The sequence below is a fragment of the Gymnoscopelus microlampas genome (assembly GCF_963454915.1).
Source record: "Gymnoscopelus microlampas genome assembly, chromosome: 11".
Taxonomy (NCBI): domain Eukaryota; kingdom Metazoa; phylum Chordata; class Actinopteri; order Myctophiformes; family Myctophidae; genus Gymnoscopelus; species Gymnoscopelus microlampas.
In genome coordinates this window covers 38,793,634-38,858,082 of record NC_139948.1, presented here as the reverse complement: position 1 = coordinate 38,858,082, position 64,449 = coordinate 38,793,634, and the positions used below count along the sequence as shown (strand labels likewise).

The window sequence follows — 64,449 nt, the reverse complement described above, 5'->3', positions numbered from 1 at the left end:
CATAATCTACAAATGCAGGCAATTAAAAAAAACAAAAAGCGTATGTTTTTATATTGTTTTACAATACATAGATACAATAAGATACATTTGGGGGTATGACTTTGTTCATCATGATTCCTCATAAACCCAACATCCTATGTTTACTTCAAAACCTTTGCAACTTCAAAATATTATGTGAAAGGTCATGTTCATCTGTCACATAGTATCAATCTAGTTCAAAAGCACAGACAAATGATTTAAAAATAAAACATAAATGCAGTGTTTCAACAGGGAGGCTGGGCACCCGTGTCCATGTGAGCATCTACTCTAATGTGTTCTCACATAAGGCCTCATGTTCTGCTGTCCACTAGTGATGTATGGGCTTCAGTCCAATGGCTCCAGTCCCCACACGTGTGCCATCAGCTATCCTCTGCATCCTGGTAAGTGAACAGTAGGCCTACAGTGACTGGGCTAGCCTCAAAATGGGGTTTTGTCACATCTTAATCCAAATCCTGCTAGAACTCATGCAGTATTACACTACTTAACACCTAGATATTATTGATGACTCCTTTCTACAGAAGACAAGCTAGTGACTTAAAATAATTCTCCATTAAAACGTCCATCATCACAACACAAAATAGATACAAGATACTAGATCAGGGGTCTTCAACAGGGGGTCCTCAGAATTACTACATGGGGTCCGCCAAATCTTTGTTCTTCGTGATGTGATTTTTTTTTTACCTTAACCACTTGAACCCTATGTCACACAAAAAAAATCACACCCTGTGTGAAGGTAGCGGCGCCTTTGATACATTTTGTCATCGATATGTGTTTATAATGTGTTTATAGCCATGTGTCACGTGAAGCTTGACCAATCACTTTGTTGACGGGTCTGACCAATCAGAGCGTTGACGGGTCTGACCAATCAGAGCGTTTACGGGTCTGACCAATCAGAGCGTTGACGGTGAACACGGACAAAGTCAGGTATAGAGCAGGATCCGCTCTATACCTAAAGCGGCTAGTGCCGCTAAAAAGAGCAGACCAAGTAAACAAAAACAGTTAAATCTGAAACACAATTTTTATACAATATAGAGGGGGTCCCTGCTTCATCTCTCTCTCAGCTAGGGGGTCCTTGGCCTGAAAACGTTGAAGACCCCTGTACTAGATCTTGATGTGTGCATGATCATGCCAGATTGTGTGTGTCAGATAAAGAGAATGATCTACAGGTAGATACATAAGCAAGAAGTAGCTCTTCTCACAAGCTATAATAAACCATTAACTGAATGGACCATGCAGACATGAGGTGGATTATTACCAGCAATACATAACTCAATCTGGCGGACTACTGATGAATGTGCAGTGCTACTGCTGAGAGCGGAACCCACTCTGTGAAAATACCACTTGCATTAAACTTTTTGGGGTTTATAAATAGGCCTAATTCATCTTGATAATTCTTTACCCTATGGTACTGTGATTACTATGCTAAAACGTCAAATTATCACATTGTTTTCTTGTCTATAGTCTTCAAGTCTCATAATTTACCACTTGACAGTATACTTCTTTGAGGTCCCCTAGAGGTACTTGGCCGTACGTCCTGTTTTCCCTCTACACCAGTGGTTTTCAACCCTTTTCATGCCAAGGACCCCTAAATTGATATACATTTGGTTGCGGACCCCCATCTGAAAATGTTCTGTGCCAGGGACCCCCAGAAGCAAACATTTGAGTTAAAAATGTTCGCTTTAAAAAGATATATATTCAAAGATATGCACACATTTTCAAGATTTCTCAAAAATAGCAGATCTACAAGCTCACAGCGCGGCACCGTATGAGCTTGTATATCTGCTATTTTTGAATAGCCAAAGCTAAGTGGTTAAAATGATTGAGACGCTATGTTAACTAATTTAGCTGGGGACCCCCTGGTACCCCACCAAGGACCACTGGTGGTCCCCGGACCACTGGTTGAGAACCACTGCTCTACACTAATTCTCTTCACCGAAAATGGCCGGTCTACAAGCTCAAAATGTGATATGTTGTTGTAAGCTTGTAGGTTGGCTATTTTCGCAGAATGTTTGCCTATATTTTTGCAGAATGTTTGCCTATTATGACATGACCAGAATAGGGACGCTAGAGTTCATGTGGTTAAGTGAATTACACAGCTTAATTTCTCAAGTGCATGTCTGCCATGATCTGATCATTTTGTGTGTGTCATCTATGCTGGAAAACCACAGTGTTGACGACTTGTCGCTGTTGATTATGCAATGCATAATTAAAGATTTATTAGTGCACATGTTGTTGCTTTCCAAAATAACCTTGGGGCTAGGAGCCCTGCAGTATTTGTTTAAATGACAGAAACCCAGTTTGTAAAAAATATTGTGTTACATTTCTTTGTTAGACATGAAATTAATATTATCATATATCCATTATTTATGCAAGTAATGTGCGTTACCCCCAATACTGCCCATCATGATTTTATACCACTGGTTTATTGACAGACTCACTCTCAAGTTGCAAGTTTATGTCCACACAACCCATTCAACTGTCTGAGAGTAGCCATATGCAGTGAGCTTGTCTCAAGCTACTGATTTTAAAGTGATGTTTAATTGAAGCAATGTGTGAGTTTTGTTTTCCACAATTATCTGGAATGTGGATTTGTTGGCACAAACTCAAAATGACCCTTGATGGATTTCGTTGGACTCTCAAATGTAATTTTAAACTTGCTTTAATGAGCTGTTATTCTCTGTGCTAATTTGAGCATTGACACTTATCCAAAATGTCATGATCAGTGTTTAAAAGTCAGAAATATTTTCCCTTCCCTTCAGAACATGCTTAATCCCTTTAACCCCTTTATAAAGGAGAATATAAATCAGACCTAGAAATGTACAATTTATGATATTAATAAAATTCTGATGAAACAGCCAAATTAACCAAGTCCTGATATTCTTTGGCACAGCTCACACAGATAAGATTCTGTGGTGAAATTGTTAAGTGGCTATGTCAGACCATAGCACCATATGGTTGTTGCAAAACAACCACAACAGTAAATTATGTTAGAAAGAAAGTAACAAGTAATTGTAATTTAACAAAACATCTGCCTCTGCTACTATCCACTGATAGCACATTCCTTCAGTGTGAGCTCATGTGGTTAGCCATTTATAAGCACTCCATGTGAGAAACAACTGATCCTCTGTGAGCACACAAAGTGACTTTGCAATGGGTATAACAACAACAACTTTGATTACATAAACAATTAATTAAATAATAAAACTATGAATTTCTTACCTACAGTAGTTTGCTAATCTGTCTAGTGAGTAAGGTAAAGACCACTCCTTAACTGCTTAAGCCCTATTTTATATTTCATCATGGTGATTTTGTTTGTGAATTTTGTTTTTGAAAGCTTTTGAAAGTTTCGCCTAAAATGACAAATGGGTGATACCAGGTTGAAAGTGAATAATGGCAGGCGAGAGATGCTGGATATTCAGACAGAACCAGCACAGGACGTTGGTAATCATTTGAGGATTAGACTTAAACAATTTAAAACAATTGCAATACTCTAATTTCAACAGAAGAGATGAAACAGGCAATCTAGTCTGGTGTTATGCCACAAGGGAAATATCAAGTTTGTTACTGTACACTATATTATTACAACAGTGTTGTAACATTGGTGGTAATATTGAATAGAAATTGAAGGAGGTTAAATTACCCAGAAGTGGTGAACAAATGGCAGCCAGGAAACCATACCTCTAAGCTTACAAAATAATAGAATGTACAATAATAGAAAGACAAGTCTCATGTCACTGACGGGGGTCAGCAGGCATGGACTGCCTTTAAAGATAACAGGCTTACTGACACAAGCTACGACAAGCTAAAACGTACACACACACACACACACACACACACACACACACACACACACACACACACACACACACACACACACAAACTTTATCTTTTGCATTCATGTTCACATACAAAAGTAAAAATAAACAATGCAGATCCAACGCTGACTGTGTTTTATGATATTTTATGGGTGCCCATTAAGGATAAATGAATCTTGATAGTGATGACTAAGCACAAAACACAAGTTTTCTAAACACTATTTGTATCAACTATGCCTACAATAATAATGTGTGTGTGTTTGCATAGATATTATAAATAGCTAGCAACGCACATGTGGGTGTGAGCTCACACATGTCGCCACTATGACGGGGGTCTGTGGTCTGAGGAAGATGTCTGAGGCGAGGGGGATGGGGTAGTAGTGGGGGTTATCCCTCCATCATATACATAAATCATGTGTGTTAACCGCTTTAACCCTGGTGTCCCTATTTTGGGCATGTCATTACAGGTGAAACTCTTTCAAGATTTTCTGAAAATAGCAGATCCACAAACACCATTGTCCTGCAGCATGTAGATCGTCCGTTTTCCGGAAATGTTTGGAAACATTACACAAAATAGGACTTAAGTGGTTGATGTACTACTTCCGGCATTAGCATATCTGCTGTTAGCTTTGTGCCACTGGATGTTGTCCAGGAGACGTGTGGTGATGAAGAGAGTCAGAATTTGGACACTGACGATCACAAAGCTGACTGTCCCTATGAGCCCTGTGTGCTGTTCTATCCAGCGGGAGATTCCCCCCAGACAGCCACCCAAGAAGATCACGCTCTGAGCCGAAAACTCATCCAACATCTGGGCCCCTACGCCGCACTGGGAGTTCCACACCGTCCCGTTCTCCAGAGGGTCTACACAGCATGTGGCGGGGACGCCGCACGCCAACACCCCTGGCGCTGAGCAGTTGTAATATCTGTAGGAAGGAAAATGTTGAAGTGTTCAGGGATGGGCGGATCACAGCAGGGCCTTGGGGAATCGTTTTTGGTGTGCGTAATATGTCACATGAAGTCGATTTGTTTTGTATGTTTGAATGTCCTGTTCACACTCTAAATAAACTGACTTCATCATAGTGATATTCAAATTGTATATCATAGCGCCTGAACCGGCCGCCATTGATGTATGATACTGTACCACGTACAGTATCGTATAGCTGCCTACATAAAAGAGAACTTCACCCATGTTCAACCACATCTTCATATCCTCACTAATGCTCATTATTATAAGATGGCACAACTTACGTCTACTCACTCATTGGTACAGTAGGTTGTGGACAATTCAGAAACCTGCCTTGCAATGACACCATCGAAGGGGATTCCAAGCTAATAGTATACACAGCCTCTCTCTTCCTGGAAAGTAGGCATATGAAATAGAAGCCATTGTTCTTGCATTAATAAAAAATAAAAAATGTTTGAAATGACCAAACCTGACTACCGATGATGTCACTAGTAGGCAGGTGTCTGAACTGTCCACAGCCCTCCTCCGAGATACAGAGCGAATTGACATAAATGGTACCATCTTATAATGAGCATTAGTCAGAATCAATTAGGTTAAATGAAGATAGGTTGAAAATGGGTGAAATGGTCCTTTTAAATTTCTATTACGTCATTACAAGAATGTCAATGCCTCCAGGGTAGTGTTGCTACCAGCGCATGTGACAATAAATACCTTTGAACCTTGATTTCTCCATGACCTGGCTGTGAACTATCAGTCTCGTTGTACTCACATGTTGGTCTCCCAGTCACGGTAGTTGTCTGCTCCGCAGCACTGTAGGCCGGTCTGAATCTCATCCGTGATGAACCTCAGATCCAGGTCATCTTGATAGCGAGCCATGGCTGTTAGCATCCCCGACCGCAGGCCGACTACTATTTGGCCTTGGAAGCTGTATGCTATGATGGCGGCCAGCACCTGGGCTGTGATCAGCACCAAGACCACTGCGGAATAAAGCCTCAGTAAGCAGGAGTTCTCCCTCAGGGTGCCCACACAGCCAGACAGGCAGAGCAAGGACAGCAGAAAGCCTACAGTCACAAATAGTAGCATAGGGTCCGTACCTAGGCTACCGATCTTCTCCTGTGCAAAGGACTCTTTGTTGATGAGGCCCCACAGCCCCAAGACAAGAACACACAGGCCCATCACAGTGAAGAGCAGATTGGTCACGAACAAGAAGTATTTCCAGAAGCAGTCACCGAGGGAGCGGTAGAGGGGGATTCTGTTTGCTTTGGAGAGACTTTGGTTCTGTCCTGCTTGTTGGAGCTCTGTACTGTCATCTGCCCCCACAACGGAAAGCTCCTCAGAACCCCCTGTTGAATCGTCCTGCAGAAAGACATAGGAGTAAATACAACACCATTGTCCTGGAAAATTATTTCCCCCTTATCCCCGTGAAACAGCCATTAATCACACTTCTTTTTGACACAGAGAGATTTTTCTTTTGTGCTTTTCTTTACCCCTTTTTCTTCCCAAGTGACAATTATCAACTTCCCCTCCCCCAAACACGAGCCAATTATGTTCGTATAGACGCTCGACATAGCCGGATGCATCGCGGTGGATTCGAACCCCCAGCCTCTGTGGTGGTGGGTAGGCACTTTACCACTGCGCCCACCCGAGCGCCCGCTCAGAGAGAGGGGGTATGAAACCTTGGCCGATTTTGTAGTTTCCTGTAAAGTGTAAAGGTTAAAAACTACAGAAGGGTAAACACATGTCATGCTGACCTTATAGTACACTGTGATGTAAGCAACGCAGCTGCAGCTAATAAAATGAATAATGGGTTTGCTATATTTAGGTGTGCCAATGTGACAAGCGTTGACAGTAGTCAACAGTATGGTCAAGCTTGCACAGAACATTATGCACCCATTATTAATTTTATTAGCTGCAGCTGCGTTACAGCCTACAATGTGTTTACTCTGTAATTTTCAGAGCATGGGTCTTCAACAGGGGGTCCGGGACCCCTATGGGTCTCTCAGAGTTTCTTGTTTGTGTGACCAAATGTCTGAACCTGTGGTTCCTCTCGAACTGAGCGGGACTACTATTGCAACAACACATCATCAGTAGGGTAAAACTAAACCCGAACCCTAACCCTAACCGCACGCGGATGCCACATAGTCGGAGAAATGGGATGTCGGATTATCGTATGCCTCCCAAACTAACCTGTCTCACGACGGTGAGACAGGTTGTGTGATTTTTACATTAAATGTCTGAAAATACACATTAACATGAACTCTCTCTCTCTCTCTCTCAGCTACCGGGTCCTTGACCTGAAAAACTTTGAAGGCCCCTGTCTTAGAGGGGAAAAAACACAGCAAATCTACCTAGGGTTTCGTTCCCCTTTAAGAATGTACCTCACTGAACAACTTGAATCAAAAGGTTGCACCTTACCCTTGGTTGTAGAAGTGGTGTGTTCTCATTCTGCGTGGCATCCCTCTTTAACCAGGGCAAAGGAAATCTTCTCATGACCAAAAATCTCTTCATACTGTAAACCACTGGGTAAACCACCCTGTCCTCCTAGCTGGTGTGAGAGATACACTGTAGAATGGAGCGGAGAGGCGTCTCGTCTACTACAGACAGAGACCATGTGAGTGACCATTGTAAAACTATGCGGTGTGTAGCTTTGGCCTACGGGGCTTGCTGGGCTTTCAGTATCATGTGAGAGTCACAGTGAGGGGATTAGAAATGTATCAGAGCGTGCCTCAGTGAGGAGGCACACACACACACACACACACACACACACACACACACACACACACACACACACACACACACACACACACACACACACACACACACACACACACACACACACACACACACACACACACACACACACACACACACACACACACACACACACACACACACACACACACACACACACACACACACACACACACACACACACACACACACCAGAGGCCCTGGTTGCCGCAGGTTCGATTCCCGGCCAGGACAGCATATGTGTCGATGAAATGAAATTTGTCCCTGAGCAAGACTCTTAACCCCTAATTGCTCACAGGTTCTCATTGGAAACAAGACCGCAAGGACTTTCATGAACGACCTGTTAAAAGGAATTATCCTTAAAAGGTCAGATAAACCGTCATTCTCAGGTGACTATTTTCAAAGTTGTCTAATTATCAAATTAACATTTTACGTTGCGTCAGTGTCATTAGATTGCAGGCAATCTGTAACTACCTTGTATAGGCTACAGTATGCCTAGCATGTTCAGGGCTGGAGCAAGACAGGCCTGTAATTTAACAAGACTAACAGAGTTTAAAATCCATGCTGGCTACACCCAAATGGACCAAAGTAAGAATGTAAGGGGGGAAATGAAAAATGTAAGATTATTATTTGTGCCAATATATTATATATTGCAGTGGTTCTCAAAGGGGTATCGGGGAACCCCTAGGGGTCCTAAATGATTAATAGTTAGGAACCAAATGGACCCTTACAGGTCTATAACTCAGATAGTGTACAAATGGAACCAAATGGACCTTTATGGGGTAGCAATTTTGTAAACAACAGCAAAAACTTTACTGTGAATTCAACTAACGTACCATAATTATAAATCTACAAAGTGCCTTAGGCCTTTGGGCGATGCTAGAAGAATGACCATCGGCTCATCAAAATCAGTAGGGATTCTGCTGGGATTCATGTTCCTATTTGATTATGAGATATCTTAAAATATCTTTGACATTTTGGCCTGGGGGTGGCACCAGAGGAAAGGTCATGGGGTCACTCAAATGATTCTGGTTCATGAGCATAAATGTGCTCAGCAAGTTTCATAGCTATTCTCTGTTGTGTGCAAAGGGAAATCCTGGCCTACGGGTGGCGCTAGAGCAAAGGCCATGCGGTCACCTAAACCAGTAGGGCCAGGCTGCAGCCTTAGCGGAGACTGAAGGTGCACAGATTTATTCCATGGCAATGCAGCCAGTATATTTCAAGATATGTTGTTTGGGCCGAAAGTGTAGGACGGATTGACAGCAGGGCTAAAAAGATATGAAAGCATGGAAACATTGAAACAAATCTAGATATTAGGTATTTATTCAGTGCTGTAATGTGTTGGACCCTGCAAAGCCTCTACGGGATCGAATGCACCATTGCGTACCCTGAGTTAGGTTGGCTAGGGCAGTTAATCATTCCCACCTGTTCTTCTGTTTCCACTTTCAGAAATAATAAAACAGTCACTTGTTGAAAGGTGAACTCCATACCACCAGAAACTTCATCTGTGAAAGACAGTGAAAGGTTAGAGGATGATGACTGAGTCCTGTATCAGCAGGATTTCCTTGTCTTTTATGACGATGATGATAATCTTGATGATGATGCTGATTATGCTGCTGTTGAGGATGACGAATATAGTGCAAATCCTTTCATTTATCAGAAAAGTGCATGCCTGTAACATCATGTTTCTCTCCAACTGATACTTAACTTTTAGCTTTTCAATTTAGCCAGGACTGTAAGAGAAAAAGTCAACTTAATGGGTAAAATGAATTTGCATAATACAGTGATATGTTATATGTATCCATAGCGTTACATATATGATATGTAAAGCTATGGAATGCAAGTGCCTGTTGAATCCATGCCACACTAAAAAATACCAATTAAAATAGTTTGACAAATACTTTCACATATTTGAATGGCCCTAAACCTCATCTTGGGTATCTTCTCATGTCTGTGCACATCGCTGATGCAGCTCTTCTGAAAGCTTCTCATCCATCATGGTAGAGTTGGCATATCTAGGGCTTGTGTGACAGACAGTTTGGCTCTAACAGGCAATAGACAGTCCAGATGGATAAAGTGTATTATTATTATTAGCCTATATTAGATGCACCTGCTGTGTTTGGGCACCCTGGCATTTATGAACCCTTTACTTTGCGTTGAGATTCCAGAGATTGCACGATGAGTCTTCACTCTTCACAAAGTGCGTATACCACAAATGGAAAATACAGGCTATCACATCACTTTGGCATATTTTGTTCTCGATGGAAAACTAATTGTTTTAACACTCAATACTTTGAAAATGTGATCTCCAACTGAATGTGATCTCCAACAGAATTTGACGTCAGACAAATTAACAGGCCCTCAATGGAAAGCAGGAATATTCACCATCTGCCATAAAAGCAATTAGAATGTATATGGCCAAAAGGATCATATAAAAAACATCAATGTTTCATCAACCATCTCTACAGACATAGAAGAGAGATGCAACGTATATATACAACTATTACTACTCTTCTGTAGTGGTAGCAGTCTCTAGAAGATTGTCACTAAAATACATGAAATGTTCCTTTCCTTCATATGCAGTAACCTTCATATAACCAGTGTTGCTCTGGTTTCACTCCAGTGTACTGTATTATGATAGATATGAATATATGATGTGCTTGCTGCCAAAGTGGGAGATGTATGGACTTGTTAGTTGCTTTTTAATAAGGATGGGGAGAGAAAAAACAGCTCCATGAAGCAGCCATCTCCCTACTCCAGCAGCTTAGGTCATAAACAATTTTATTCTTTATCGGGTAACTCAGTGTGAGAAACTTCTCCAGGCTCGTTAATGGTTTAATATTACCGGCTCCTGCAAGTCTATTCGCTCTATTGGCTCAGCAGAGGAAGATATCGCCACACTCACAAGTGTGTGCGCACACACACACATGCAGGCATGCACAAACCACATATATAAAAATGCAAATGCACACATATTTTTTATATATATTCCACCCTTGTTTTGAGCATAGTTGAGCCGTATGGCTCATCGCCGACCTTGACCTTTGACCACCAAATTGCACCACTGTATCTGATACTGAGTTATAGATCTAATATATGAAGTTTCAGGGACTTGTGTTGTGCTTTGATGATGACAATGTATGGAGTAATTGTGAGCAGTAAATCGCAGTAAAAAAAATAGCAAAAATAATTTCTAAACCTATTAATGCAGATGTAGGCCTGCAGTACTACAGTTGCTCAATGTTTGATGTGAAGACTATCAAAAGAATGCGATCATACTCTGTGACGGGGATTTTCTTCATGACGTGGACAAAACCTTTTTTTTTTTTTGTCCTCTTAGTATTACTTAGTATGTCATACAGTGCATATACAGTACAGCACATATTCTATATTAACCAACCCTAGCATGCTTATTCTGGGCATGTCATAATAAGTGAACATTCAGCAAAAATATGTGAGCATTCGCCTTGTAGATGTTTGTGAGTAAGACATTTTTTAAAGGCCAAGTACCCTGAGGTGTCTTGGCCAACTATGTACGTATGAGTTTAAGTGGTTAAAGCGCACGCACGCACGCACGCACGCACGCACGCACGCACGCACACACACACACACACACACACACACACACACACACACACACACACACACACACACACACACACACACACACACACACACAAACACACACACACACACACACACACACACACACACACACACACAGGCAGGCAGCACTGGGAATCATTTCAGTCGAGTGAACCTGCTGGTAATGAATTAATCTGTCCTATCTCCTGATCTCCTGAGTGCCATTGGAGCAGGAAATAAATTTTCCTGTGTTCGGGGCGATGGAAAATCCTCCATCTCTCCACAATTCAAAGGTGTTCTCACATGTCTGTGTCTGTTGTTCTTTGGCTTCTGGTTAGGATTTCCACTATCTGCTTTCTCTCTTAGTTCACTATTCCCAAATCTGCTTTTCTTGTTCCAACATTAGAGTTCCATCAGTGTGTCTGAGCCATACAGGTAAATGTCTCCTCCAGACTGCTCCCATCACTGAGAAACATTCACACGGGAAGGTTCCTGGATGGCAGCATCTGTTTAGGAAGCAACTACCATGGTAGAGAAACCACTGATTCATATTTTAATGGCAGATGAGGTCAGTAACTAACCCATAACTGACCAGTGTTTGCTTGTCACCCAGTTCCCTCACAGTGATTACAGCCACATAATCCAGTGTGATAATCCCCTGTTTTGGCCAAAATCTTTGAAAACACTTTTTGCAGCAATGGCCCTCTTTCCATCACCCTGATATAGTCGTTAGCTGATATCTCGCTATATGTCATTAACAAGCAGCATGTGATCGAGGCTGGAAGAGACATTAAGGTGAAAAACAGAACGAGAGGGCTGGATATCTCACTCCCTGGCACTGACTTAAGGTCCTGTGCTGTCATTCTTTCCCCTGGCCCATGCAGGCTGGCCTGGGCTGTAGGGAGCTGGAAGGAATTATTGCTCCTAATCAAGCTGGATGGGACAGGAGGAGTCAAAGCACAGACCAAAACTGGGAATACAGTAGTGTGGAGATACAGATGGTGCTTATATAGCCTTTTGCATATAGAATTTCCATGCAAAAAATACTAATGTGATTCAACTTAGTATTACTCTAAATCATCTGCCAGTTCATTATGGTGTGACTCAATGCAGATTCTTTTATCAGTCTCCACAATGTATGTGAATGAAGGAATACCCATCAGAATTTGTTGCACTGCCGTATTGTAAAAAAAAAAGTGAATACACCCACAGTGCATTGCTATACACATTAAATTGCATGAATGGAGTAGTGATGTAACATTTACTCTGCGTCCTTTTCCCTCTGCCCCCAAGATATTTATGATGGATATCTGTTCGTTTTTCAGTCTTTCTGTTATCCTGTTTGCAAATCTTTGCTGCGCTGCTCCTACCCTTCTGTGGTCTGTCCAAGATATATAGTATGGACAATAAGTCTTACATTCATTCCATACAGTACAGCATAAAGAATGGAGCTGGAAACCATTATGACAGAAGATAGAAGCAAACAGAGTCCAGTCATGTTTCTGGCTTTCTGCTCTAGTGCAACAGAATTATGTCATGTCATACATGAAATAAACCCTTGCTATATATTGAGCCATGAGTCATGAACAGAGTTCCATGCACACTCGCTACATCCAGAAGAATTATGCTTTCTGAACTTGAAAGTGTCACTGGCTACGAGAAATGCAAGTATTACATTACAAATCTTTTTAACAAATGCTAAAAAAAACATTTGTGACAAATGAATTGCACCTGAAAAATGACAAGGCAAATGGTTTCTTGTGGATGCCGTTTAAAAAATAGTGCAACTAAATGGGTGATGCATCTTTTTTATTGTAGCGTTTTGATTCCAGTTACTGTTCCCCGTCCAAAACTGTTCAAATTAAAAATCGAAAGAATCTGTCTTAGGAATAAAACACATTCTAAAGAGAACGTTGCTTCAACTGCTTATAAATCATGTAATTGTTTCCCCACATACTATGATAAAGTGTTGTAGACTTACATGAAGCCAAACAGTTTTTCAAAACTGTACTGGCTGGTGTGTACTTCATTCAGCCTCCATAGAGCCAGTTTATTATTGTTGTTGTTACTCCTCATAGCAGACCACAGCATGTTTTTCAGTCAGGGCTGGGGGAGTTTAAAGCTTAAAGTCTCTCAGGAGCATGATTTCTTACCACATTATTGTTCTACAGACCCAGCTGGCTGCTCTTGTTCTGATCTGGTAATGGGTCAGAAAATGTACATCCGTTTTATTACTCAGTAATGATGGGCAGAATGGTCATGATTATAATTTAATGCAATAAAGGGTACTGTTTGTGTTTCGTTTTATGATATCTTGAAATATCACAGTGCTCATTTGCTCTTGGGATGTGTGACTAATTATTTCTCTACATTATTAGTCTCCATTTCCATATCCTTATAAGGCATATTTCATTGACCATTATTCCTAGGGCTCTATCCTTGGTCCCTTAATTCTCCCCTCTACACCAAATCTCTCTTCGCTCAAAAATAGCCGATCTACAAGTTAACTTCTACAAGTTCAGTGCTATGTTCACTGAATGTTCGTCCCAGAATAGGAATGCTAGGGTTCATGTGGTTAATGAAGCAGAGTTTATTGTGTAGATGTGGCTCTCCAGTCCAGTCAAAGTATTGGATGTGATGGTGCTGATCACCCCTGACACTTGAATGGACCGGGGTTGGCTGGCGCTGGTAAAGCACAGATGTTTAGCAGACGATTACAGTAGACAGCAGGAATGCCGTTCTGGAGCCCACATCTATGGTGCTACACTACATCAAACACCTCAGCTGGACTGGAGCCTTTCCTCTGCTGCATTGGCAAAGAATATGGCAGATTTGTACTTGGTTGTGCACCAAAGCAGATCTAAAAACTCATGAAGCGCCGTGCTGGGACGCATCGTGAGCTTGTAGATCGGCTATTTTCACACAACTAAGTAAATCACCTTTAATGGTGCCCTTCACCAGTCACCGCCCACAGCAGTCGCAGACATGTGGAGTATAGATAGGGAATTTTCTTTACCACTGTGGTAAAGACTCATTTGGTAATTTGTCATAGTATACAGTACATGCTTCAGTATATTTCCAGCATATTTCCATTGAGGAGGCGATAGCCCATATTCAAACGGCCGCCATTTTGCCGTTACGTCACGCTTGGAGGGTGGTATGAGCAAAATGGCAGGCCGAGTGAACGCGGTCAACTTATGCGCACACACATGTGCACACAGATGTCCATCCAGATGTGCACATTCTGTGCACATTCTGTGCACATCTGCCAATTTACTTGACATGCATTTGCGCGTGCATGCATGTGCGAATGCACGTGCGGTCGTGTGCTTACGTGCAGTTGACAGAAAGGAAGTGATCGCCGAAGTGGGCGGGAGCTGGAAGAGGGCGGGCTTTGGGAGCTTGGGGAGGTGGTTATAAGAATGCTGCCCAGGTCATGTTTTCTCTGAGTCTGACTGTTACGGGATCATTACACTGACGTTATTCTGCTGCTCTGACTGGGAATAGCCCCACGGCACCGCCTCACAGGTAGGTGGATTGAACAAGAACAGCATGGTAGCACTGGTTAACGTTTGATTGATTGATTGATTGACTGATCTTCTCATATCTGTGCATTTCCAATATCTATCTATCCACACACACACACACACACACACACACACACACACACACACACACACACACACACACACACACACACACACACACACACACACACACACACACACACACACACACACACACACTCTTATTTCTAATGTGCCGGTACCCATACATTTGTCATCCTTAGGTGAGGAAGATGATGATGAAAGGGGTTGCAGCCCTGCTATGTATTCTGTCAATTTGTGGAGCCCAGAAATGGAAACAGGAGACCTCAGCTTGGGATCACGAAGGTCAGGGTTGTGACTTGATGTTCACATTTTCAAAAATGTTCAAAGCTAAAAACAATTGACATTTTGAAATGAATCTGGAGAAGGTTTGTACGGTATGACACAGCATTATACAGACCAGAGTATGGGGCTGCATACGCATTGTCCTTTCGGGCCCTGACTGAATATACACAATACAATTCTTATGGGTCCATTTGGTTCCATTTGTACACTCTTCTGAGTTAAATTAATTTCATTGTGATATCCACCTCTGGCAGAACACGGCCATGCCAAGACTTGCTCCAACCTCACCCAGGTACTGGACAACTGGAAATATGCAATCATTACCCAAGTGAAAGACCTTCTTGTCAACAACCCTGCTTCTGTCCTGCCAGAGTATAGCAGGTAGGTGGCACTCTCCCCTGATTTGTACCGGTTATACAGACAGGGTTAATGGTCAATACTGGAGTTCAAGGTCAAGGTGAAATATAAGTGGGAAATTTGACTTGACTTTTGCCAGCCCAAGCTGCAACCGTAAAAGACAAACATCTCTATACGAAAAAACATTCAAAGATGTTAAGAAGTGGGGCAACCCGGCTCGCAACAGAGCAGCGTTGAGGGCTGAAGTTGAAAGAGAAGAGAAGAGAAGAGAAGAGAAGAGAAGAGAGAGAGAGAGAAAAATGTGTGAGGGGAAAATAACTGGCTCTCACAACACTACAAATATAAGATTAACATAACCTGCACTGCATTACACATGACCACTGACCAGTCATGTCCATTCATGTGACCGATGAGCTTTAGCGGTGCATACAAGACATGCAGGATGTTTGTGTGATGATGACTTCACTCTGGAAACAGATTCAGAGGGATGCTGATTTATTCCAGCCTAGTGCACTAGTGAGCAACAAAAGTTGTAACTCAGAGTCAATGACCTATTCCTTTAGAGACAAGGATTTAGTCCACAGAGCCAATAGCTCATGCTTAATTTATAGCTTTCTCGGTCGTACAATGGTGTCTGGTGCCAAAAATAGCAGATCTACAAGGAGAATAACAATGGTCGTAACTCTTGATAGAGCATGATGTTTGTTTAGAGAAAGTGCCAGTAGTAGGTCTGATAACTTGCATGCTCTGATATTTCTTGAATATATAGTTATTTCTGTATCTGCCTTTTAATTTGTTTTGTGCAGATTATGACATGCTGCTTCCGTTTCATATCTTGAGTTAGCTGTGGCAACTCACTTTTTTTAATGACAAACGTTTCGGTCCGTCTGGACCTTCCTCAATAGTGTCCTACAATACTGTTCACTATGTGCTCTTATATACAAACACTCCATCTGGTTCACAGGTGTGAGACAATCACACTCCCTAATGGGAGTGTCACTCAATGATTGTCTCTAGTGTGTGAGCTTGTCTCTTGAGTTAGGAAAGCTGTGACACCCTGTTTTGCAATGTTGGGGAAGTTAGTTTTTCAAATGTGACCTACAGTATTGCATATAACTTGTTACTTTCACGGTGATTGATTGAATACTTAATTAACAAATGTGTTAACAGTACAGGTAGTACAGTCAAAGGTTATGATTAAAGGATAACCTCCATGGTTTCCATGGTCACAGTCCATTGTACTCAATTCATCAGTAATGCACATACTGTAATACCACACAATACAATACAATACAATACAATACAATACAATACAATACAATACAATACAATACAATACAATACAATACATTACAATACAAATCGGTTAAAAAATCATGTTATCCTATTACTATAACTTGTACCAAGTAATACATTATTACTTTTGTGTTACAAAACATGCCATAAACTAAAGCACAAAGCACTATGTATAGGCTAATATTGAAAGGAGGAGGGTGGGATAGTAGAGAAGAATGCCACAATAGTCTTACTGGATTTAAAATGGTGTTGTAGCAGTCTAAATGTCAATCTCATGATGAACTATAACAAACAACTTAGAAGCTGCAGCGCCATCTATTGGTGCAGGGTGTTTATAGGTAGACATATTGCATGGTCATAGTGTGCATGAATTTGTTGGAAGTTTAAAAAACTACAAATAATACCAAAAGCAGTTTACATCATCTATTACTTCCAGCATCTAACTGTTGTTTTATAGAGGGTACCATTTCAGATGCACACTCCCTCTGGACATTAGATATACCAGTGTTCCACAGTGTCTTCTTTCTAAAGGCAGATGCAGAATAGGCCAGGGACGTGCACAGATAGACTCTAGGTGGTGCTACAGCACCTGCCCTTTGCCCTCTTGATCAGAAGTGCCCTTTTGAAGTGTGCCCAGTTTACAGCAGGGGTCTTCAACAGGGGGTCCGGGACCTCTAGGGGGTCCTCAGAGTTACTACAGGGGGTCCGTCAAATCTTTATGTGATATGATTTTTCTTTTTACCATAACCACTCGAAACCTAGCATCCCTTTTCTGAAGAGAACTTTAGCCAAAAATAGCAGATCTACAAGCCCACACTGTGGACTTGTAGATCGGCTATTTTTTGCAAAGAGGTATAGGTGTAAAGGGGAAAAAAGCAGACCAAGTAAACAAAAAAAAGTATAATTTACTTGAGCACCTGCCCCTCAAAATGTCTGTGCACGCCACTGGATGCATAATAGGCCTACACTTTTAGAGACGAAACTAAATCGGTTCGGGAAGGGTCCCCGACCCCATGTAATTTCAGCCCTAAAAGAGTGGAGTAAGCAACGGCCTTACGATGTTCTCACCTGTTTTTTTCTCTCTGTGTTCAGAATCCCGCCTCTGTCAGACGCACTGAGTGATCTCTACAGGCAGTTCAACTCTCTGAAGGATGAGCTTGGTACTCTCACCAACAAATTTGACAGAGTGGAAGCGTTTGTAGACGACCTCCAGGCCGGTAAATTCCCCCCACGTCCTGCGTTGGCCGCCCCTCAGCGACCCATGGAGAGGTTTCCCCCCCCGGTAGCCCTGAGATCACCACTACGGGCACAGAGGAGGGCTCCGGCCAGAGGCAATGGCCCAGGAGGACAGATGCTCACCAGGACAAGAGGGAGGAGAGTTCCACAGAGAACATGATAGGACTGTAACAATCTGTCATTGTCCTGAACAATAATAACCTGAATGTATACGTTTGCAAAATGAAGAGATTTTGACTTTGAATGTAAATAATGTGGAAATATAAATATAAAGTAATAATAATGTGATAGAAGTGAGACATTATTATTTTCTATAAACTAGAGTTTGAGCTCATATGAAGATAATTATTTGAGACATTTAGATGGTTTAAAATTATGACATTTTAAGACATTTGTATTCACTTTATTTGAAATGTTTATTTGTGCAAATCAAATCCAAACATGTTTAAATCGGGCTGCTTGTGCAAAGACACTTTTTACCACAGAGTGGCAGCATTTCTCAATGTATCTCTTGTGACATGAAAGACTATTCATGATTGTGAAATACATAATACCTTCATTACATTAGATTTACCCAATAAACAATGATAAAGATAAAACATACATTGTAAATATATATTTTTTAAAGTTGATGATAGCATTTTGCTATGTCTTGGAAAACTACACCTTGTAGTTTAGTTTTCCTAGACATAGCAAAATTTGAAATTGTAACTGTTGACTGGTACAGTAGTTGTATCATGTAGCCTAATGTGTTTATACAGTCATTATGAATAGGTTTGTGTGCAGCTTAAAGTAACCCAAATATAATAACTGCCAATAACTGTTCACCTGAAATTCTACACTGTCTCTGTTTCTAAAGTATCAAAGGACAATATAATATACAGTACTAAACACCTTTTGACTTGAAATGCTTTTTATTGAAATAATGGCCAAACAATACTGCTCATAGCAAAATAAAGAACATTTTACTTAAATCTAATGCACTATACGTAGAAGCTGAGAATCAAATGGTATCCAATTATTGTTCCTATTTATAAGAAATACTTCTACAAACATCTGTTTTGTTGAAACTTGTAATGCACAGAGAGAAAAGGGAAGCAAAAAAAGAGAGAGAATGTATCGTTATGCTATTCTTCAGTGTCACAGGTTGTCTTCTTGATCGTTTTTTCAGAAGCGTTGGAGCCCACAGACACCTTACATGTGTAGACTTGATCTTTGTCCCAGTCAGATGTCTCCATGTCCAGAGAACTGCTGATTTGGAAAGTGTTGTCTGGTTGCTGAACAGCAGTGCTGGTTGAGACTCCAGTGTTCACTGCGTTTCCATTTACTGTCCAGCTAACCTCTGAAAAGCCCATAGACATGTTGCTGGCCACACACACCAGAGTGGCTTTGTTGGACTGAAGCTCATCTTTGGATGGAGGATAGATGGTCACCACTGGAGGAGGGAGGGTAGAGTCTGACAAAGATGGAAAGAAAAAAGTATCACACAATATACAATCCAAGATCGATTCATATTTGCCTTTATATTAAAATTAAGATAACATTTATAATAAACTTGGAGTGGAGATGTGGAGAATTACAAAGTGTTAAAACAAAGTCCCACCTCAAACTATTTAGAAATAATCACAAATCATCAAAAACTATTTGCTTTGACAAAAAGTAAATGATTTTATTGATTATTCTGCAATGGTAATGATTATAGGGGAAAACATGAAAGAATGTAAAGTGCTAAATGCATGTAAAACATTTATTGAAGGATGCACAAAATATATATATAAGACGATAAAAAATGTCTATGGAGCACTGACTCAGCTCACGTAACCCATTTCAACTAATTGGTCTTCTTCAGGCAGTGTAATGCAACGACTATCAAGTGAAAATAAGACTTTTCAGCAGCAAAAAAAGTATAATTTCATCGTAAAACCAATGAGATATGATTAAGGATAAAAAATACACAGAGCCCTATTTTGCACGGCATCTTGTGCCTTGTAATCTGTCGCTGTTTTTCATTTTCTGTGGGGTCTGGCTACGCGAGACTATGTGCCTTGTGACTAAACTTAAACTACTAAAATAGTGAAAATAGCCGATCTACAAGCTCACAATGTGTCGCTGTAGATGGGCTATTTTCACTATTTCAAAATGTTTTTCAGAATAATACAAAATGCCTAATATGATTAGTCATAAGGCATAAGATGCCATACAAAATAGGGCTCATAGTGCTAAGTAACGTCTCGTTTTTAAGGTCAAAGCAAAACAAACTTTAAAATAGCATAATCTCATATATTGTCCTCCACATCTGTTTAAATACTATAAAAAGGTACAATTTCATGAAAAGAAAGAAAAAGAAAAGAATAACATTATTTGTATAAGCAGATTATATAAAATATGATTAAATATAATTAAAGAAAAAACGATGGTGATACCAAGTAACCAAATATTCTGCATTTGCATGTTAAAGTAACCAATACAAATATTTTTTATTGTTTTAAATAATATTGTTAACTGTCTTTATTGTTAACTGAGAAAATATTAAATTCCTAATTCAGATTTCATTCCAAGTTAAACCATTTTGATCAGTGTGTTTGTGTAGTACATAAACGTACAAAACACTAAACAATACTAAAATAGGACAAAATCTAAAACATCCAAAAGTTGTAAACATTATATGAAAAAATATTCTATTCCAAAAAGCTAAAAGAAGCCCATATTTTAAGTAGATAACAGGGTACTCACCAGTCACAAACAGCTTGGTTCCTTGTCCGAATACCACAGTGATTCAGTTTGTGTACACGGCCATACAAAAACCTCCTCACTCTCACTGCATAGAGGAACAGCACTGACGCTTCCTATTCACACTGATCTGATGACCCTGCAACACTGTGACATTTTAACATCATGTCTGTTTGTGGTCCACGTTTAAAATCCCACTTCATGTAGAATGTGTGTTGAATCCACAAGATTAAAATCCACTTGATTCATCCTGGATGTCAACATGATAATCACAATGATGTTGATGGTTATAATCAGTTTGATGTTGATTGGATGGAGTCCCAAGATCCATGAGAGTGAAAGCCTCAGTGAATTTGTTGTCATTGAGTGAATCACTGTGATAAACTTCATCAGGAGAATGATCTAATATCTGACAGTAATACACAGCAGAGTCTCCTGGCTCTTTCTGTTTCCTAACTTACTGATGTACAACATTTGACATGGATTTACAGTTGAAGCAAGTGGAGGAGACTCCTGCTCTACAGAGAGTTGTGGAACCTACTGAGGAACAGCAGCAGGAACATGTATCTACCAGCAGACATCATGTCCATCATATCTTCCATCGTTCCAGTCCATAATGACCTCTTGTACTGTAGGAAGTGTGTAGACAGCAGGCTTCTGGTTCAACACTGTCACTCCTTCAATATCTGTCAACATACACAGAAAATCACATGAGACTAAAGCTTTCTGGCAGACAAATACTACTTTACTGAATGAGACATGGATGGATGTTGCCATTAAACCATCAAATGAATAATATCTTACCCAGGAACACAATGTGAATTGAGTTTCATATTTAGGTTTGAGTTTTACAGAAGCAAAATGACAAGAGTGTAAACATTAAAATGACTTTAACTCGATCTGACTGTCAGAACCCCAAAAAGCAGAAGTGTTTAGTGAGGAGGTTTTTGTCATGGTGTAAATCACTGTGTACGTTCTCATTAGCAGACGTGTCCCATGTGCAACAGTAATAAACTGCTGAGTCTGACTTCTCTACATTATTAATAATCAAACGATAATCTTTATCAGATTGGCCGTTAGATGTGAAACGGTCAGAAGAGAAACCAGACCCATATTCATTAGGGGAGCTGTGACTGTGCCAAAGTCTTAAAACATACTGAGGGTGCTCCTCCTGGAATCTGTTTATACCAGGAAATATATTGCTTATCATTTCTGGAGATATCACAGACAAATTCTGCAGTCTGTCGTTCATTCACAGTCAGTACTGGTGGAGTCTGCGTAACTTGTTTGTGGCATCTGACATCTGTAAAAGTAAAATACATAAAAGGAAAATTTACATTTTTTAAACTTAAAAAAAAAAACATAATGGTTCCATCAGTGTTTCTTTTCCTACTATTACTCTTTCAGATTATATATTTTAAAACATTTCAAAATGAATGTAATATTTCCAATAGAATATACAGTATTTTCTAGTGTAACTCTTACATGTTAGAGCAGTGATGAGGATGCAGATGATTCCTAGCATGATGTCAGAATGTAAAGAGAATGACTTCACTTTCCAAGATAATGAGGCAAGTGTGAGAGTTTGAACTCATATGAACTTATATGAGCTCCAAGAAAGGGGTTGGTCGTTATCTCAGCCAATGAGTCACAGGTCAGTCTATAGGAATATAATTTATGTAATAAGAATATGTCATATCAATCTGGTACTCAGAGTAAAATGTTGTCTTGTACCTTTTTGCAAACCACTTATATATTGAATATTTATGTTTCTGGACAAAGAAAGAAGGAACATATTAAATGCATATTCATATTTCTAAATACTGTATGTATATCAGACTTGTCTGTGACTTCCAGAAACATACAATGGCAACATTTTCTTTGGTGACCTACTGTAGGTTAATCATGTCACTGCTAGATAAAACTAGTATTTTCTGAAATTCTTTGATTATACAGGAACTGTAAACTAATCAGCACGTTGTATTGTTTTCATTATGTTCAGGTAACAAAGTCATCATGTAGATGCTGGAAGATGAGAAGCACTAAGTAGAGATATCACAGTAACTTAAGTCACTGATCATTTTTATTTGCATTTATTTTTATTATTAAAATATGTTATGGTACTGATTGCCTAAGTTACTGTAAGTATAAGTTAATTAGAATTTAGTGGATGTTGAAAATTGAATGGAATAGATGCATACGTTGATCAAAAAGATCATAGAGGTCTGCTATAATTCAGATACAGTGGTCAGGAAAAGTCAACTGATGCTGTTTTAAACATGGTAGAGAACAGGCTCAACATTGTTTTTATGGAGACTTGGTGAGATAAAGTTATATCAGAGATGTTTACCATAAAAAATAAAATTTGCTTAACTGTAAATTACACTTAATGTATGGAATTAAATAACGCCTCTCATTGCCTGCCATGTACAAAGAATATACATGATCAACTCTAGACTGGTTCAAAAGACAAAAGAATTACTAATATAGCATACTGAATGAGATGGACATGGATGATGTTGTCATTGAACAATCTAATGTTTAATATTTTCTTCATTACAGAAGACAATTTGTTGAGCTCCAAGTTTATTTTTTAGATTAAAATTGTATATCTTCAATTGAACCTAAAGGGAAGTGACAAACTTTATAGTGACTCGATCTTGTTGTCAGAACCCCAAAAAGCAGAAGTGTTTAGTGAGGAGGTTTTTGTCATGGTGTAAATCACTGTGATACGTGCTGATTAACAGAGCTGTCCCATGTGTGACAGTAATAAACTGCTGAGTCTGACTCCTCCACATTGTTGATGATCAAACGATAATCAGATTTAGACTGATGATTAGATGTGAATTTAGGAGAGGAGAAACCAGAGCCATACGTTGGAGCACTATATGAATGATGGTTATGTAAAACAAACTGAGGAACTCCACCTGGAACCTGTTTATACCAGCGAGCTTGACTTTTAGTAACAGTCCCCAGGTTACAATTCATGGTGGCCGTCTCTCCTCTCCTCACTGTCACAACAGGAGGCTTCTGTGTCACCACAGTCACACCACTCACACCTGAGAAACAACAAGAGAGCATGAAGCCAAGAGAAATAGACAAGATGATGAATCCAACATGAAGTCATAGTATACAGTAAGTCAGTCTTCTTACATGCTAGAACAGTGATGAGAGTGCAGAGAGTTGGCAGCATGTTGTCACAGTGTGGTGTGAACGTCCCTTATTGTTCAGCTGAGAGATGAACAGTGTTGGAATGGAGAGGAGAGACTGTAGGAGTTTATAAGAACACTATAGGGAACGGAGGAGGAGTTTAAACATTTACACAGATATAGTCTTTGGTACATGACTTACTGTATGGAATTTCTTTACTCTGTTCATTTTCTAGGATATCGACAGTTTTACCTTAATATTCAGCTTAAAGTGTTTTAACATTGTTTTCATTTAATATGACCTCCATTGACGGATTTCAACAGGGGCAGTGTTTTCATCTTATTCTGTTTGTTTGTTTCTTAGCAAAATAACTTCAAAACAGATTAAACTTTAACAGATTAAAAGGATCAATAAACTACCACAAAGAGGTGATTGACTTTTGTGTCAAAAAGGTCAAAGGTCAAGGTCACAATCAACAACAAGGTCAAAACTACATAATCACGCATGTCTCGGTGGAAGTGGCATATCGTGACAATAGCATTGTGTTGACGGAGGTACGCACTGTGCTTAGGGCAATCTTTTGTTATTAGATTAAAATTATTTCATTTTTGTTAATGAAACATCAGCTGATGCACACACTTGAACACATCATCAGTGTTGTTACCTGGAGTTACTGGGTGTTTCGGGTCTTGCAACAGACACCCTCCTCCAGTCGACCCGACCGAGGCTGATCAGACCCAGGCCTGTGTCCAAGTGGCATGCTACTGCCCCTTGTCTCTTGGGGGTAGTTAGAGAGACAGTGCTAATTAGGGGTTAGGGTTAGACTAATCTCTCAAGAACAGATTCAGCGCAGTTTTTCCATTTTCTTTGACGATGGGTTCACACATTGCATGTGTGAATGGCATGCGTGAATACAAATACAGTGACTAAAATGAATGATGATCTTCATGTGTTGCAGTTGCATGAAACAGCACATAATGATGTGTCATCACAGCCAGTCTTCTACGTCTATCTGCAGATGTGTCTCCATCCAGGCTCAGTTCCTCCTAGTACTGAGAACAGAGAGTTAACCTCTCAATTTACATGGACTTAAATAAGGAGAGGAACAGTGCCGATTCGCTCTGGAGAGGAAGCCAGACAGGTGCATCCTGGGTGGGAAGAGAGGGGTGTGGGTAAAGTCATGTGTACACTTCATAGTTGTTTTATCTGGTTGGTCTGGTCACAGATATTTCCAAGTCATTCCAGACATCTGTGCAAGTAACATTTTCACAGTCACCCTGCGTTTTAACAGCGGGCAACTCCGGCCGATGCCGGGCGATATCGCCCAAAAAGATAAAGAAAATCCATCTTTCATCGCCCCCCCCGCCCACTTCGCCCGATCGCCGGCTCTCATAGACTTTCATTATATTTTTGGGCGACGTCGCCCGGAGTTGCCCGCTGTTAAAACGCAGGGTCACACTTGTCCAATGTTGCCCTCTGGTGTGCATTTGCACACCAAGTGCAGGCTATGAAGTATCAACAGTGTAAGAGCCAATTTAGGAACTGTATTTAATTCACATATTTTCTACTGCTGTATTGTCATCTGTGTTGGGTTTAAGGCATGTTTAGATAGCTATCCATGTTTAGGTTCCATGTCTACTTTAATATGGTAAAGTGCGCCCCCTACAGTTGAGTTAAATACTATGCTGAGCGCAGCTGTGACTGCTTAAGTTGACGAAGGAATTAATGAGAGAAAAAGTTTGTAAGACGCTAGTTTTGACCGTACTTTCGGGTGCTTTTTGTGGATGTTATAACCTGTTTGGACAAGACAAGACAAACTGTACAAGGACTTTATATTTTTTGTTTTTTGTTTATATGCATCTTTGTAACTGAGCTGGACTTCAGTAAAGCTCCACTAACCTCATCCCTGTCTCGTGGAGTCTGTGAGTACTGTGGTCCAGTTTTTACTATGGATGTGCAATTACAGAGAAACCCACCTGATTTACGTGTCTAAAAAGCCTACACCAAGCTAGTGTAAGTGGCAGTTGGAATTGTGTTTTTTTTTTTGGAAAATGATGCCACTATAAACAGTATCACCTTTGAATGTTTCTTCTTTTTTTCTCTCTTGTCATGCTGATATAATATCTATACAAATCTAATGAATTTGCACTTCATTCAGGTGGAAGCGAAAAGATATTAGGAATAAAATATCAGTCTGTCTAGAGAATTAGACAAGAAATGTGTAGCTCAAGACAAATAAATTACATTTTCACAACAATCACAATTATGACTTAATTAAGTGGGTGCCAGGTTTTTTTTAAAACAGTACACTGAGTGCCAGGATTTTTAACCATTTTTTAGGAGCCGAGATACAGGCTTTTGAAGTCATAAGTTAACCAGAAAGTGGATTGGAGTCAAAATCTTCGGGAAATGATATCTCCTGGTGCTTAGAAGGTAAAAAAAAAAAAATTGAAAAAAGTTTTTTTTTTCAAAAAAAAAATGTTTTTCAATTTTTTTTTTGTTTTCAAAAAACGTATATATACGGTTTTGGCACTCCGTGGTTGTAATGCAAAAAACGTATATATACGGTTTTGGCACCCAATGTGTTAAAACAACTTTTTCATTACCAATACCCTCTTGCTCTGTTACTCTTTTTTTAAAAACATTAATTGACAGGGTGATGACAGGGTGTACAGATACAAATTATACACCTCCTGGTCTCCTGGCTCTTTCTGTTTCATAACTTACTGTAAGTTACTAATCTACATTTGACATGGATTTACAGCTGAATCAAGTGGAGGAGAATCCTGCTCCAGAAAGAGTTGAGGAACCTACTGAGGATCAGCAGCAGGAACATGTTTCTACCAGCAGACATCATGTCCATCATATCGTCCATAGTTCCAGTCCATGATGACCTCTTATCCTGTAGGAAGTGTAGACAGCAGGCTTCTGGTTCAACACTGTCACTACTTCAACATCTATTAACATACACAGAAAAACACATGAGACTAAAGGTTTCTGGCAGACAAATACTACTATACTGAATGAGATGGACATGGATGGATGTTGCCATTGAACCATCAAATTAATAATATCTTACCCAGGGTTACATAACATTACATGTTAGAGCAGTGATGAGGGTACAGATGATTCCCAGTGTGAATAACACTTCAAGTCTTTAATGATTTTTGTCTCCGCCAGGCCAAAAGGCATGGCGAGAGTATGTTTTGCCCCCTGTCTTTCCATCCGTCCATCCGTCCGTCTGTGTGTGTGAGAGTGAGTGAGTGGGTGGGAGAGAGTCTTTGTGTGTGTGTGTGTGTGTGTGTGTCATTCTGTCTGTGGAGCTAATCTACGGTATTGTTGGCTTGATCGCAGCGAAACTGAGCACACACACTCCCTGGATGCCACAGCAGAACCTCTGCCCCCCCCCCTTTCACATTGACCTTTTATAGCGCCACCAGGAGGCCGATTTGTGCATTTTTTGAACAAAATGCCTCAAATCATGAATGCAGTGTCCGATTGCCGTGCAAGGCCTAAGAAGAAATGGCACCCTTTTCACATTGGCCTATTACAGCGCCACCAGGAGGCCACAATAACCTACCTGACCTGGCGGAGACCTGTGCTCCGAGGAACACTTTTTCTAGTTTAAATATGTTATGGTGCTGATTGCCTAAGTAAAGTACAAGTTCATTCTAATTTAGTGGATGTTGAAAATTGAATGGAATAGAGGCATACTTTGATGAAAGAGATAATAGAAGTCTGCCAGAATTCAGATACAGGGGTCAGGAAAAGTCAACTAATAAGAGATGATGCTGTTTCAAGCATTGTAGAGAACAGGTGGATTGTTCATCCACATCCACAATGTAGTATGAAGACTTAGTAAGAGAAACATATATCAGAAATGTTTTTACCAGAAAAAAATGATTTGCTTAACTGAAAATTACAGTACTAAATGTATGGAATTTAATGCCTCTCATTGCCTGGTTATAGAATTATACATCAGCTCTAGATTGGTTTAAAAGATAAAAGGATATATACTACTATACTAAATGATGGATATGGATGGATGTTGTCATTGAACAATCTAATATTTAATATTATATTTATTACAAAACACAATGTGTTGAGTTCCATGTTTATTTCTTTTGATTAAAATTGTATATCTTTAATTGAACCTAAAGGGAAGTGACAGGGTGTACAGTGACTCAGAGCAGAACCCCAAAAAGCATGAGTGTTTGGTGAGGAGGTTTTTGTCATGGTGTAAATCACTGTGATACATTAACAGAGCTGTGATCACATGAGCAGAGTCACACAGCCAAATTTAATGCAATATCATTGCAATAAATGTTAAGTGGTTTATCATTGCAATAAATGGTAAATGGTTAGTCCTGAGCTGAAGTGTCTAAATGAAATTCTCTCCACGTTCAACCTCTCTTCATTCTCATTTGCTACAAGCTAACTCACACACACTCTCATACCCACAGTGCATCTCAGGCGGTTCATTTAAGCAGTCTCTGTTCACTGTTCAATCTACGACGCTTCGCTGTCTCAGCTGGTTGTAGCCTATGTCGTGGTAAGCGTAGTGTAAGTAATCAGACGGTTTAGAGCATGTGGTTACTTTATTACAGGTCTGTCTCTCCATGTTATTTGCGAGTAGAATGAGCAGCAGTGCATCCACATCCGGTGTCATCCATCCTGTTAGCTCTGTCACAATAAAAGCCTAACAGCTAACACCACATCTCTTCTTCTTATAAAACTGAACAGACTGTCACATAGTTAGTATTAACTCAAAATAGAACATAGCACTCGTAGAACATAGCAATGCGTCTCATGAAAAACAACAACATTATTCAACATTCATCCTTACATCGTTTTTTTTTTTTTTTTTTTTTTTTTCACATTCATTTGTCTCCCCCCCCAGTTCACAAGTCCAGTCTGTGAGGTTTTACCACCACTCTGCCATACCTAGTGGTAGGGCCGTGTGTGTGTGTACGGACAGGTGTGTGCCCCTTGGGAGTCTGTGTTGTTGACTCAGGGCGTTCTGGAGAACCCAGTGCAGGCTCCCCTGGTTGGGGTGGTGTGCTGAGTGTTGCAGTGCGAGGTGTGTGTGGTACAGTCTCTGGAAAAGGGACAAGATGGTGTCTGTTCCGCCTGATGGTGCCTGAAGGCCCGTCCACTATGTAGGAACGTGGAGCAGAGTGCGGCGAAACCACTGTGCCTTGAGACTTTGTATCTGTAATCCACACTGGCTGACCTGGTGTGAGCTGGCTTAGATCTCTCACACGGTGTCTTTTGTTGAAATTTGCAGTGTCCTTCACCCTCCTCTCCCTTTCTTTAGCTGCCACAACAGTGCTGTCTGGAAGCTCTGGGGTGAGTAGAGAGGAATGCTGGGGCACTGGAGTGCGCAGTCTCCTGCCCATGAGGAGCTGGGCAGGACTGTAGCCATTAGCAAGTGGTGTAGCTCTATAGGCCAACAGAGCCAGATACGGATCCTTCGCTTTCTTTAGCAGCTGTTTCACAGTCTGAACGTGACGTTCTGCCTCACCGTTACTCTGAGCGAACCTAGGGCTACTAGTGACATGTTTGAACCCGTAGGCTTCTGCAAAGTCCTTGAACTGTTGACTAGAGTACTGGGGGCCATTATCACTAAAAAAATTCTCTGGGACCCCATGTCTAGAGAATATTGATTTGAGATGCACAACAACATCCTGAGATCGTGTGGGAGTTAGTTTGGCAATCTCTACATACCTAGAGTAATAGTCCACTACTAGTAGGTAGTTATCGTGGTTGAGTGTGAATAAATCAGAACCTACTTTTTGCCATGGTCTCTCTGGGAGCTCACTGGACATTAATGGCTCCACAGGATTGCCACGCTCTTTGATGCATGTTTTGCAATTTCTTACCAGCTCGTTTAGTTGGCCGCTCAAGCCAGGCCACCATACCGTCTCTCTGGCCCGCTCCCTGCACCTGGTCATCCCCTGATGTCCCTCGTGTAGTGCATCGAGGACAGAGTTGCGCATCGCTGTGGGAATGACTAGTCTGGAGCCCATGAGCAGGAGTCCATTGTGTACAGTAAGAACAGCTCTATCAGGCCAGTAAGCTTTAACTGGACCTGTGAGCTGGCTGCGGTCAGGCCATCCTCTCTGACAGTATGACATGACCTCTGAGCAAACACTGTCTTCCTGCAGTCGCTCTCTCAGTCGTGCCATGTAAGTAGAGCTGGCGGGCATGCTATTGATGATTTCATCCACATAGATGTTTGTGTCTTCCATTAAGTTGTTGTCTGTCAGTTTTGAACTTGAGTTTTGACTGACAGGTGAGCGTGAGAGAGTGTCGGCTGTAAACAGGGCTTTGCCAGGTGTGTGCGAGATTGTGTAACTGTACCTCATGAGTCTAAGTCGAAACCGCTGGATCCTGGGAGGAAGATCAGTTAGTGCCTGGTGACCTAGCAGGCTGACAAGTGGCTTGTGGTCAGTTTCCATGGCAAAATGTCTCCCAATTAGGAAGTCTCTAAAACGCTCGCACCCCCATGTCAATCCTAGCGCCTCCTTCTCCACTTGGGCGTACCTCTGTTCTGTCTCTGTCATAGAGCGTGATGCGTACGCGACTGGTTTCCACTGCTCTCCCTCCTTTTGTAGGAGGACCGCCCCCAGTCCGTAGGAAGAGGCATCCGCAGACAGTTTCAGCTCTTTGTTGGGGTCGTAAAGTGTCAGCACTGGAGGTGATGTGAGATCATTTTTTAATTCGTCAAACGCTTTCTGTTGTGCACAGCCCCAGACCCACTGATACTTCTTTGAGAGAAGGTCTCTCAGCGGCTTGTCCTTTTCAGCTAGACCTGGAATGTATTTTCCCAGCTGGTTTAACATTCCCAAGAAACTGCGAACCTCTCCTGTGTTGGACGGCTCTCTCATGGACATTACAGCCTTTACCTTGTCTGGATCTGGCTGCACACCGTCAGCTGACAGAATATGACCTAGGAACTTGACTTCACGTCTGCTTAGCTCACACTTCTCCATGTTTAGTGTGACCCCGGCTTCTTGGAGCTTGTTGAGGACAGTGTGCAGTCTGACGTCGTGCTGCTGTTGATCTTTCCCCCAGATGAGGACGTCATCCATGTGACATACAACTCCCTGCAGCCCGTCGATAATCATTGACATGCGCCGCTGAAAATGTTCTGGGGCTGACGCTATGCCGAAGGGCAGTCTGTTAAAGTAAAAGCGCCCAAAGGGAGTTATGAACGTTGTGTACAGTGACGACTCGGGGGATAATGGAATCTGCCAAAATCCTCTGTTGGCATCTAACTTGCTGAAGATCTGGGCTCCTGCCAGAGATCCAATTGTCTGCTCAACTGAAGGCAATATGTATTTCTCTCTGCGAACTGCTTCGTTGAGGCGGGTGAGGTCGACGCAGATGCGCACTGAGCCAGTCTTTGTAGGCACCGGAACCATGCCCGAACACCAGTCGGTCGGCTCTTCAACTCTGGAGATGACTCCAATGTCCTCCATTTTCTTAAGCTCCTCTTTCACTTTGTCGAGTAGAGGGATGGGGACCCGTCTAGGTGTGGCCAGGGAATAGGGAATAGCGTCTGGCCTGAGTTTAATAGTGTATGGCTGCTGCATCAACCCTAAACCCTGACACAACTTTGGGTAGGACTCTTCCATCTCTGACTTGTCTATGCTGTCTGCTCTGTAGACTAGTTTAAGCTTTACACTTGCTGGTCTGCTTAACAAGGCTACGTTTAAGTCATTGACAACGTAAACATCCTCCTGTATCACCTGCTCTCCTTTGCATAGTGACTCTCTGTACCTGCCTAGAACAGATAGAAGCATGCGACCCGGGCCAAATAGTGGTCTGTCAGGCTTGGCTAACTGTGTGTTGCTCTCAGCAATGGTATAGTAGGTCTGGGCTGGAATAACTGAGACATCAGCTCCTGTGTCTATCTTAAACCTGACCTTATGGTCCCTTATAGTCAAATCAGCATACCATGGGTCTAAACCTGCATCTACTGAGCCTAGGAACAAGGGAGTGTCATCATCATCATCATAGCAACTTTCTGTTTCTACAGCATGCACTGCTTTGGTAGATCTACATACTTTACTGTAATGACCTCTCTTTCCACATGCATGACATGTTACCTCTCTGGCTGGGCACTGTGCATTTGCATGACCAGGGGACTTTCCACATCTGTAGCATGACTGGCGATCAGATGATGGCTGTGGTTTTGTTGATGGGTGCATTGGTTGATGAGGGGACTTTGGGGTGAATGGTTTTTGTCTTCTGCCTTTTGTTACTGCATCAATATCCATTCTACTCCCTCCTCTGAGGTCTGTTTGCTGCCTTTTAATCACTTCGGACTGTCTGGCCATGTTGACCGCTTTTCGAGCGTCAAATCCTTGTCTAACTGCATCCTCTCAGCTAGACTGGTGTCTCTCAACCCCACTACGAGCCGGTCTCTTATTAGCTCGTCGCGGAGTGCTCCGTATTTGCAGTTTTCTGCCAGGGCATACAATGCAGTAATGAAAGCATCTACAGCCTCGTTTGGTTGCTGCACTCTCTGATTGAATCTTGCCCTCTCATATATCACGTTCTTTCTAGGCACAAAGTGTGTTTCAAGTGTGGCTTTTACCGAAGTGTACTGCTGTCTCTGTGCGTCGGATAAATCATGACCGCGTAGGATGTCGTCTGCTTCATCCCCCATACAGTAGATCAGCGTGTTCACCTGGTTAGCTTCAGTGCTAAGATGGAGGTTGCTGGCCAGTCTGAATCTCTCGAACCTGCGTATCCATCGCTCCCAGTCCTGAGGTTTTGCAAAGTCGAATGCTTCAGGTGGTTGGATGGTGAACGTAGCGCTCGGAGGAGCGTTAGCATTAGCCTGTAGCTGTGGCTGTGCAGGCTGTGCTACCGGTGCATCACCGTCGCCGTCGCTTCCTGACATCTCGCCGCTAGCAGACGTTAACTTTCCAAAAAAGAAAAAAAACTCTTTCCAACCTCAAACTAGCTCTTTACCGCTGCCCACGTTCTGACACCATGTCGTGGTAAGCGTAGTGTAAGTAATCAGACGGTTTAGAGCATGTGGTTACTTTATTACAGGTCTGTCTCTCCATGTTATTTGCGAGTAGAATGAGCAGCAGTGCATCCACATCCGGTGTCATCCATCCTGTTAGCTCTGTCACAATAAAAGCCTAACAGCTAACACCACAGCCTACAGCTGTCAGTTTTCAAATTCCCTCCACCTCCCTGGCCTCCTCCCAGTGGCATTTAGTTCATATTGTTAATAGGATGATTCTGTGGATTGTACTGTGGTTCTATGGATTGTACTATGATATGTGGTAGTTTAATTATGCATTGAAGATTCAATGTTATGTTCATGTAATAGCTGTCTTATGCTCTGCTCTGGGAAGGGTTGTGATTTCAGATCTCATGCTTGCGCAGGTGATCTGTAATATCACATGAGCAGAGTCACACCGCCAAACTGAATGCAATATAATTGCAATAAAGGTAAATGGTTTATTGCTGCAATAAATGGTGTGTGTGTGTGTGTGTGTGTGTGTGTGTGTGTGTGTGTGTGTGTGTGTGGGCAGACAGGCAGGCAACAGACTTTGCTCTGGTATCGGTTTATGACTGTCATCATAACTGTCATCTGTCAACTGTCAAGTAAAATAAAATAAAAGTAAAAGTAAAAATAAGACGATGCCTTATATGTAGGCATCAGGCCAATGGACCTGTCAAGTGCATTTAAGTTCCAACACAGAGTAGTCATTAGCCAGTCTACTGCGCTCAGCCGAGTCACACCTAATGGATTTTGTGAAGCTGGTGGATATTTTGCGAAAGAATGTGAATACACTACATGCTATTGGTTTTACACTTGTGGAATCCGCTGAAGGATTGATCTGTTATCTGTTGGACTAGTAATTCTAGCTGCGGTCATCATTGTTTGTTTCCTCTATGTGCTGACAGACACTGATCTGCGGTCGGCGACTGCGTTAGATCAGCCTGCCCTGGGTGTCCGAATTCCTAATATCCACATATTATCTGAAATCACTACTACTATCATCAAGATGGCCTGGAAAGATGGCCTTTCGTTGTTTGACTACAAGACAGCAAAATATATTATTGCCAAAAACAAGGCAGTTGGAATCTTGTTTAGATTCCTGCAATTGTTCATTATCGGTTACATTATTGGGTGAGAGATCAATATCATCTTTTTATTTTATTGTTGTTAGTGCTCAGTAGGCTTATTGTGCACTTAAGCATCAGGCTGATGCATATCATGCTGAAATTGAGAAGGGTGTTGCAGCCAGTGGTGTAAAGTAACTAAGTACATTTATTCAAGTACTGTACTTAAGTAAAATTCTTAGGTATTTAATTTTACTTTGCTGGAGTATTTCCAATTTTCTTTACTTTTACTTCTAGCCTACTCCATTACATCTCAGAGGCAAATATTATACTTTCACTCCACTACAATTATTTGAAAACTTTAGTTACTAGTTATGATTATTATTACAAAACATACATTACCCAGTTCAGCCCTATATACATTTTGGTCATTTGAAAATAGCCCATCTACAAGCTCACAATGCGTTAACACATTGTGATGCGACGCAATGTGAGCTTGTAGATCTGCTATTTTCAATAGATTTTTATACATTTGAAATGGAACATTCTGCATAATGAGTACTTTCTACTTTTGGTACTTTAAGTACATTTTGATGCTAATATTTTGTACTTTTACTCAAGTAGATTTAGAATTCCTGACTTTTACTTGTTACATAGTATTTCTACTGTGTCCCAGAATAGCAACTTTTGCGGGGGAATGCCCCTTGCCTAGTCATATATCCCATATTTGGATTTAGTCAGGCTGGCCCTTTATAGGGCCAGAATATCTTAAGAGATGAATTTCACATTCATCAACACATTAAAACCACACGTACACTGTTCTGTTGACATTATTAGATTTAGTTTTGCTTTTGAGTAATAAATCAACACATTCTGTTTTGGGTCTATATTCAAGCCGCCCACACAGTCCTTGTCAGAAGATCCTGGTTGAGAAACACTGTTTTACCTTTCTTCATGCAGGTGGGTTTTTGTGATCAAGAAAGGTTACCAGGACGTAGACGAGGCCGTCCAGAGCTCTATTATAACCAAACTGAAGGGAGTTTCAGTAACAAACACGACTGGGTCTGGCCTGCTGGTGTGGGGTCCAGAGGACTATGCCATCCCACCACAGGTAATAATAATGATAGTAATAATCATCATCATCATAATCATAATCATAACAATACATGTGTATTATTATTGTTATTATTATTATTAATATATTTTACATCATATTAATACATAATAATCATTATTATTATAATAACTACAACAATAATAACAGTAACAAATGTGAACTGTTTACGCTACTCCACATTGTCCACAACTCTGAATCTGAAAAGGTCACTGTATTTGGGATTCAGTCACCTAATTTACCATGTAGCCTAATTTATGTGTTTGTTTATTTATTCATGTATTTATTGTATGTCGATCAAGGACATACTTGAGGCTAATGCCTGTAGGCTATTCCAGTCAAGCTCTGACTATTACATAAAAGCCTACATATTATCTTAAAGACTATTGGGACAATAAAATGCAGTGTTTTTTTCTACAGGGTGAATCTGTTCTGTTCATTGTCACCAATTTTATAGAGACCCCAAATCAAAAGCAGGGTCTCTGTGCTGAGGTAAGGGCATTTTATTACTACGTAATAAACGTACGGAGTGATTGATCCCTGGAGATCTAAACACCCAACGACCAAGCAATTTTTTTTCTTCTCCCCTGCATGTGCACCATATACCAGAATTGACTACTTCCTAATTGATACAAAATGATTGCCCATAATCAAACACATACATTACATTACATTACAGTCATTTAGCAGACGCTTTTATCCAAAGCGACTTACAATAAGTGCATTCAACATAGGTAGGGAACGAAACTACTAATCACCAGAAGTCTTAAGTGTATTTCCTGCAAAAACAAGCAACCAAGAGTATACCTAGCGCCAAGGTAAAAGTGCTATATATCAGCTACCTACTTTCTTAAACAGATGAGACAAAATAGCAAAATCAAATGAGCACGAGCTAATACAAAAAGTGTATCGACTAAACAAGATCCAATAAAACAGTACAACAATAAAACAAGAGTTCATACAACTAGTTAACAACAAGTAAGCCAGACAAAGAGGAAGGGTAGTGTTTCCTGAAGAGGTGGGTTTTCAGCCTGCGGCGAAAGATGGGCAGTGACTCTGCTGTCACATAGAATATAGTAGTATTGTTACTGTATATCCGACCACAGCTCGGTTATTTTGAAGCTTTGCTTCCCAGAAAATACACTCCCCCAGCGTACATGGCGCCTCAATCCAAGATTACTGGCAGATGAAAGGTTTGTTGATTTTATAAACACCCATTTAGATCTGTTCCTCGAAACCAATGTATCTCCTGACATAAGCTATTCTACACTGTGGGAGACCATGAAAGCGTACGTGAGAGGTCAAGTGAACTCAATTATAGACCCCAATCCATTGACTGCATTGTTCGGTGTTCTCCCACAGGGAGTATACCAATATTGACTCACCAAGCTGAAGCTATAGCATTTTCCTCTTTACTTGCTAGACGACTGATATTGTTCAGTTGGAAAAAAGCGACACCGCCATCCCACAAACGCTGGGTGGAGGATGTTATGTCACATCTTAAACTTGAGCAGCTTAAATATACAATCAGGGGCTCCACCCAGAAGTATATTACAGTCTGGCAACCGTTTCTATCATACTTTGAGGAGGCGTTAGCCATACTGTCTACTGTTAGCCATTCGCCATTCTTTTCCCCCCTTCCCTTTCCCCCTTCCTCCCAGTTATAGTTGTTATCTATCTATCTATCTATCTATCTATCTATCTATCTATCTATCTATAGTTTAATTATTTTTTCTAGTTTCACATCAAACACAGTACTAGCTGGGTCTATACAGCAATGTTTTCAACCAGTTTTCTGATTAAAATCTGTCTTTCTTGTCTCTCTCCACTGCACCATCAATCGCTCCAATATGCATGCCATTGGAACACAATTCTTTTCATGTTTTATTTCATAGCAAAAAGCAATGGAACTGAAAAAGTGATCAGTGCCCACAGGAATTCCCAAATTCTATGAAAGATGTGATTTTTCATAGAAACTGCTCAAAATATTTATTCAATATTTACTTAAGTAAACAGCAGCAAAGAAGATGGTGGCTACAAGGTGGAAACCTCCTCATACCTTAACATTTCGCCAAAGGGCTTTTTTACATAGTATATCTAAAAAAACGTTAAAGTATGGTTTAACATTGCAGATAAGCTTAAAGGAGAATTTTGGACTAAGGTTTTCTTACCTTTTCTATGATGTTATGATATCTTAGGATGAATGGTACAGTAGAAAATGTTCATAACTCCATCCCGGGTCCGCCACAGCTTAAAACGTGCGCGGATAGGCCTTGCGTTAGATCGCATATTTGAATAGCTTTTTTTTTAAACATTTTTTTTAGATCTGACGTTCATAGTGACAGAACACTGCAACCAAAAAAAAAAAAATAATAAAAACCTAAGTCTCGCTAGACGAGATTTCAATCTCGTCTAGCGCGATTTCTGTTTTTTTTTTTTTTTTTACAGTGTTCTGTCACTATCAACGTCAGATCTAAAAAACAAAACAAAAAAAACACTTTTATTTTACCTCTGGGGCAGAATCTGCCAATGCTTTGTCAATGTAAATGCGTGGATTCAGGCGCGTCACTCCCGTTTTTTAGAATCCGCTGGCTGCAAAAAACTGTGGCCGCGCACAACCTGCGTTTAACGCTAGCCGACCATGTTTTGGTGGGAGCGTGCCCTAAGGGCATGATCTAGGCCAGGGGTGGGCAGCATTTATTTCTAGAGGGCCATACTGACTTTGATAGAGTGAGTGAAGGGCCACACATAGTACAGTTGAATTGAAACTTGAAACACATAGTGCTGAATTATGTTAAAACTGCATGAAGGTCCTTGCTTTCAAGAATTTTCTTTTTTTTTCATCTGCATGCATATTTATTCAACATAGCAGTACTTTTATTATTTGACAAACAAACTTCATTCAAGGGGGTTGACAAATTTGTTGGTCATGGGTGCCTGCCACCCACATTACCCACAGAACCCAATGAAGCTCTGCTTATAAGTCAGTTTACTGAACTGCAGCTATATTGTGTTATGTTTGTCTGCAGAGTCCCTGGGTGTTGGATGGCCACTGTCGAGGCAACGAGGACTGTGAGGAGGGTGAGACTGTCATGGCTGGACATGGTGGGGTGTACTCCAGTGATGTTTACTTTTTTTTACCAGGTTGCAGACCTGGTCTATAGATACACCTCAGCTAGTCCTTTTTCCTCATTGGTTTTAGCCAATGAGGGCTCAATGTACTCTCAGAACTGTATGCAAATTATCTATTTGAGTGATTAAAACATTTGGATTGATTGAATACTTTATTAACAGTTTGCAAAAAAAAGCACAGAAAGTACAGTTTAATACAAATACAATTCTAAAAGGATTGGGGTCCTGTGTATTCAATTCATAGGAACATTTTGTGACAGGCAAATATACAATACAATACTATGCAAAAACATAATGTAATCGAATTGTAATCAAAAAGAAAAATATGTACAGTTAACATAGTTCTGGGGGGTGGGAGGATTTCTGGTGATTGTGTTTTAGTGTTGAATGGATAGCTTGGCTTGGTATTATTGAAAGACTAATTGGTTCAATGTTCTTTAAACAATACTAATAAGTTAAACCAGGAATACTGACAGTGAGGATAAAGCGGAACAGTTGGAGGCTGCTTAACGCAGAGGTTTTATTTGAACCAATTTATCTTTGTCCACCTCTGTACTTTGTACATTGATATCAGACAGACTCTCCATTTAAATTAAATCTACAGTCTCCTATGGATTAATACATTTTTATGATGCTCTCTGAAGGAGTTATGACTGGTCGGTGTTTGAAAAAGGATGAAAACTCCACTGGTACCTGTGAAATATATGGCTGGTGTCCTGTTGACGATGTCAAAACACAGTAAGGAACAGCACTAGTACACAGAAACACGTTTCTATTGCAAAGGTTTACTTTATAATATACATTTCAGACACCTTCTTGAGTGCAAACCGTCAAATTGTTTGTGTCCTTCATTTGCTATTACGAATACAAATAAGACATAAGTAATCCACACACATTCGTGGCCTGTGTAATGGAATAACAAACCCTACTCTTTTACAGAGGAGCTCTGTTGACAAAGGCAGAAAACTTCACCATCTACATCAAAAACTTCATTCATTTCCCCACATTTGCCTTTTCAAAGTAAGTAATTTGAAACAAAGGCTGGATTCCTTTAAAAGTTGTACTTAATACTTTCCACCATTATGCAATGTGTTATCTATCACTAGTGTGTGTGTGTGTGTGTGTGTGTGTGTGTGTGTGTGTGTGTGTGTGTGTGTGTGTGTGTGTGTGTGTGTGTGTGTGTGTGTGTGTGTGTGTGTGTGCTAATTTTGTTGTTCAAATCTCAGGTCCAATGTCAGGGAGACAACTAATGAGTCTTATCTGAAGAGCTGTCTGTATGATGAGGACTTACATCCCTACTGCCCCGTCTTTCGCCTGGGAGACATTACCAGCCGAGCCGGACACAACTTCCAGGACATGGCCACTTTAGTTAGTTTTACAGATTTGTATCGTTTTCAGTTTTATTTGTCTCAGTATTTAACATTTATTATATTTGTTAAAGGACAACTTTGTTTTTTTTTCACAACAAGGGTTATTTTATTAGTTTGTAATGATAATAATTAAAAGATGAGTGTTTTAAAAAAAATCATGTATTGCTTTCTATCGTTATAGTGATTTTAGTGATTTTTAACTGGGGGCGGGCATTCTGTCCATTGGTAAATAGTCATGAACGCAGCCTCCAATTTCAGTGAAACTTTGTACGCACATCCCCTCTAGGCCAAGGAAGAATTGCCACCCTACATTTTTCAAATCAGCCTCATGGTGGCACTGTAACAGGCAGGCAGATTCACGTTTTGGCCTATAACTCTTGAACTTTGTAGGCCAAAACGTGAGTTAGGATACTATAAATTGTTCATAGCACTAGCTTTGAATATGCAGTATGTGGTATTTCTTCACATTTTAATGATTGATTTCTTGTAAACTGTCCTCTCTTTTTTTCAAGGGAGGGTCAATTGGCATTCTAATAGAGTGGAATTGTGACCTTGACAAGGGATATTCTCATTGTCATCCACGTTATCACTTCACCCGTCTGGACATCAATGCCTTCAACAACTCCATAACGTCAGGTTTTAACTTCAGGTGATTTGCACTTGAGTCAGTCACTACACTGGCTCCCTGTCTCTTCCAGAATCAGTTGTAAAGGCAGTATAAGTGATATTTTCTTGTTAAAGTAAATGTTGAATATAGCTCTATATTCTGTTTGTTCAGTAACAAAGGTCTCCCCGTCTCTGCAGTTCAAACAGAACATAAATGCTCTGGTCTGGATACCAATTTCATTCAATCAGGAGAAATAACTCATACAGGATAAACGTGAAATTGGATCCTGTATACTAGTGTTTGTTTATTCAGTAACAGGAGTCTCCCTGTCTCTCCAGCTCTTTAATTTGTCTGATTAATGTTTAACAATAAACTTTTTTTAAACCAGAAAACTTTTTTTAAACCAGAAAATATCAATTACATCACCTTTAAAGTCCCTCTACTTGTTTATAAAGATGCCAATGGGTTAGAACTGGGTTTTTTTAACACATTATATTTCTTTTTTATTTCCATTACAGGTTGATTATGTGCTTCACTTGTTTTTTATGTTTTCTTCTCAAGTTTTTCTTCTTTTAACGCAAAGCACTTAATTTGTCTTATTTGCTTCCTTTCCACGAGGCCGAATAGTGGGGATGGAGATAATGTTTTTCCCTGTCTGTCTGTCTGTCTGTGTGTGTGTGTGTGTGTGTGTGTGTGTGTGGTTATGGAAGCTATGGATCTATGTTCTCTAATGACATCACCTTTTAAGCATAGTGAAAACAGCAAAGACACATGGGACCTCCCTTTAGCAACCCCAGATGTTATGTCATATTTCTCTAACCTATTGTCGAGAAATGTATAGTTAAATACTGTATGGACATAAATATTGCATAAATATAACACTAATATGCTGTAATTTTAACAGATACGCTCGCTATTACAAAAATGCTACAGGGGAGAGCTACCGAACCTTATTCAAAGTCTACGGTGTGCGCTTTGACATCATGGTACATGGAAAGGTATGGAAAATACAACCCCTGACAGAAACTTGTCAATTGAAATCTTCAAAAAACGTGTAACAACGTTTAGTTTATTCATGGATATGGAGATAAGTTTTTGGATGATGGCAACCCAGGCTTTGTGTGTGTGTGTGTGTGTGTGTGTGTGTGTGTGTGTGTGTGTGTGTGTGTGTGTGTGTGTGTGTGTGTGTGTGTGTGTGTGTGTGTGTGTGTGTGTGTGTGTGTGTGTGTGTGTGTGTGTGTCTTTTTAAACCATCTTACTTGTACTTTCTTAGGCTGGCATGTTCAATATAATCCCAACATTCATCAATATAGGCTCAGGACTGGCGTTGATGGGTGCTGTAAGTGTAACTCATTTTGAACACTTTGCTAAGAACTTAAAAAGGACAAATCGATAGTTTTGGGGTATAATGTTATACAATCTATGATGCCATGATGAATATTCTAAACAACACAAATTTTACCTTTATTTTCTATATTTGCTCCATATGAAATTACATGCCTCAATTTGTAAAATGTTTATTTTCAACAGGGAGTATTCATCTGTGACATGGTCCTTCTCTATCTGATGAAGAAAAGCTCTTTTTATCGGGAAAGCAAATTTGAGACGACGACTCATGAATCATGAAAGCAGAGTCCGATTGCGGTGAAACTTTGCATACCCATTCGCACCATGTTGAGGAACAAATGCCACCCTTTTAACATTGCCCTATTATAGCGACACCAGTTTTGCCACCATATTCATGTCAAGGACCCCCAGATCAATGTGTATTTGGCGGCAGACCCCGCCCCAGGTATTCCTGAGATCACCACTACGGGCACAGAGCAGTGTTTTTTTTTTGCCAGGTTTTGTGAGAGAAATAAGCAACCAGGTCTATGAAAACAAGCCCAAAAGAAGCAACGAGGCCACATGACCACTTTATCGGCTATTTGAAAATTTACGATAAAGTGTAGATCTAGTAGATCTGGTATTTTCAAAAACTCTTGCAATTCAATGTGGAATATTTGGATTCTTTTGGAATATGTTTTGAAACATTCTAACAGCACAAATGCTCCCTGTGGCACAAAACATTTTCATGAAAACATTTGAGAACCATTGTTTTTTTTTGGAAGCAAGTCTAAATAAGCAAGTACACCGCAACCCGCAACTACCAATTTTTACAAGCAACTTTACAGAAAAAGAGGCCCAAAGTCACTTGTAATAAGTGGACATGGCAACGCTGGCTCCAGCCAGAGGCAATGGTCCAGGAGGACAGATGGGGAGGAGAGTTCCACAGAGACCATAGGACGGATACAGGATAGGTGGGCACTATGGACATCTGGGAACCTCGATGTAAAATTGTCTATTTTGTCCAAAATGTAAAAAAATATATATATATTTGAAAAATATTTAAGTAACTTTTAAGCATACATGATGTGAACATGCACGGTACATCATTATCAGACTTAATTTTATTCTTCATCTTGTTTATGCAGCAAAATGATATACAGGTATCAGATACCTGATATACAGGTTTTGTAGTAATTTGTAGCAATTGTTGAAATATTAGACCTTAATTGTCTACATTACATTTTGGACAAAATTCAAGGTGCCCAGACATCCCTAGTGCCCACTTATCCTGTTACCCTTAGACAGTAACAATCTGTCATTGTCGTGAGCAATAATAACCTTGAATGTATAAGTTTGCAAAATGAAGAGATTTTGACTTTGATTGTAAATAATGTGGAAATATGAATATAAAGTATAATGTTATAGTGTATAAAGTGAGACATTAAGGATGTAGAATTATTTTCTATAAACTAGAGTTTGAGCTCATATGAAGATAATTATTTGAAATGTTTAGATGGTTTAAAATTATGAAATTATAATACATTTTTATTCACTTCATTTGAAATGTTTATTTGTGCATTTCAAATCCAAACATGTTTAAATTTTGCTTGTGCAAAATACATTTTTTACCACAAAGTGGCAGCATTTCTCAATGTATCTCTTGTTACATGCGGTAGAGACAATTGTGACATTTTTAATTGCACAAGACTATTCATGATTGTGAACTATATTATACCTCAATTCCATTAGATCCAAATAAACAATGATAAAGATAAAATATCAAAGACAATATACAGTACTAAACACGTTTTGACTTGAAATGCTTTTTATTGAAACAATGGCCAAACAATACTGCTCATAGCAAAATAAAGAACAATGTATTTAAATGTAATGCACTAAGCTGAAAATCTAATTGTATCCAATTATTGTCCATATTTGTAAAATAAATATTTCTTGCTTGTAATGCACAAATAGCAAAAGGAAGCAAAAAAGAGAGAGAATGTATCGTTATGCTATTCTTCAGTGTCACAGGCTGACTTCTTGATAGTTTTTTCAGAAGCGTTGTTGCCCACAGACACCTTACATGTGAAGACTTGATCTTTGTCCCAGTCAGATGTCTCCATGTCCAGAGAACTGCTGATTTGGAAAGTGTTGTCTGGTTGCTGAACAGCAGTGCTGGTTGAGACTCCAGTGTTCACTGCGTTACCATTTACTGTCCAGCTAACCTCTGCAAAGCCCATAGACATGTTGCTGGCCACACACACCAGAGTGGCTTTGTTGGACTGAAGCTCATCTCTGGATGGAGGATAGATGGTCACCACTGGAGGAGAGAGGGTAGAGTCTGACAAAGAAGGAAAGAAAAAAAAGTATTGAGCGCACAACCGCACATACAGTAAGACGAGTTACAATGTACAATCACACAATGTACAATGCAAGATTGATTCATATTTTCCTCACTAAAAATTAAGATAATATTAATAATGAACTTGGAATGGAGATGTAGAGAATTACAAAGTGTTGAAAAAAAAGTCCCACATCAAACTGTTTAGAAATAATCACAAATCATCAAAAACTATTTGCTTCGACACAAAGTCAATGATTTTATTGATTATTATGCAATAGTAATAATTATGGGGGGAAGACATGACAGAATGTAAAGTGCTAAATGCATATAAAACAGTTTTTGGAAGATGCACAAAATATATATATAAGACTTCACAAACAATACTGAACAAAATGTCTATAGAGCACTGACTCATCTCATGTAACACATTATTGTTCTTCTTCAGGCAGTGAAATGCAACGACTATCAAGTGCTTTTCAGCAGCAAAATTTGCAAGAAGTATGATTTCATTGTAAAGCCAATAAGATATGAGTAATGTTAGAAATACAAAGATACAAAAAAACTTTTCAAAATAGTGAAAATAGCCGATTTACAAGCTCACAATGTGTCGCTGTAGATCGGCTATTTTCACTTTTGTTTTTATATTTTTCAAAATAAAATAAAAAAGCCTATGTGATTAGTCATAAGGCATACGTTGCCCTAAAAAATAGGGCTCATAGTGTTACTAGTGCTAAGTAACGTCTCTGAAGGGATAGTTTTTAATGTCAAAGCAAAACACTTGCAAAACTATTTTCCTCCACATCTGTTTAAATACTATAAAAAGGTAACATTTCATGAAAAGAAATGAATGAGATTATTTGTATAAACAGATTATATGAAATATGATTTGTATAATTAAAGAAAACTAATATTCTGCAATTGAATGTTAAAGTAACCAATACAAATATTCATAATTGTTCTAAATATTATAGTTAACTGAGAAAATATTAAATTCTTAATTCAGATGTCATTCCAAGTTAAACGATTTTGATCAGTGTGTTTGTGTAGTACATAAACGTACAACACACTAAACAATACTAAAATAGGACAAAATCTAAAACATCCAAAAGTTGTATCATCATATGAAAACATATTCTATTCCAAAAAGCTTAAAGAAGCCCATATTTTAGATAGATAACAGGGTACTCACCAGTCACAATCAGCTTGGTTCCTTGTCCGAATACCACAGTGATTCAGTTTGTGTACACAGCCGTACAAAAACCTCCTCCCTCTCACTGCATAGAGGAACAGCACTAACGCTTCCTATTCACACTGATCTGATGACCCTGCAACACTGACATTTTAACATCATGTCTGTTTGTGTTCCACGTTTGAAATCCCACTTCATGTAGAATGTGTGTTGAATCCACAAGATTAAAATCCACTGGATTCATCCTGGATGTTAACATGATCATCACAATGATGGTGGTGGTTAATCAGTTTGATGTTGATTGGATGGAGTCCCAAGATCCATGAGATTAACAGCCTCAGTGAATTTGTTTAATCACTGTGATAAAATTCATCAGCAGAATGATCTAATATTTGACAGTTATACACAGCAGAGTCTCCTGGCTCTTTCTGTTTCATAGCGTACTGATCTACATTTGGATTTACAGCTGAATTGAAGTGGACGAGAATCCTGCTCCAGAGAAAGTTGTGGAACCTACTGAGGAACAGCATGTTTCTACCAGCAGACATCATGTCCATCATATCATCCATCGTTCCAGTCCATAATGACCTCTTGTCCTGTAGGAAGTGTGTGGACAGCAGGCTTCTGGTTCAACACCGTCACTCCTTCAACATCTATTAACATACACAGAAAAACACATGAGACTAAGGTTTCAGGCTGACAAATACCACTTTACTGAATGAGATAGACAATTGGACATTGAACCATCAAATTAATAACATCTTACCCAGGAACACAATGTGTTGAGTTTCCTATTTATGTTTAAGTTTTACATAAGCAAAGTGACAAGAGTGTAAACTTTAAAATGATTTTGACTCGATCTGACTGTCAGAACCCCAAAAAGCAGAAGTGTTTAGTGAGGAGGTTTTTGTCATGGTGTAAATCACTGTGATACGCTCTCTTTAGCAGAGTTGTCCCATGTGCAACAGTAATAAACTGCTGAGTCTGACTTCTCTACATTATTAATAATCAAACGATAATCTTTATCAGATTGGGCGTTAGATGTGAAACGGTCAGAAGAGAAACCAGACCCATATTCATCAGGGGAGCTGTGACTTTCGTGAAATCTTAAAACATACTGAGGTGCTCCTCCTGGAACCTGTTTATACCAGGAAACATAGTAACCCTCATATCTGGAGATTTCACAGCCAAATTTTGCAGTCTGTTGTTCATTCACAGTCAGTACTGATGGAGTCTGCGTAACTTCTTTGTGGCAACTGACATCTGTAAAAGTAAAATACATAAAAGGAAAATTAACATTTTTGAAACAAACATAAAAAAATGTACATGCTTACATCAGTGTTTTATTTTCTACTATTACTCTTAAATGTTAGATAATATATTTTAAAACATTTCAAAATGAATGTAATATTTCCAATAGAATATACAGTATTTTCTAGTGTAACTCTTACATGTTAGATAATATATTTTAAAACATTTCAAATTGAATATAATATTTCCAATAGAATATACAGTATTTTCTAGTGTAACTCTTACATGTTAGAGCAGTGATGAGGGTGCAGATGATTCCCAGCATGTTGTCAGAATGTAAAGAGAATGACCTCACTTTCCAAGATAATGAGGCAAGTGTGAGAGTTTGAACTTACAGTATGAACTTATATGAGCTCCAGCAGAGAAGAAAGGGGTTGGTCGTTATCTCAGCCAATCAGTCACAGAGTCACAGGTCAGTCTATAGGAATATAATTTATGGAATAAGATTATGTCACATCAATCTGGTGCTCAGAGTAAAATGTTGTCATTGTACCTTTCTGCAAACCACTGATACATTGAATATGTATGTTTCTGGACATAGAAAGAATAACATATTACAGTAAATGCATACTCATATTTCTTAATACTGAACGTATATCACACTTGTCTGTGACTTCCAGAAACATACAATGGCAACGTTTTCTTTGATGACCTATGATGTGCCGTGGCAGAACTGTCACTCTTGGTTCAATAAAACCCTAAAGTCCAGTTTATAGACGACATACACAGTAATTACCGTTCACATGCGCAAGGCATCTTTATTGAGAAACAAGGGAGATTCCCTCTATACTATGTGAATAAAAGAACAGCAAATTAATGATATTAAAACAATACGACCTGATATATTACGAAGGTAATTCGCTCCACATCAAGGTCTGCATGCAAACAGGCGTTCGGTTGAGCGCCTGGAGAATTCTGCCGTTCTTATCTTTAGCATTCAGTATATCAAAAACAGTGGATGACACGTTCAGCCTTCTAAGTGGAGTACAGCTTCTGTGCTCCACACTCTATAAAGTAAAGGTTGACGGCCCAAGGTTCCACAATGGACCATCAACCCCTCCTTGGGTACGAATTTAGTACCCACAACACCTAAATGTGAACAGTATTTTATATCAATTACTTTATAGCATAACATATTGCATGTTTAAAAAATTCAGGTCCCATTTTTTTCTTTTTTTGAGTCATGTGAGCCGAGGAAAACCCTTTTCTTTGAAGGGGAAACTCTGAACTAGGCTGGGGCAGTCCCAAACCTACCATCTGGACATGAGCTCTTATTGGGGACAATTACAGTACATCATTTGCATCCAACAAGTGTATAGCTAAACTTAGGTTCCCTCAGTGGGGCACTCCCACTGAGTTTTCCTTTACAAGCAACTCTTCTAAAGTGTGTAATATTATTATTATTATTTTTATTTATTTTGGTTTCTTCTTCTCCAATTCCTCCGGTTGAGGTGGTCACTTTTCCGAGCCCGGAGGAGGAGGTTCCGACAGAGTCCAAGACTAGGCCCCCCCCGTATTATACACAGGGACCCCAAACCCCAAGCGCCAGTCAGATCCGTACCCTCCTTGAGGTCAAAAGTCGGGGCGCAGATATCGTGCAGGGGTGTTCTTCGTCAAGTTCAGCATGGGGGCCCAGGTGGCAATATAATGTTATGTGGTGTGATTGTGAGAGTGTGTGTAGTTGTTGATTGGGGAGAGGGCCATATATTTATATACATACCCATGCATGGCGAGACATCACATAAGTATATATATATAAAAAAAATGTAAACCATATATCTATATAGATATCTATGCATGGCGATACATAACATAAATATTTATATATTAAAAAAATGTAAAAATGTCAACCATATATCTATATAGATATCTATGCATGGCGATACATAACATAAATATTTATATATAAAAAAATGTAAACATACTATAACCCTCCTTGACCTGCCACCCGGCAGGGCACACAGCATAGGAATGTGCAGAGGCCACCCTCCTTGACCGTTCACAACATGTAATTGGAAACACAACAAAACAACTTTCCTGTGCCTTATGCACAGGTCAATTGACATTATTCTTCTGCACCCAATGACCTGTTTCAGAGAAATGGAGGGTTAACGACACCAAAAGTGTATACGTCTCTCCTGCAAGCAGTCGACCTATTTTAGAGAAATGGAAGGTTACACTTAAGTCTTTCGGACCTCCCCACTACCCTTGGTCAATCAGTGGTCACCTGGTAATAGAAATAAAAGTTAGGTCAATGCTCAGCAACGTAATTGGATACATTTTGCGCCACGATCGATGCACTTAAGTCCTTCAGACCTCCCCACCGGGGCGCAGTCCTAGGCTAGACCCCTTTCCACTTGAGGTCTACACCCAGGTCACCCTGGATAGAGAGTTCAAGTCTCCTGCTTCCCGGCGTCTTCTTTTCAAAGCCCACCGATCACAGGAGCATCACTCGCTTACATGACTGTTGCACTACGGCGGTCGCTTTGAGCTTGTGATGGCCTGACTGTACATTGAGCCGGAAGCAGCGACCACACGTCTCCTGTCGGGGAGCACGCCATGGTTTTAATGCTTTTTGCGATCCGACCGGCGGGTGACCCAGTCGATAGCGATCCCTTACCCGTTGGCGTGGTTGGCGCCCCAGGCAGGAAACCGACGGTCTTGTCCTGGCCCCGCTTGGCTACGGGAACCAGAATATTAACCGTTTTCACCCGCCTTGCCTGTAACCGGTGAGTCACGCAGCTCCCGTCCGGTTAGGTGTGGACTGTCATCCACGCACCATGTGCTGCCAACCCTAGGAGAGAGCGGCAGTCGGCACATCGACTAGACGGTTCCACAGCAGGATGTTGATTCATCCTTGACAGAACACGGGGGCCCTTCAGTCTCTCCCCAGCACTATACATACGTCTTTAACGTGCTCTGGGAGCCTTGCGACCCCGCTGCCGCCTGTTTTACACAAGGGATTGGGGAGCCTACCCCCTAACCTCATGTAAAGTATGGACTCTTTTGAAGACCGTGTAGTTTTCAGCCAGTCCACCGCAACTGGCAACAAACTGCAACGCAAATGTCAACAATGTATGAAATCACTTGACATCCACTCTGCAACCAAACCCCGGCATGTTCTCATAATGTACCACTTAACGCACTGACCATTAACACAACAGGGAGATATTCTGAGCAGCACACACACACACACACACACACACACACACATAGTTTCGCTTTCGGTTAAACACAACAAAATAGCATGACAGAAGCCAACACGTACACCACCCCGAAGTGTGCACCCTTCAAAGGCCGTGGACCGTGCAGCTACTGTCTGTAGTCATAAATGTTCTGCCAAGCATCACCCAACGTGCTCGTGAGTCTCTCGACAACACAGCCTAACTCAATTGCAACAGCAATCAACTACCTTTCAGAAATCTAATCTAATGTTGGAATGCAACCTATTTGTTTCTCTTCGCTTAAATAATTGTATTATTCTGCCATTCATGTAACATAAAAAATAATGAACACTTAACTTTAAGCCCTATTTTAGCTATAGCCAGGCAATAATTCTTATTTCACTCATTTATACTTAATTATTTTCACAACTCTGACGTTCCCTTGTGCACTTCAGTCTCGTTCATCTGTGCCTGTCTTGTTGACACAGCCACTGAATTGGGTGAAACCACTGAACTGTACACTTCTTGATAAGAAAGGACCACTTACTGCACAGTGTCGAAATGGAAAAAATTGAGCTGCTCGCCACTAAAATCAACCTACTACCAGATTATTTATGTAATGACCTCAAATGAGTATATTAAGGGCTATTTTAGTGACCACAAACTTAATTTCTGCAAAAATATAATATTGTCTTTGGTTTTAACCAACTATATAAATATATACATTATTATGTGACAACGTTATTCATTAATATATGTCCTTAAATTATTATCATTTATTCTTACATTTGAGTCTCAGCTAGAAATTAGATACACAACATGTTTCCTTGTTCCACTAATTAGGTTGACACTAGGCTTGCATACTTAGATTACTTTGAAAAAAAATATAGCTTGATTGTCACTTAATCACTTTTTGTTTGTTTTCTCTGATTACGCTACTATAATTATTTTAGTCTGTCACTACAAATCAGATGTAATATTGTATTAGTAATGGTGAAATATTATTATGTGCTCTTTTTAAACTTTAATCTATGCGAGTCAAAATCAGGTTTCCTCTATAATATATTAGTGCCTGAGCTAAAGTATCATGTTTGTCACTTCTCTAGTGTATATTATTTGTAAAAAAAAATGAAAAAATATTGTGTTCTACCCAGAGCGATAGAAAATGTATTTGTTTACACATGTCGAGGCCCCAACAACAACGATTAGCAGTAAGTCAACCTTGTTTCATAGAGTCCCACTTCTTGCTTAGAAAGTGTGTCCTTCACCATGGCATAGTAGTTCCAGTGTCTGTACCAGATCAAAGTTTGTCAAAAGTCATTCAAGCTTTCCCAAGGCTTGCTCTCTGGTCGCCATAGGTGTCCTCAGAATTGAGTCTCGTGAAGACTGCAGTTTGCAATGTTGGTGCCCCTCTGCCTCAGCGCTCAAACTGCATTGTATTGTGGTCTTTCACAGTCTCTTTCAGTTTTTAATGCCTCCAACTGCATGTTTCCAGTTCATAGAAAGAAATGACCGTCCGCCAACCATTGTTGCAGTCCTCGAATGTGAAACCAACCCATTTCTAAAGTCTGAGATAGTTGTAATATATAATATATATATAATAATGATACTGTGAGAAACAATTACAGTTACAGTGTATGTGAGACTATAAGTTGTTTTCTCATTTGATAACAGTGTATGTGGCACTCTCACTATCGTGCACCATGCTTAATATGTATTTCTCATTTTAAATGATCACTTAAGTGTCCTGGCCTTTCATTGCAGGCACTGTCACTTGTTTGGTCTATCAGTCGCTCCAAAATGCGTCTCGCCACTAAGAGAGATTACTAGCCCTGCCACGGAAAGAAATTATGAGGTGTTCATTGAATGCTGTATCAATAGTAAGAAGCGTTTGGGCTTTCTGTGCACTGCTTATATTCTTTAAATTATTATTATTATTATTATTATTATTATTATCATATATATATATATATTTTTTTTTTACTAGAAGCTCTTCTATGTTACCACCGGTCAAATTGGCGTACATTTTTTATTTAGCTTTGTTTGTCTAGATTGGCTTCTGCTGGCTGGTCCTCCTAAGAAAGTAAACCACTTACTTGTTGTACACCATAATTAATTTTTGCAAAAAATATAATTACACTTATTTCAGACTGTTTATACCTGTAACAAAAATCACTTATTTACAAGCTTATAAAATTATTCACTTATAACACTTAGTTTGGTCACAGTACATTATTTCGGCATTTATTTATATTTATTCTATAGAGAATTTAGTCGCGCTTAAGTACACGTTGGGTCACTAATTTCACACTAAATTTCCACTATTCATGACTACATTTTAGCTGGGAGCATTCACATGCAAGATAACAGGTTTTGTTTTCCATTTCCACCGACAGTGTTGTGGGAATCTTATCAGTGTGTGTGGGCCACTGCTGTAGGCCGCTGGTAAGGAGTGAAGGTCAAATGCCTTCCTCCCCCCCCATTCTTTCAACTGTCTATTTTACCAGATTTAAAGAAGAAGCTTTTTCTCTCCCTCAGTGCACGGCTGCCCTAAATATCCAAGGTTCCCAGTAATTATACTGGAGTAGATGTACAACATTGGCCTCTGAAATGTAGTCGAGTAGAGGTAAAAGTATTGACAACTGGAACTACTCTGGTGAAGTATAAATGGAGAACCTCAAAATGTACTCAAGTAAGACACTTGAGTAAAAGTACTTTGTGTGCTTACACCACTGAGCCCTACGCAGGTTGTTATCTTCCTTGCTTGCATTCCTAAGTAGGACAAAATCACTAAACAAAAGTGCTCACAGAGCAGACACTATCCACTGACATGTACTTGGGTCAAAGTACCCAAAACAAATGCTGGTATCAGAGTGGAGTGAAAACCCACAGTTAGAAAAGTAACATAAGCAGCCTGTCCCCGATCACAATTTCTCATACCTGACATGCACAATTTTCCCCTGAAAATAGCAGATCTACAAGCTCGAAGTGCTCCAGATGGAAGGGCTGGTGAGCTTGTAGATCGGCAACTTCCAAATGGCTGAGCTGTATGCATGGCTGCCTTTTGTAATTGGTTGACTGTGTTCTCCTTTTTTTTTTACTTTGAAAGTACTGGTCAACCTGCCGTTGGATACCTGCAGTATGTAAATTCTCAGGGGTACCTGCTTCAATATAACTCAAATATTTTAATTCAGGAAAAAAACAGTAGCAGGTGTCAAGGATGCACCTTACGTGAATGTGGGGCATTACTAAGTTTCTTTCTCTCTCTCACTCCCCCTGGAAAATATTCCCCTAGTGTCTCCTACGTCATCAGGCCTTCACACGGCTCACTCAGAAGTAAATCACTGTGCTCCATTGAGTCAGACTCAAAATGGTACAAAGCCATACACTTGTGAATGCACACCATAGTAACTAGGATCAGAAGTCACTTAAGCAGAACTATGTGATTTGTGTTCAACTCAATCACATATATGGACCCAGGAACGGCACGTGATCGAGGGGCATATATGAAATAAGTTGAACCACGGTCCTAATAAATAGAGTGGGTGCGCCTGTCATTCATACTCTCACAATTCCTAATGCATTCACCTCTAACACTTACCCCAAAGTGGGACACACGTTCAGCTGCAGCAGTCACACGGTCAGTCACACTGGTCAGGCGTTCTACAGTAGCACACCTCCTGCTTACAGTAGATACAAACATGTACACTTAACAATGACAGAAGGTATTGTTCTTGACCAATTCCGCACCTTCAGCCTACACGTCTCTGACGTCAAAACATACATATAACACTTACAAACAAACAAACAGACAGGACTTACAGAGGCCTTCATTCATTCGGATGACATACATATATAATGACAACATATATGACACACTGTAGTACCATTTAGGGGTCTCCCCTAGGCTGCAGAGCCAGCCTTTCAACGTCAAGACACAGTGTATCGTTTTTGTCAAGACCGCACTGTCAGTCTAAGTGTTTAGTTTTTGTCAAGACTGCACTACCAGTCTAAACCTTCTCGGTCGGACGTTGAAGCACAGTGTATAGTTTTTGTCAAGACTGCACTGTCAGTCTAGACCTTTCGGTCATAGTGTATATATTTTTTTTCAAGACTGCACTAATAGTCTAAACCGGTCGCAGTGTTCGTTTTTTTCAAGACTGTCACTGTCAGTCTAGACCTTCTCGGTCGGACGTCGCTACATACAAGACACAGTGTATCGTTTTTGTCAAGACCGCACTGTCAGTCTAAGTGTTTAGTTTTTGTCAAGACTGCACTACCAGTCTAAACCTTCTCGGTCGGACGTCGGAACATACAAGACAAAACATACAAGATGAAACATACAAGATACATTTAGGCTAGGTGCTATCTTTTCCCATGAACCCGGCGTAGTTTGCGATTTAGAGAGCCGTGCAAAGGCAGCTAGTGTAGTGTCTCATAGAAGTACAGAATGGTGTCTATAGAAATATAGAATACAGAGAGACAATGTATTGTCTCAGTAAACTATAGGATCATAGAATACAGAGAGACAGATGCTGGGAGGGTCGACTCGGTCCACCCAGCCACTAACGGGACATCATGGGGTATAGGAAGCACAGAGCCTAAGTATTAATACACAAAGGTCATTCAATCTGCTGTTCAGTGGTGACTTCACATGCATGCAATCATATTTACACATTATCTTTAACAATTGACCTAAATTTGGTATAATACAATTCACATATAGCACCGCGTGTACCCTTCCTGGGGCCCCAAGGAATTGTAGCACATAGTGTATGGGCGAATTGTTGTTTGGATCTTATGGATCCAGCGGTCGTCTGGACTGGACAGGGTCACGGTCGGGGTCACCAGCTGATGTGCCGTGGCAGAACTGTCACTCTTGGTTCAATAAAACCCTAAAGTCCAGTTTATAGACGACATACACAGTAATTACCGTTCACATGCGCAAGGCATCTTTATTGAGAAACAAGGGAGATTCCCTCTATACTATGTGAATAAAAGAACAGCAAATTAATGATATTAAAACAATACGACCTGATATATTACGAAGGTAATTCGCTCCACATCAAGGTCTGCATGCAAACAGGCGTTCGGTTGAGCGCCTGGAGAATTCTGCCGTTCTTATCTTTAGCATTCAGTATATCAAAAACAGTGGATGACACGTTCAGCCTTCTAAGTGGAGTACAGCTTCTGTGCTCCACACTCTATAAAGTAAAGGTTGACGGCCCAAGGTTCCACAATGGACCATCACCTACTGTAGGTTAATCATGTCACTGCAAGATATAAATTCTGTAGTATTTTCTGAAACTGTTACAGGAACTGTAAACTAATCAGCACTTTGTATTGTTTTCATTATGTTCAGGTAACAAAGTCATCATGTAGATGCTGGAAGAAAAAATAAAGATGAGAAGCAGTACAGTAACTTTAGTCACTGATAATTTTATTTGATTAACGTTCAAGTGTAAATAAACTTCGTCATCTTTGCCTTTTCAAGTCTTTAATATATTTTTTTAATGTTATGGCACTGATGATGCTGTTTTAAACATGGTAGAGAACAGGCTCAACATTGTTTGTATGGAGACTTAATGAGAGAAAGTTTTATCAGAGATATTTGCAATAAAAAATGTTTTACTTAACTGTAAATTACACTTAATGTATGACTTAAATAACGCCTCTCGTTGCCTGGTTACAGTATGTACAGTACATAGAATTACAAATCAACTCTAGACTGGTTTAAAAGACAAAATGATTACTAATACAGCCTACTCAACTGAATGAGATGACATGGATGATGTTGCCATTGAACAATCTAATGTTTAATATTTTATTCATTACAAAACACAATATGTTGAGTACCATGTTTATTTTTTAGATTAACATTTTATATCTTTAACTGAATGAGATGACATGGATGATGTTACCAACTTACCATTGAACAATCTAATGTTTAATATTTTATTCATTACAAAACACAATGTGTTGAGTTCCATGTTTATCTAACATGTTATATCTTTAATTGAACCTAAAGGGAAGTGACAGCGTGTAAACTTTATAGTGACTCGATCTGATTGTCAGAATCCCAAGAAGCAGAAGTGTTTGTTGAGGAGGTTTTTGTCATGGTGTAATTCACTGTGATACGTACTCATTAACAGAGCTGTCCCATGTCTTACAGTAATAAACTGCTGAGTCTGACTCCTCCACATTGTTGATGATCAAACGATAATCAGATTTAGACTGATGATTAGATGTGAATTTAGGAGAGGAGAAACCAGAGCCATACTTTGGAGCACTATATGAATGATGGAAATGTAAAACAAACTGAGGAACTCCACCTAGAACCTGTTTATACCAGAAATCTGAGAAGCCAGTAACAGTCCCCAGGTTACAATCCATGGTGGTCGTCTCTCCTCTCCTCACTGTCACAACAGGAGGCTTCTGTGTCAACACAGTCACACCACTCACACCTGGGAAACAAGAAGAGAGCATGAAGCCAAGAGAAATAGACAAGATGTTGAATCCAACATGAAGTCAAAGTATACAGTAAGTCAGTCTTCTTACATGTTAGAGCAGTGATGAGAGTGCAGAGAGTTGGCAGCATGTTGTCACAGTGAGTGTGGCGTGAACGTCCTTTATTGTTCAGAGAGATGAACAGTGTTGGAATGGAGAGGAGAGACTGAAGAGCTGTCTTATAAGGACACTGAGGACAATGGGAGGAGTGAAACCTTTATGTTAGTCATAATGCTTTTTGATATCAATATATAGTTATGCATTCATTTATATAAAAGTATTTTCAGAAATTGTTTACTTGAAATGGAATGATTCTGTAGTAAAACTTTGAGTGGTTGAGTGTGTTTACTCAAGATAATGAATATCTAAAATATGAAACAATAATTGGGATGATGAATTGTTTTTTAAACATATCTTTATCAAAGTGATATTCTACATATTTTTACATTTTATTGTTTTCATTATGTTCAGTTAACAAATGTCATCATGTAGATGTTGAAAGAAAAGGAAGACGAGAAGCAGAGATATCAGAGTAACTTTAGACACTGATAATGTTATTTGATTAATATTCAAGTGTAAATAAACAGGCATTTGTGTCTTTTCAAGTCTTTAATAATCTCAAAATGTTGTGGTACTGATTGCTTAGGTTATGTACAAGATCATTAGAATTTAGTGGATAATGAAAATTTAATGAAATAGATGCACAAGTTGAAGAGAGAAGTCTGCTAGAATTCAGATACAGTGGTCAGGAAAAATCAACTAGTTAGAGATTATGCTGTTTTAAGCATTGTAGAGAACAGCATTGTAGAGAACAGGTGGATTGTTCATCCACATCCACATTGTGGTATGAAGACTTAGTAAGAGAAGGATATATCAGATATTCTTTACCGGAAAAATAAGATTTGCTTATAACTGTAAATTACATAACTTAATTAAATAATGCCTCTCATTGACTGGTCATAGAATTACATCTATAACTCTAGACTGGTTTAAAAGACAAATGGATTACTACTATACTAAATGAGATGGACATGGATGGATGTTGTCATTGAACAATATAATGTTTAATACATTATTCATTACAGAACACAATGTGTTGAGTTCCATGTTTATTTTTTAGATTGAAATTGTATATCTTTAATTGAACCTACTGTAATGGGAAGAGACAGAGCGTAAACTTTATAATGACTCGATCTGATTGTCCGAACCCTAAAAAGCAGAAGTGTTTGGTGAGGAGGTTTTTGTCATGGTGTAAATCACTGTGATACGTACTCATTAACAGAGTTGTCCCATGTCTCACAGTAATAAACTGCTGAGTCTGACTCCTCCACATTGTTGATGATCAAACGATAATCTGATGTAGACTGATGATTAGATGTGAATTTAGGAGAGGAGAAACCAGAGCCATATTTAACAGAACTCCATCCATGGTACCAGCCCAACATGTACTGAGGAACTCCACCTGGAACCTGTTTATACCAGCGAGCTTGGACGTTAGTAACAGTCCCCAGGTTACAATCCATGGTGGTCGTCTCTCCTCTCCTCACTGTCACAACAGGAGGCTTCTGTGTCACCACAGTCACACCACTCACACCTGGGAAACAACAAGAGAGCATGAAGCCAAGAGAAATAGACAAGATGATGAATCCAACATGAAGTCAAAGTATACAGTAAGTCAGTCTTCTTACATGTTAGAGCAGTGATGAGAGTACAGAGAGTTGGCAGCATGTTGTCACAGTGTGGTGTGAACGTCCCTTATTGTTCAGCTGAGAGATGAACAGTGTTGGAATGGAGAGGAGAGGACAGACTGAACTAGGAGCTTATAAGGACACTATGAAGAGAACAGAGGAGGGGTCTAAACACAGTTTTTACACAGTTAAAGTCATTGGTAAATTACTTCAGGATATAGACAATTTTACCATTAAGCAATATCCTGGCCATGGTCAAAATGCACATTTTGGCCGTTTCAAAGGAAAAATTCTTAACATTTGAATGTTTAGCATGTTACAATTACTACTTGTGGGGATTAAAAGACTCATCCCGCTATCTTTAACAATGATAAGTTTATAATTATAAGAATAATGTTGCATTTGTTTTCGTGCCTTACATGCACAAGATGCAGCTCAAACTGCTTTAACTGTGCTTTTAATTCAATTAATGAATTACCTCCGCAATCAGAGTTGGAAAGGGTTATATTTTCAACCCATTCCCTTTTGTTTATTTGTTTGTCTGTGAGCAAAAATAACCTGTGAACAGATTAAACTTGGTGGGAATGATCAGAAGGCTGCCTTGAAGACATGTTTAACTTCTGGATAGAAGAGGTCAAAGGTCAAGGTCACATCCAAGGTCAAGATTAAAATTGAGGCAGGCAGATGTTCATGAAACTTAGTGGAAGTGATCAGTACATTCAGCTGCCCAGAGTGTACAGTTCAGAGGACACGTCACAGTCAAGGTAGTCAAAATTATATAATACTCATATTTAAGTTGGAAACAATAGCATTGTATTGACGGGGATACGCACTGTGCAATCCTTCATTATTAGTTTATATTGATTTCATGTGAATACTGCATGTGAATGCAGTGCCTTAATTGCACGTCCATGTGCAGCAAGTTGTTTTCTCTCTTTGCCACAAATACAGTGACTGCTAAGAATCTATGAACTATAACGTGTCTGATGATCTTCATGTGTTTGCTGTTGTATGAAACGGCACATAATGATGTGTCATCAGAGCCAGTCTTCTACATCTATCTGCAGATGTGTCTCCATCCAGGCTCAATTCCTCCTAGTACTGAGAGCAGAGAGTTAACCTCTTCATTTACATGGAGTTATAAATAAGGAGAGGAAGCCAGGCAGGTGCATCCTGGGTAGGAAGAGAGGGTTGTGGGGGTGTGGTGATGCTTCACTGACTGAGAGTGTAAAGTCATGTACTGTTCACACTTGTTTGCACAAATATGTTCAGGTCATTCCAGAAATCTGTCAAAGTGTGAATTTTTCACAGTCACACTAATCCAATGTTGCCCTCTGGTGTGCAGTTGCAACAATTGCAGTCACCACTGAGATCAGTGAGTTTTACCAGTGGTGTACATGTACTCAAGATAATTAATACATACATACACCTACAAATCTCTCTCAAGTCTCTCCACGTTCAACCTCTCTTCATTCTCATTCTTCATGACATTTAGTTCATATTGTTAATAGGATGATTATGTGTGTGTGTGTGTGTGCGCATGCGTGTGTGTGTGTATAGGCAGACAGGCAACAGACTTTGCTCTGGTATCGGTTTATGACTGTCATAACTGTTTAAAAGTCTGAATAAGAGACGTGGGAGATTCTATTGATCATTGATTGAAAAATGATCAAGTAAAATGCAGGCTATTTCATCAGTATTATGTGTTATTTCCTTATCTGAATGTGGAAGAACAAAGATAATCAGCCATTTTTTCTTGTGTTGTTTTGTAGGGATGTGGCCTTTACTAGAGCAATTAAGATAAATGGAAGGAGCAGGTTAAACTTTCCTTAGGGCAGAGATAATTGATCCTGACCTTTGGACAGGCTGCATGTTGGTTTCATTTCTAGAAGCTGTGTTTGGTGTCTTGTGCTCTACTTCATGCTCTGCCGTTACAACCAACTCCAAGTTTGCTGGAGCCTTTGGTCTGTCTGTTGATGAGACCAGCAGATCTACAAGCCCACAACCCAGATCGGCTATTTTCACTATATGTGAAATGGTTCTTAAGTGGTTAATTCCTAATATTTTTTGTAAATTTGGGTCCCAAGAGTCCCTTCCTTTAAATGTAATGGAGTCAAAAGTACAATATTTCTATTTGAAATATAGCGTAGTGAAGTCATGTGCTTGCAAAAAAACAACAACAATACTGTAAGGGACCAGAGTTGGTCGCCAAGAGAGACACCAGGAGCCTTGTGTAGTTTCTTTAAAATGTCTTTTTATGTGTCTTTTATTTTTCCCTTAAAAACATGACAGTTAATGATTCTAGGCCTAAAACAAATGAAGACAGAACTGAACTTAACATCAAGACTGACCTAATCAAAATGAGAAAGAATAACATTTAAACAGACTACAAATAACTACAGCATAATTCACAACAGCACTAACTCATATTAGATAAATAAACTACATACAACTGAAATACATTTCTTCACAATTGTAATTAAAACTCAAACAGGGGACACGGTGCAGTCCAATTACTCAATCAGTTCCTCAAGCACCTCTGAAGCAGCTGGTCCTTTCTTTGGCCAGCCTTTTTTAACTCCAGCACTCATCATCCGAACTGATAAACTCAACAAAAACAAAATAAACTTAAATACCAATTCAATTACTCCTGATAAAAACAACTTGACCCTAACTAAAGAACTTAATGGATGCACACTCCATCAGTAACTTTATCATCAAACTTGCAATAAACAGTATGTAATTTAACCGGTTGTGTGTTAGTAGTCCTTCATGTTTGTAGAATGTAGTGCTGAAAATAAATATAAACTAAATTAATAAACCAAAAAATACAAGTGTCCACCATGCTTTACCAACTGTGTGTGGCTGTTGGTGTGGCCATCACATGTGGCCATCACAAATATACAAAAAAAAAAAGTACTGTCCAATGTCCACCACTGGAGACCAGACAGATGGGGAAGATTCACAGTATTCAGCAAGAAATTTGGAAGGAATCTCCTGTGCAGTGCTACACTGCTTACCATTGTCATGGCGATTGGGAAGATGGTCAGATGAGTCCCTTTTATGCCCGATATCCCTGATGTCATCAATATGACACCACAGTACTGATGTCATAGAATGGCCTCCCTCTGTGATAATGGGAACTAGGCCTACTTCTGCATCATATGGGTACAACGGATATTGCATAACATTACCACCCTCCCATCCCACCCACATTAACAGTATTTATATTTTCCTTTATTACTCTCCGCCAGGAGAGTATTGTTATCACTGCGTTTTCACTTTCTAAACATGACACACCGATTGGTCAAGCCTCACGTGACACGTGAAATACTGTGATCTGATTGGCTAGTGACGCCACCGGGCCTATATATACATGGCATCACTCTGACAGTGTCTCCGCCACTGTCAGAGTGAGGTAAGACGGGAACCAGTTCAAACAACTGTCCTCGTATCTCCACCAGAACAACCTCCTGGACTCCAACCAGTCTGGGTTCAAAGTGGGTCACTCGACAGAGACTGCCCTCCTGGCAGTGGCGGAGTCACTCCATGCCGCTAGAGCGAACTCTCTCTCCTCTGTCCTGATACTCCTGGACCTGTCTGCAGCGTTCGACACAGTGAACCATCAGATCCTCCTCTCCACCCTCGAGGGGATGGGTGTCTCAGGCTCTGCACTCTCCCTGTTTGCATCCTACCTGACGGGTCGCTCCTACCAGGTGATGCTGGGAGGGTCTGTGTCTGAACCACACAGGCTCACTACTGGGGTTCCCCAAGGCTCGGTTCTGGGTCCTCTTCTCTTCTCTCTCTACACTACATCTCTTGGTGCTGTCATCCGCTCCCATGGCTTTTCCTACCACTGCTATGCCGATGACACCCAGCTGATCCTCTCATTCCCCCCCTCTGACACACAAGTGGAGGCACGCATTGCTGCTTGTCTGGCTGACATCTCGGAGTGGATGTCGACGAACCACCTGAAGCTCAACCTGGACAAGACCGAGCTGATGTTCATCCCGGGGAAGGGCTGTCCTCACCGAGACATGGCCATCACCATTGAGAACGCTGTGGTGACGTCAACTCGGACTGCGAAGAATCTGGGTGTGACCCTGGACGATCAACTGTCGTTCTCGGCTAACATCGCATCAGTGACACGGTCCTGCAGATTCCTCCTCTACAACATCAGGAGAATTCGGCCCTTCCTCACGGAGAAGGCAGCCCAGGTGCTCATCCAGGCTCTTGTCATCTCCCGCCTGGACTACTGCAACTCCCTCCTGGCTGGCGCTCCGGCATCTGCCATCAGACCCCTGGAGCTTGTTCAGAAAGCTGCGGCTCGTCTGGTGTTCAACCGCCCCAAGTTCTCTCACACAACTATCCTTCTCCGTTCCCTGCACTGGCTCCCCGTAGCGGCTCGCATTCAGTTTAAAACCCTGGTGCTAGCCTATAGGGCAGTGAAAGGAACAGCTCCCTCTTACCTCCGGGTATTGGTCAATGCCCACAACCCTTCCCGACCACTCCGGTCGGCCACCAAGGGGCGACTGACTCCCCCGCCACTCAACGGTCCTTCTGGTCGATCGACACGGTCACGACTTTTTTCTGTTCTGGCCCCACAGTGGTGGAATGAACTTCCCACTGATGTCAGGACAGCAGAGTCACTGCCCATCTTTCGCCGCAGGCTGAAAACCCACCTCTTCAGGAAACACTACCCTTCCTCTTTGCCTGGCCTACTTGTTGTTAACTAGTTTAGGAACTATTGTTGTATTGGATTGATTAGCTCGTGCTCATTTGATTTGGCTATTTTATCTCATGTGCTTGAAAGTAGATAGCTGATATATTGCACTTTTACCTTAGCGCTAGGTATACTCTTGGTTGCTTGTTTTTACAGGAAATACACTTAAGACCTCTGGTGATTAGTAGTTTCGTTCCCTACCTATGTTGAATACACTTATTGTAAGTCGCTTTGGATAAAAGCGTCTGCTAAATGACTGTAATGTAATGTAATGTAATGTAACCATGAAATGGCTGCATGGCTGATACATAATTGGCAGATAGGACAGATAGGACATTTATATAGACAGGAGGGATATGACATAGGACACTTATACAGACAGGAGGGATAGGACACTCACACAGACAGAACGGAAGAGGACACTTACCCAGACAGGTTGGATAGGACACTTACATATACAAGAGGGATAGCGACCTATAAATACATGTGTCACTGTGATAAGCCAGATTCCAATACCGAAAATCCGGCCACTAGCTCACTCCCAGACCTTCGAACCGGAAGTAGTCAAGTAGTCGCGGTCCAATTGTTCCTATCTGTCTTATTGGACAGATAGGACAGATAGGACACTTATATAGACAGGAGGGATATGACACTTACATAGACAGGACGGATAGGACAGGAGGGATAGGACACTTACACAGAATGAACGGAAGAGGACACTTACCCAGACAGGATGGATAGGACACTTACATATACAAGAGGGATAGCGACCTTCGCGACCTTCGAACCAACACAAGTCTTCTGGCGGAGAGTTGTGCTCCGAGGAGCACTTTTTCTAGTTAGGTTTTGGTATTGTACAGAAGTGACATTTAAGAAAATCTTGAATAATATCTTGCTCCATATTACACCCCCACTGTGTCTGTGTGTGTGTGTGTGTGTGTGTGTGTGTGTGTGTGTGTGTGTGTGTGTGTGTGTGTGTGTGTGTGTGTGTGTGTGTGAGTGCGTGTGCGTGTGCGTGTGCGTGTGCGTGTGCGTGAGCGTGAGTGTGTGTGTGTGTGTGTGTGTGTGTGTGTGTATATATACACACACACACACACATATATATATATATATATATATATATATATATATATATATATATATATATATATATATATATATATATATATATATATATATGATAATGTGTGTGTGTGTGTGTGTGTGTGTGTGTGTGTGTGTGTGTGTGTGTGTGTGTGTGTGTGTGTGTGTGTGTGTGTGGCGCGCGTCTGCGTGCGTGCGTTTGCGACAAACAAGACGATGCCTCAGGCATCAGGCCAATGGACCTCGCTGCCAAGCGCATTATTTAAGTTCCAACACAGAGTAGCCACTAGCCAGTCTACTGTGCTCAGCCGAGTCACACCTAGTGGATTATGTGAAGCTGGTGGATATTTTGTGAAAGAATGTGAATAGTGTACGCTACAGGCTATTGGTTTTACACTTGTGGAATCCGCTGAAGGATTGATCTGTTATCTGTTAGACTGGTAATTCTAGCTGCGGTCATCATTGTTTCCTCCATGTGCTGACAGACACTGATCTACGGTCGGCAACTGCGGCAGAGATCAGCCAGTGTCGGTGTCCGAATCCCTAATGTCCGCAAACTCCGCATATTATCTGAAATCACTACTCTATCATCAAGATGGCCTGGAAAACTCTCTTCCTTTCGTTGTTTGACTACAAGACAGAAAAGTATATTATCGCCACAAACAAGAAAGTTGGAATCTTGTTTAGATTCCTGCAATTGTTCATTATCGGTTACATTATTGGGTGAGAGATCAATATCATCTTTTTATTTGATTGTTGTTAGTACTCAGTAGGCTTGTGCACTTAAGCATCAGGCTGATGCATATCATGCTGAAATTGAGAAGGGTGTTGCAGCCAGTGTTGTAAAGTAACTAAGTACATTTACTCAAGTACTAAAGGTAGGAAGGAAGTGATTATTTGGTTAAAATAAGTGTTCAATAGCTCTATATTCTGATAGTAATCATTGCTACAGATTGTTTGTTCAGTAACAGGAGTCT

At 40.2% G+C, this 64,449-nt stretch overlaps 6 protein-coding genes across 6 annotated transcripts in view; 3 read left to right on the top strand and 3 right to left on the bottom strand.

Annotated features, from left to right (window-relative positions):
* Window positions 1–4,297: 4,297 nt before the first annotated feature.
* Window positions 4,298–7,326, bottom strand: tspan10 (tetraspanin 10; the record flags this gene model as incomplete). The annotated part of the gene is made up of 3 exons (XM_084072119.1): window positions 4,298–4,777; window positions 5,588–6,174; window positions 7,234–7,326. 3 exons carry the CDS (start codon window positions 7,324–7,326, stop codon window positions 4,435–4,437), a joined length of 1,023 nt encoding a protein of 340 aa, XP_083928245.1. The 3' UTR covers window positions 4,298–4,434.
* Window positions 7,327–14,572: 7,246 nt separating this feature from the next.
* Window positions 14,573–18,894, top strand: LOC311055957 (uncharacterized protein). Its single transcript, XM_084072259.1, has 5 exons — window positions 14,573–14,682; window positions 14,945–15,047; window positions 15,302–15,428; window positions 17,793–18,758; window positions 18,821–18,894. The coding sequence occupies exons 2-4, from the start codon at window positions 14,954–14,956 to the stop codon at window positions 18,094–18,096; spliced, it is 525 nt and encodes a 174-aa protein (XP_083928385.1). The 5' UTR covers window positions 14,573–14,682; window positions 14,945–14,953; the 3' UTR covers window positions 18,097–18,758; window positions 18,821–18,894.
* Window positions 18,895–19,053: 159 nt separating this feature from the next.
* LOC311055956 (immunoglobulin lambda-1 light chain-like) lies at window positions 19,054–23,911 on the bottom strand. Its single transcript, XM_084072258.1, has 4 exons — window positions 23,820–23,911; window positions 23,400–23,725; window positions 20,670–20,703; window positions 19,054–19,392 (listed from the first exon to the last, which is right to left on the bottom strand). Exons 1-4 carry the CDS (start codon window positions 23,857–23,859, stop codon window positions 19,064–19,066), a joined length of 729 nt encoding a protein of 242 aa, XP_083928384.1. The 5' UTR covers window positions 23,860–23,911; the 3' UTR covers window positions 19,054–19,063.
* Window positions 23,912–33,853: 9,942 nt separating this feature from the next.
* On the top strand, window positions 33,854–41,760 carry LOC311054741 (P2X purinoceptor 5-like; the record flags this gene model as incomplete). Its single annotated transcript, XM_084070746.1, has 11 exons — window positions 33,854–33,978; window positions 34,872–35,022; window positions 35,446–35,517; window positions 38,055–38,130; window positions 38,802–38,895; window positions 39,097–39,177; window positions 39,384–39,525; window positions 40,040–40,176; window positions 41,039–41,132; window positions 41,408–41,473; window positions 41,665–41,760. 11 exons carry the CDS (start codon window positions 33,854–33,856, stop codon window positions 41,758–41,760), a joined length of 1,134 nt encoding a protein of 377 aa, XP_083926872.1.
* Window positions 41,761–43,235: 1,475 nt separating this feature from the next.
* Window positions 43,236–57,764, bottom strand: LOC311054740 (immunoglobulin lambda-1 light chain-like). Its single transcript, XM_084070745.1, has 6 exons — window positions 57,667–57,764; window positions 57,247–57,572; window positions 56,030–56,168; window positions 55,614–55,935; window positions 44,997–45,034; window positions 43,236–43,804 (listed from the first exon to the last, which is right to left on the bottom strand). Exons 1-6 carry the CDS (start codon window positions 57,704–57,706, stop codon window positions 43,476–43,478), a joined length of 1,194 nt encoding a protein of 397 aa, XP_083926871.1. The 5' UTR covers window positions 57,707–57,764; the 3' UTR covers window positions 43,236–43,475.
* A 6,303-nt stretch (window positions 57,765–64,067) lies between these two features.
* LOC311054738 (P2X purinoceptor 5-like) overlaps window positions 64,068–64,449 on the top strand; it is a gene marked incomplete at its 5' end in the record, with an annotated part of 9,442 nt that continues 9,060 nt past the window's right edge. Inside the window, one exon of the mRNA XM_084070743.1 lies at window positions 64,068–64,195. Within this exon, the coding sequence (XP_083926869.1) occupies window positions 64,068–64,195 (128 nt within the window). The remainder of the gene's footprint in view (window positions 64,196–64,449) is intronic.

Bases quoted from the DNA above. Each gene is read 5' to 3' on its own strand.
- LOC311054740 (XM_084070745.1), bottom strand. From the start codon at position 57,706: ATGCTGCCAACTCTCTGTACTCTCATCACTGCTCTAACAT. The intron at 57,573-57,666 runs GTAAGAAGACTG...GTTGTTTCCCAG, and splicing joins TCTCATCACTGCTCTAACAT to GTGTGAGTGGTGTGACTGTG. The intron at 56,169-57,246 runs GTATCACAGTGA...CATTGTCCTCAG, and splicing joins ACAACTCTGTTAATGAGTAC to TGTCCTTATAAGACAGCTCT.
- LOC311055957 (XM_084072259.1), top strand. From the start codon at position 14,954: ATGATGATGAAAGGGGTTGCAGCCCTGCTATGTATTCTGTCAATTTGT. The intron at 15,048-15,301 runs GTCAGGGTTGTG...CACCTCTGGCAG, and splicing joins CTCAGCTTGGGATCACGAAG to AACACGGCCATGCCAAGACT. The intron at 15,429-17,792 runs GTAGGTGGCACT...CTCTGTGTTCAG, and splicing joins GTCCTGCCAGAGTATAGCAG to AATCCCGCCTCTGTCAGACG.
- LOC311055956 (XM_084072258.1), bottom strand. From the start codon at position 23,859: ATGCTGCCAACTCTCTGCACTCTCATCACTGTTCTAGCAT. The intron at 20,704-23,399 runs GTATCACAGTGA...TGAATCACTGTG, and splicing joins ACAGCTCTGTTAATCAGCAC to GTATTCGGACAAGGAACCAA. The intron at 19,393-20,669 runs GTGAGTACCCTG...CATCTTTGTCAG, and splicing joins AACCAAGCTGTTTGTGACTG to ACTCTACCCTCCCTCCTCCA.